The following is a 68695-nucleotide window of genomic DNA, read 5'->3' on the forward strand; positions in this document are numbered from 1 at the left end:
TATCACGTCTCTACCGTTTTTGGTTCGTAAGATATTTAGTGTTAACCAAAACGTTCACCACCCACGCAATTTTCTTGATCTGTATAAAAAAATGAATGTGACGTCGATATCTCTTCTGGTTCTTAAGCTATGGACGACGAAAAAATGTGGCGGACGTACGAACGTACTTACACACGCACAGGCCCTTCTTTACCACTGGGCCCATTGGGCCCAGGCCCAGGTCCAGTGTCCAGATTTCATTCGTAAAAAGAAATTAAAAATGTTCAAACACACATTTTTATTTCATAAGTCAGTTTCTTCAGAAATATGTATACATTTATTCTTATTTAAAAAGGCGAGCTGCATGACAATGAGTCGTCATCTTCCCAAGTTGAAAAAATTTCGTCCTCCACATTTTCTAAAAATTCCGGAGATGAATCAAAAAGCCAGGGGCAGGGCCCTAATCATGAAACTGCAACAACTCGGATTGTAGCTGTTGTAAAGTTTTTAGCTTCGAGAGGGCTTCCATTTCGCGGTGACAATGAGATCCTCGGATCTCCCAATAACGGAAATTGTATGGGATGCATTGAGTTGCTTAGCGAGTTTGACCGGTTTCTCACAGATCATTTAAGCAAATTTGGAAATCCAATAAGTGGTCATGCGTTTTTTCAACAAATATCTATAATGAATTTATTCATCTCATGGGAAGACAGGTTTTGAAAATTATTGTTAAAGAAGTCAAAATGGCAAAATATTTTTCAATTAGCGTTAATAGTCTCATATTAATCAACTAACATTTATTATTCGCTACATAAAACGAGCCTGTTAAAAGGTTTTTGGACTTTATTCCAATTAACGAACATAGATCTGATTATTTAGCGTAAACCATACTGAAGTTTTTGGAGGATCATGACATTTTGATAACAGATTGATAACAGATTTTAGAGGCCAAAGCTACGACAACGCGGCAAATATGTCAGGAAGGTTTTCTGGTCTGCAGGTAAGAATAAAAGAAAAGTGTAAATTTGCCACTTTTGTACCATATGCAGGGCACCGCTGGGTGCCGATGGGTGTGTCTTAGAAGCAACCAAATTCTTTCACATTGTTCAAAAATTGTATAACTTCTTTTCGGTATCTTCTCATCGATGGAGTGTGTTGACTGCTCATTTAGGTCCAAAAAAAGTTTTAAAAAGTCTTTCTCAAACAAGATGGTTGGCGCGAGCAGATGCACTAAGCGCCTTATAAACGTTGATTTTTTAAGAGCTTGAAAACTTAAAAAAAAAAAAAACGCATAAAATTTGCAAAATCTCATCGATTCTTTATTTGAAACGTTAGATTGGTTCATGACATTTACTTTTTGAAGATAATTTCATTTAAATGTTGACCGCGGCTGCGTCTTAGGTGGTCCATTCGGAAAGTCCAATTTTGGGTAACTTTTTCGAGCATTTCGGCCGGAATAGCCCGAATTTCTTCGGAAATGTTGTCTTCCAAAGCTGGAATAGTTGCTGGCTTATTTGTGTAGACTTTAGACTTGACGTAGCCCCACAAAAAATAGTCTAAAGGCGTCAAATCGCATGATCTTGGTGGCCAACTTACCGGTCCATTCCTTCAGATGAATTGTTCTCCGAAGTTTTCCCTCAAAATGGCCATAGAATCGCGAGCTGTGTGGCATGTAGCGCCATCTTGTTGAAACCACATGTCAACCAAGTTCAGTTCTTCCATTTTTGGCAACAAAAAGTTTGTTAGCATTGAACGATAGCGATCGCCATTCACCGTAACGTTGCGTCCAACAGCATCTTTGAAAAAATATGGTCCAATGATTCCACCAGCGTACAAACCACACCAAACAGTGCATTTTTCGGGATGCATGGGCAGTTCTTGAACGGCTTCTGGTTGCTCTTCACTCCAAATGCGGCAATTTTGCTTATTTGCGTAGCCATTCAAACAGAAATGAGCCTCATCGCTGAACAAAATTTGTCGAAAAAAAGCGGATTTTCTGCCAACTTTTCTAGGGCCCATTCACTGAAAATTCGACGTTGTGGCAGATCGTTCGACTTCAGTTCTTGCACGAGCTGTATTTTATACGGTTTTACACCAAGATCTTTGCGTAAAATCTTCCATGTGGTCGAATAACACAAAACCCAATTGCTGCGAACGGCGACGAATCGACATTTCACAGTCTTCAGCAACACTCTCAGAAACAGACGCAATATTCTCTTCTGTACGCACTGTACGCATTCGTGCGGTTGGTTTAATGTCCAATAAAGTAAACTGAGTGCGAAACTTGGTCACAATCGCTTTAATTGTTTGCGCACTTGGTCGATTATGTAGGCCATAAATCGGACGTAAAGCGCGAAACACATTTCGAACCGAACACTGATTTTGGTAATAAAATTCAATGATTTGCAAGCGTTGCTCGTTAGTAAGTCTATTCATGATGAAATGTCAAAGCATACTGAGCATCTTTCTCTTTGACACCATGTCTGAAATCCCGCGTGATCTGTCAATACTAATGCATGAAAATCCTTACCTCAAAAAAATCACCCTTTATGTATAAAAAAATTTATGTGACGTCGATATCTCTTCTATTTCTTAAGCTATGGACGACGAAAAAAACGTGGCGGACGTACGAACGTACTTACACACGCACGCAAAGACATCTTTCTAAATTATTTTATTTCGACTCCAGGGACCTTGAAACATCGAGAAATGTCAAAATTTTCTTTTTGGCAAATCGGACCCATTACAATAACTTCCAATGGGAAATTCATAAGCCCTCTATATGTTGAATGAGCCCAACGAATTATCATTCAATTCTCAAAAATAAATTCCGAATCAGAAAAGAAGAAATCTCGGGGAATTGTACACGATAAGGGATACTTTCTAAGATATTCGTGATGTATGTAGGCCTAACTTTTAAGGTTGTCAAAGAGCTATATGCATTACACCAAAAAAAGTCCAAGTCCTTCTACCCCCATATCTCGCCTTATAAATTGTCCGTCAAGTCTTGTTTTTGACATACATTTTGTTTTTGGAATGTCCTTTTTAACTGAATTCAGAAGTTAAGTACTTAAATTACAACAGAATGTATTGAAACAAAAATTATCAATAATTTCTCCAATTTCATTCATGAAAAGGAAAGACTTCTTATAACCACATTTTTAAGAGTCGAAAATTTAATAATCAAGTTTTCAAAGTCGATTTTTTTTTTCAAATCTAAAAACTTTGCTAATCGTATGCAACTTCTCTTCATCAAATGTAATAATCAAGGAAAATAAACACAAAGAATTTTCATAATCAAAATTTAGTGTAATGAACAAATGGAAGCTTTTAGTCAGTTTAATTTGTTAATCTTACTCAAACCATGTTGAAAGCTTAAACTTTACGACAGTACTCGAAAACATTCCATGAAAGGGCTAAACATAATATTTTACTCGATCAAAGATTAAATTGAATACTTGGCATAATTAATTTGAAAATGTTAATATAAAATAGTTCAGTGACTCCTAAGATGTTTCAAAATGAATATGTATCATATTACTGTTAAAGGTATTTGTTTTGTCTTCTAAGTGTAAGCTATCTCAATACACTTGACAAAACATACAAATAATTCAATTAACTAGATATTTCAGCTAGGTCAAGTACCTATAGATACATCCACATAAAATATCTGTTATTTCACAAACATAATTTCCTTCCATGACATTTCTATGTCATAAAGGACATTTTTTTTTTTCATTTCAGTTTATTGATTTTATATTATATACAATGCAGAATAAAACATAATATCAACACATGGAATTCTATTCTTATCGCAGGATTTCTGTCTCTCCAAAAAAGGTGTCTTATACCTCGAAGGATTTAGGTACTCTGATGTAAGTTTGCTTAGAAGGCACGAAATATGCCAATACAATCCTTACTCGCGTTATGTCATTTCTAGCAAAAACTTGACTTATATTGAAACCATCTTTGTCAAAACTCAATTTAATTTTATTTTTCCTTGTTCAAAAATACACCAACAAAAAAATACCTGACATGCGCACGTAGTACAAAGGATATGGTGACATGGAGCAAAATATTATGCTTCATTCTCAAGGATATACCCACCTTTACACGTATCTATCTCATACCTATCTTTGCCCACTTTAAATCTCTAATCCTATGAATATGAAAACGTTTTTGAAATTACCATTTGCCCCAAGGTTTTTGAAAAAAGAGAGGTGTTATGTGATGGTAACTAAATATATGTACCTCTCATCTCAAAAAGATTTTCTAGAATTCCTTCCGACCGAGTTTCGACACACATCACACACAATGCAATAGTTGTACGTTTTTTAAATTAAAAAAGGATTACTTACTTAAAGTACGTGTTGTGGGTTACCATAAACATTTATGTACATAAATAAGAAGTTTCGGTGCGGATACATTTTTTGGAATTTCTAACCATAAGGAAATGGAAACGATTCTACCAAAAAACTTATATGTTGGTGTTCTTCGTTCATTGAAAAGTCATAGTTTCCTGTGGTGATGGGTGAAGAGAAGAGAAAATTTCTAAAATGAGGAACTTTTTTTCACCCGAAAAAAGCTTTTTTCGTGGATTTTTCACAAAGGAAAATTATGTCCACCGAAGCGTTATCGAGGAAATAGGTCGTCGTCGTCATCATCGTCATCGTACATATAATTTTATACACAGTGACTATATGGATTTTCCATTTTCATCAGGGATGTGTACCACAGAAACAGCAGGATATAGAATAAGGTGATTAGGAAGAGTTGCATGAACATGATCTTACGGCTGAAATACATAAAAGACTTTAAGTCATAAAAATACATTGAGTGAGTTTATTTTAAGCAAGAAACGTTTTGAAACTAGAATAACCAAAAAATTCAATATTGAAACCTTAAAAATGGGTATTTCCTTATGATAGACCTGGGGTTTCCTGATACGACAACACATGCCCTTAATTCTCTTGTAGAAGAAAAAAGTTCCTAAAATCACAAGTAAAAGCGGAAGTCTTGTTGCTATGGCTCTAGAACAAAACAGGAAATTCTGCATCTTGTTTTTTTTTTCCGTTTGGCCCCGCATAAAACACAAAACACCACCATACACGACACACAAGCTCAAGTCGAAGCAGAAGCACAAAACTTTTGGAGAGTATGTTAATAAACTTTTGGGCCAAAAGTTGGTGCTTGATGGTGGATCTTTGTCGTCTTCGTCGTCGGTGCCGTTGCCGTCGTTCTGGATGGCATGGTGTAACGGCCTCATCGTCGTTTCGTTCTGGTTCTGGGGTAATTCCTTTAAGCACATAGAGCACAGGGTATAACATAGCATAGAGACCTAGAGAGTATAAAAGCATGACACTTATTCACAGAAGTGAAGTACCAGGAAATTCGAAAAATGTTGTTAAGGGGCAAGGCGCAAAAGTTGCAAGGAGTGTTAATTCCAGCATCCCCAGGGTAGTTGTTATCTTTCGTGTGACATAACAAAAATGTCTTTAACGGTGTGATATCTCCAAGCAAAGGGTATACATAGGTAAAGCGTATAGAGAGAGGTATGATGTCATTTTTGTTTCGTATATTCACAAAATTTTTAGATACTATTTTGGTAATTTTTGTGTCTCTCTCTTTCTTCCTCTTCTCAATTTCTAATCCATTTCTACGGTTTTAAAAGATTAACTTGTATATTTTCGTGTTTAAAGATAATACACATTTCTGGGCATTTTTAATTTGTTTTTCTAGTTGGAGTATGAAGATATAGGGTGCTGTATGTTACGCATTTTAGCGTAAACGCACTTTCGAAAAAAAATTGATAATAATCATCAATAAAAAGTTCTTAAGATGAAGATTTCGCAAATGTCCTTATGGCAGCAGAAGTCAGAACAATCTTGTTAAAATGACAGTTCTAATTTGACATATGTCAAATAAAAATAAAAACAAAAGTACAAGTATAAAAACATCAAATTTGGTCGACAAAATGAAAATTCCTAACTTTATGAAATTATATAAAAAAGTTTTGTTTATATAAACCTTAAACTAGAGAGGATGTAAATCCTGATTTCAAGCTATGAATGGGTAAAAAAATTTGGGAACTTATGTCCGAACTTAATTATTAGATGTACAGGGTTGTCAAAAATGTATCCTTGTCCAATTCTGAGCTAAAGTAAACACAACGGATAGAACAAATAAGAATAATACAATAAATGTCAAATGAACACTGAACTAAAATTGTTTTCAGATGTCAAATTGAAATGACATTTGCATTGGTTGCTTTGAATTTGTCTTAAGGGTCTGTTCATGTTTTGTTAAGTTTCATGATATTTTAAAAGTTTCTTAAATACAAACAGTTTTATATTGAAAAAAGAAATATAATAGTTTGATAAATGTTTCTTTTATCAGTGTTTTTCTAATAAACATATTTCTTAAATACACAAAATTTAATATACAGTATAAATAATAGGAAAAATACATGGTGCTTTTGTTCAAGTTTCTTGTAAGCGAATTTTTGTTATGAGCGATAAATTCTGTATTTTATATATTTGGAGTTCATATTTCTGGGAATTTTTTTGTGTAGTTTTATGGAAAATTAAGGGACAAGCTACAATGTACTCTCAACAGCCCTCAAACCTTTTAAATCTACAAGACCAGATGGAATAATACCATCAACAATCCGTAAGGCAATTTTTACCTGGTCCATGTTCCCTTGGCATGGAGAGAAGTTAAAGTTGTTTTTTTATACAAGGCAGGTAAATGCTCGCAAGTGCATCCTAAAGATCTACGACCTATAAGTCTGCGACCTATATAAGTCTTGGAAAGATTGATTGATACCCATTTAATGTCAAGTATTGATACAAGACTTCTGCCTTCGTCTCAACATGCCTATTGTAAAGGTAAATCAGTGGAAATAGCGTTGCACACTTTAGTACGCACCGTCGAATATTCCCTCCATCATAAAGAGTCCACTATGGTTGCTTTTCTTGACATCGAAGGAGGGACACCGCAAGGCGGTGTTCTATCCCCTCTCCTCTGGAACCTAGTGGTGAATGGAATCCTAACTAGCCTGGAGGCGGAGGGCTTCAGAGTAATAGCCTATACGAACGACGTTGCTATAGCAGTTTCAGGAAAGCCTCTTAACAGCTTTAAATAACTCTTACAAAATGCCTTAGACAGACTAATACTTTGGGTTGATCGGTGTGAACTGATTTAGTCTTATTTTCGAAGAGATACAAAACTCCAGATTACACTATCCCCCAACTGCAATTCAACAGAAATGTCCAGATTTCTATAAATATCAGATCTTTTTGGGAGGACAGGACATTCTTGGAGGATGAGTCAATCCATTTTTACACAGATGGGTCAAAAACAAAAGAAGGGGTTGGTGGAGGTGTGTACTCTGAACGACTGAAATTAAGTCTCTCATTCCTCCTTCCCAATCATTGTAGCGTGTGTCACATCTGCTATCCGTATTTTCTTAGATAGCCAGACCGCTATCAAATCTCTGGACTCTGTCTCTACAAACTCTTTACTGAACTGTCGATCATTTCTAATGGAGATGGCACAACAGTTTAATATTCACCTTTGCTGGGTTCCGGACCATAGATATTCCAGGAAACTGTAAAGCAGATGAACTCGCCAGGAATGGTACAGTACAACCTTTTTAACCACTTTTGGCAAAAGCGGGTATACTAACCGCTACTTGTAAACTATTGCTAATGCAGGACGCTATAAAGAAGGTAAACACCATGGTGGAACAACATCACCACGTATCAGGTCACGAAAAAACATCTGGCCTACACTAGATTTAAAGCGATCGAGGTGCTTGCTATCTCTAAGCAGATCGCATATAAGCTCGATAATAGATTTCATAACCGGACAATGTCTAATAGGAAAGCACGCTACGTGGCTAGTCATATTCTCAAATGACTTTTGCAGAAACTGTATGGACGAGGAAGAGGAGGAAACAGTTCTTCATCATCTCTGTACATTCCCTGCTCTGGCTCGAAAACGCAAAAATTACCTAGGAGAATTCTTCTTTAACGATCTAAACGATCTAAATCATATCGGTATAATCAGCCTCTCACGTTTCGTAAGGGACTCAAGCTGGTTCCATTGAGCTTAGGAGGAAGCCTCAAGATTCATGTGGTATCACAATGGGCCATTAAACTGGTCTAAGTTTGTCCGTTTCCATCTTGGAGAGCCACTTCAACCAAACTTAACCTAACCATGGAATTTTATTTCATCAATTTTGATTTTGAAGAATTTTTAACAAATTTTAAATTTCTTTTTCCTTTTTTTTCGATTGAGGTGTTAAATTATTCCATGAAGTCACATGTGGCAAGCAATTCTGCCATTTTCATGTCCGTTGTGGATAACAACCTCCACAAAAATGGAAAGGTCAGTAAAAGCGTGAATTTTTTTAAAACAAAAAAAGCTACAATTAACTGCATACTCAGGTTTTTAGATCTCTAAAAGTTAAGTGCTTGACAGTTGTACAAATAATCGTGAGTATCACAAACTGTCAAAAAAACGAAGATTGTGCAGCTCCAACATAATAACACACAATTTTAATTAAGGGTGGTTGTGATTATTTAAAAGCGCTGGTTACTGTAATCTGTTAACATTTTACAAAAGTTAAAATCTCTAAGTCACTGGGTTTCAGATATTTTAAATAAAAATACGTCAATTCTTCGGATTTTTTGCTTTTGTTTTTGAGTTAACTGACATTATTTGACATGATCAGATGTACCATTTTTAATAGAAGGGATGCTTACACTTTACCGTTAAAATCTTGAAAAAACTAGTTAAGCTAAATATGTAGAAAATTTGTAACTAGTAAAGTGATAAGTCCTTAGAATTTTTAAGTAATGTTTTTAAACAAAGTTGTTATTTATAATTTATATTCCATGAATTTTTACTCTTGTAGTCAGATCGGGGACATGAGTCTAATAATAAGAGTTCGTAAAAATCGGTCCAACTGTTCTTCAGATGTTATTAATAGTTACACTTTGTTTTATTAATTTAAATTAGGAACTTCTAAGGAAATAACAAAAGCGTATATTCATTTTTAAAACTAAATATTCAAAGACAAAGATAGGGTATAACTTCATCTAGAATCATCAAATTTGAGTGTTTCATATAATGTTTTTTTTTAATCTCCTCTGTGACAGAATTCGGTTGACAACTCGTAGCATACAAATAAAATAATATACAAAAGGAAATAACATGGATTTAGGTCAGGATACTTATACTTATGCCTTTATAGTTTTTGGTTTTTTGGTCTGAAATCATTTTGTCGCTCCATTCACTTTTGGAACAATCCACAAAGTCCCAAGTCAACTGGCATCGTTAAAAATTCATTAAATTTAAATATTTTATATAACTATACAATAAAGTATAGTAAAATATACATATACATATTTATGAATGCAGACTAAATGTAGTACCTACAGTATTTTTTTAGAAAGAGAGAACGTTAAGGACACGAAGGATATTATTATGGAAGGTATATAGCTCTAGAGTAGTTTATACTCGTAACTATCAAATTTGGTCATGATGGGAGTCATGCCAAATTGTTATTCTTTATAATTAATCATAATCAAAGCTGTTTCTCTTTTATTCTCCATCAAAATATTTTAACTATAAAGCATGATATTATTTTGGAACGATTTTTGATTTACCTATAGTCAAAGTGCACTGAGTGAGCTTGACATGTGATATATGGATGTGGCCCAATGGAATATATTATGTATGCATAAGTTGGTGTGAAAACAATAATTACATAAAAGGATACAAATTATGAATAAATATGTAAAGAGGAGGTTACAATAAAATAGCTTATCTTAATTGGATGTCAGTTTGAATTATTAAAATCAATACAAAGTCAATTTAATGGGGTTTGAAAATATAAATTTTGAGAGAAAAGTGCCACATAAGGTATGAAAAAGGAATTTAAATTAACACTTGGGGCTCTTGGAAAAGGAAATGGAATTCAAGGGATTTTTTTGCTTACTACTTATATAGGGTGTTTTTTAATGGCATGAGAAGTTTCAATTGTTATTGCCAATGACAGTTGAGAACGTCAAACTGCACTGACATTTCTGTCAAATACGTTTGGCAATTAATAATGAATCGTTTAACTACACAATAACGCTTCCAAATTGTGAAAACTTACTTACAACAAAATAAACTTATTTGCGAAGTTCAAAGAACAATTTGCTATTTTATGGTGCTTTGTGATGAAGCTATTTTCTGATTAAAGGGCTTCGTCAACAAGCAAAATATCCGTGTATGGAGTGAAGACAACCTAAAGCCATTAACGAGACACGATTTCATATATCATTGGCAGCATCATGGTTCCTTATTTGTTTAGAAATCGAGCCATGCTGTCTGAATTTTTGTTTTCAAAAATTAAATCAACTAAACATAGATGACATTTAGATCCAACAAGCGCTACACCATAACTTCAATTCATTGAATAAGGAGACAACTCTGTTGCTGTTTCATAACTGGTCCCTCAATTTTGACGTCATGTTTTTTATACGTCATCGTTATAGTGTTTTTATAAATGTCTGTCTAAAAGGGCAACGTGTATAACTGACAGCTCGATTTGTTGAAGACATTATTATCAGAAACGGCCCATAAGCAACGCGTTAACCGGACGCAACGCAAAAAGTAACTGAACTTTTAACTTTTCTCTCCGACAGGACCGTAAAAATAAGTTGTCATTAAAGGGCATGTTCACTAACATGGTAAATCGATGTGCTCCAAACGCGTTCTGATGAGGTTGTTTCACTCCAGTATTAAGTCTTTTATATGGTTTTCAAATATTTTATGAATAACGTGTATTGAGGTTTCATCTGTGGAATTAAAATCAAACATAATTAAACAAAAAAGAAAACAAACAAATAAAGACGAAAACTAAAATTTTTGTACAAATAAATACGAAAATGAGCTCTTTCATTATTTTATTATTTTAACATTTTTATGACCCCAATTTTGACAATTTTTTAGTTCTATTTTATGTCTAGTAAAAGATTCTATCAGTTCTATTAAATGCTCTGAAATTTCTCAGTATCTACGCATTGCGTTTCAGAAACTAAACAGACCTAGTATTTTTGAATTGATCTGTCACAACAACGCAACGTATCTCTTACGCCACCCCAATCTGTTTCGCACTTCAATACAACGAACTCTATGAGTCGGACTTTTAACTTAGACCTGCGTTAGGCTTTTCACACCAAACCCAATACCGGGCTTTCGGCAAAAAGTTTTTTAAAACCCGAAAATCGTTTACACCGAATATTTTTACGTTTTTCATTTGACATTTAAATTTGTTTAACACCGGCTGTCAAATTTTGTTGATGAAAAAATGTTTGAGTAAAAAGTTTTGTTCTTCACAAACTATTTGTGAAAATAATATTAATTCTAACCAATTCAAATTGATTTTAACATAACACTAGCACGTCTAAAAAAAAAAAAGAGTTTCCACTGAACTTCTGGGGACGGGTGGAATGGGCTCACGACATTAACCAACAAGAACTACAATCTCGCTTGGCTGCAGCTATCCTCTTTGTTCACTTCAACCAGTCAGAACAATTCACCAAGGAGAAGCTCATTGTGTAGAAAATATACGATCAAATCAATAAAAAACAAAACTTTTACAACATATTAAATAATAATTTTATTTAAAACATTTTTTTCTTCTTCACAACAAATTCAATCCAAAATACTGAGCTTATGACTATTGCTTCTGTTGACCAAATGTGCCTTCAGAATCGCCGTATATTATGGCCGTCCAAGCAGCTTATAAGCGGGGTTGAGAAAATTCTGAATGATTTCGTGTAGGTCCTTATAGCCGGAGCAGAAAAGGTCAATTCCTAGTTCCAGATTCGTACCAAAATCAAACTCATCCAAAGCTCACTCACTGAAGCTGTTATGATGGATTGAAATTTCTCCATGACTATCTCTGTGGCTTCTTTCTTTGAGGACTCGCCTGGCTTGTCCAATGCACTGATGATCTTCTTGATGTTGGCAGGATGTTCATCAAGTTGCGATAGCCCACTGTTGTGGTTTTATTCACTGGAACAACGATTCTCATGTTGTGGAATGTTTTGGGGCAAATTTTTTATAACCTCCACCAGAAAATGTCTTTCTTGCTTATTCTCCTCCACAAATAAACGTATCGCCTTTCTCATATCTCCCGAATTCTTGTGATTGAAGAAGGTTACCGGAAAGTCTTTCTCCAGGTCTCAATGCTCCAGGTAGTAAGCGAAAGTTTCGAACATATTTGTGGCGACGAGTTCGAAGACGCATCCCTTGGAAACGTCATTATGAACTATGAGCAAGTCTTCCTTTTCCTCGGGTCGTCACACCAGAAGCCATAGTGAATTTCGGTTCCTCGCTTAACAAAGAGCGTTTGAAACACTGGAGGATCATAAAGGAACCGCTAGTGCAGCTAATAGTCACCGGGGCTTTTATTCTCGACGTTGTCAAATTTCCCCGCAATTTTTTCTGTTGCCACGCAGCTCTCCCAAAGTTTCCTTTTTTTGTTTTTTTTTTTTTCTCTTCCATATTCTGTAAATAAAAAGCAAAAAGCAATAATTCTTATTTTGTAAGGATTTAAAAAAATTTATTTCAAAATGAAATATTTGCTTTGACAGCAGCCATCAGCTGTTTTGTTTACATTAATTTGAGCGCTGAATGTTTCGAAAGGTTTGTTTGTTTAGTTCAACTTTGAATTGTTACTAGTTTTCTAGAGGTTTTATATAAAACTTGTGGTTTACGAAAACTTTTGGTTTACCAAAAATATTTGGAAAAACTTGAGTTTTCGATGAAGGTTTTCGGCGAAAACCGATATTTTCGCGAAAACCGGGTTTTGGACTTGGTGTGAAAGGCCTATTAGACATATTCATAAGATCTACTTTTCGATCGATAAAAACGCAGATGAAATCAGCGTTCGGAAGATCGTGCATTGATATTTTCTTCACTGCAATTAGCGCGGGAGATAAAAGTAAAATATAAAGTGAATTTTTCTAACTTTTGTCTGCAGTTTATGAACTACTTAAAACTGTTCTTGAGCTGGGCCACGTCCTCTAAAATGTTCGTGTGACACTAAGCGGGAAAAAGATTTTTGAAGCTTATGAAAACACCCACCTGATATTTTTAAAATAGCAACAAAATTAATTAATTTTTGACAAATTTTAACTGATATTCCCCCTTTAAGTAATTACATCCCATAAGTTTCTGGTTTTGGACAACTATTAGCTCTTGTTTTCAATGAATGTTCTATCAGACTTTTTTATGTTATGGATGCATTTAATGGGTTATGAATACCCTTATAATGGTTAGACCCGTGGCATTGGACTGTCATGCGAGAGGTCTTGGGTTCGATCCCTGCCTATGGCACCTTGCGAGTAATTGACAAATTCTCCAAAAGTAATTCTTGTCATGAAAAGTGCTTTCTCAAATTTGCCGTTCGGATTCGGCTTAAAACTGTAGGTCCCTTCCATTCCTGACAGCAGTACTCGCACACAGTAATGGCTGAGAGTTAGACACAGTGCAAGCAATTGGGAAAGCAGGATTAGATAAAAAAGGATTTTGAAACATTGAGCCTGTTAAAGCATATCACATTCGTTTAGTACGGCTAAAGAAAAAATCCCTGTACTTAACAATAAGTCCGAAATTGGGCTCAAGGGTAAACTGATGAATTGTGAATTGTGTGAAGGGAACGATGCTAAACAATTTACTAAAGAATTTTAAAATGTCGATAAACCAATAATAGGCATGAGATCTTGCGGGTGTTTTCAATCTTTGTTTGGTTTTATTTTTAAACCCGCCTACAAAGCGCAAAATAGCTTTAATTCTGGCTTTTCTATTCAAGTCCTATGCTTTTGTTTGATATTTTCCTTATCAAGTAAGGAAATACTATTTCTATGAGAAGGCAAATATATAATACCATATTTTATTATGTATTTTGCTGTTATATCTCACTTCCTTAATAAAAATAAATAGAATCCACACCGTTTACGAAAAAACACATCTTTCCGTTGAAAGAAATCGACCTAATAGTAGGTATAGTCCATAAATAGAGATTCTATAGTTGTGATATATCTTTGACCGAAAAACCGCTCTATTAAGCTTCAAAAATGTACAAAAATACAAAAACCATAGTTATGGTCGAGGTTATAAGTATTAAGTACATATAAGTAAGTTAGGTATATACAAACAAATTTTGTTTACTGAATTTTTGAAATGCTATTTCTGTACCTCGTAACTACTCATTTTAGCTCATTTTAGTGTTTGTTTTTTTTTTTTGGTGTGTTCTATTCATTGCTCGAAAAAAAAGAATGCAGAGATAAAACACCCATTTGTGGAGATCAGCAGAAGCTTCAAGCTTGTGGTTTCTCTGCAAATAATTTAATCGAACCAAAAAATATCTACCTACCTCTTAAAGAAGCCCAAAAAAGATATAAAGAACCAAAGAAAACCAACCTACATATCTGTATATCTGGGTAACAAAATGAAAAAAAAATCGAAAGAAAAAAAAAGAAAAACATCCAAAAATTCACATTATGGGGCATGCTTTAGCTTTAGCTGTAGCTTTAACTACATACCTACATTCCGGTTGCCCAAGCCCATAGAAGACAGAAGAGCCCTGATGTAGCTTTGCCTGTACCTGTGCTTGTGCCTGTGCTGCTGGTAGCTGTAGCTGGTGATAGAAAATCGCCTAGTAAACTGGGTCAGATAGATTTATTATGATGGAACAACTACGTGCACGTTTTATGGGTAAATTTTCAAAAGCATTTGTATATTTTTTCATTTTGGTTTTGATTGTGTGAGTGGATATTGGTGTGATGGTATGTGTAATCTTTTAAATGGCATTATGCCAACAAAGCGTTTTGTATTTTGTTAGCTTCTCGTTCTCGTACTCGTTCTTGCTTCGTCGTATGTTTCCTTCTGCTTCTCGCGAGTTTTAGTTTCGTGTCGTTTATTGTCGCAGGGTTGCCATATGTACTTAACTATAGCTCGATAGCCCAATTTAAAAATATTATAATATCTGTAGACCAAAACAAAAACCAAAAAAGAGGCTGGGATGCGACCCACACTGATAACTTCCCATCTTAAAAGTTTGTCTATATGTAATCGTATCAATTTTTACTAAATTTGGTTACTATTTTTTGTAGATTTTATTTTTTATGAAAAAACGAACTGTAGGATTTTTATATAAAAATTACTAAATATCGAAAACAATATTGTGAAATAAAATAAGTTTGAAGCCAATGTTTTAAATTTTTGAAAAGCTATTTGAGTCGCAAATCATTTTTTACCAACTTTTGTGAATTTTTTTTCGGTTTTTAATTTTTTGTAAAAAAACTGTCTATTCGATTTTTCTCAACATTTTTCAGAATATTAGAACCAATATTTCTTATAAGATAAAATAAGTTAAAAGCCTTAATTTCAACTTTTTGAAAAGATATTTTAATCGATATTCAATTTTTACCAACTTTGAGTAATGTTTTTTTTAGATTTTTATTTTTTTATAAAAAATTTAAATCCTCTAAGAAAACCATATCTTCTTCAATTGCCTTATCAATCGACATTTTTGTATGATACAATTTACTTTTTCAGCTTTTCAATTCAAAAACAAAAATCAAACATGACATTTGGCTGTGATAATAACAACTAAAACACAGCAATTGCTATGTTTATAGTTAAACTACAGGTTAAGCTCTAAGCTTAGGTTTTAATTTATTTATAAATAGCCTAAACTCTGGACTTGCTTAGTAACAACTTAGCAAAAGTTTAGCAAATTTCTATGAATATGCCCCAAAGTATTTAAGAAAATTTGAGTTCTACAATTTGTATTAATTGTTTTTTTTTTCGAATTTATACGACAGGAAAAATGATAAGTAACAAACGGGGGAGTATCGGAATCCCACTTTTTAAAATCGCGTTTTTAAAAAATTCCTGAAAAAAGTTTTATAATCCAGTCTTCTAAAATACCGATTATTTGAAATCCCGTTTATTCAAGATCACGATCAATTGCAACCCCGCTTTTTAAAATCCCGTCAAATTCCGACAGTCCCATTTTTTTTACAAAATATGTGCATTAAACTAAATAACAATAGGAGTGAAAGGTTTTTATGTTAAATTAGTTAACTAAAATATTATAATATCGTAATTTCTTATCGTTGACTTTGTTAATTGATTTGAGTATGTTTTTAAAGAATATGTTTTTAAAGAATACGGTCTGGAAGGAGAGTCCAAAAGGTATTCAACATACCAATATACAAAAAGAAGATTTCCCACCACTACTAAAAACGATGATGGAACTAATTATTCCAAACGCTTCAGCCAACTAAATATCTGCATTCCGGATGTGCGGAATATATCCGGTAAACGTGGAAGAAGTACTTAGCCGCATTCCAAGAAAGTCCTGTGATGAAAATTCGGTGCAGTCTGAGTTCCTTAAAGCATTACATGAAAAAAGTCAAGAAGCTACTAATTTTGTTGTAAAAAGACGCAAAAAAATGAATATTCCAGCTGGGAAAAGTGTCTGTGACCAGGAGATAATGGCTGATGAAGAAAATTCAGCAAACGATACGACTTCCATTGGATACAGACAGGATCAGCCAAGTACTTCTCGCCAAACAACAGAATATGATGATGATGTGCCCGATTCTTCTCACCTTAGACAGGAGGCGGATATGGTTTTTGATGACAACTCTTCGGATGATTTCAATTTCAATGAACTGGAAAACGAAGAAATCAGGGAAAAGCAATTCTTAAATTTTTTGGAAGGTAAAACATCGCAACACGATATGTGTTTCAATGAAGTCGTTCGAGAAGTGGGGCAGTTTGTCGTGTTTTCCTATGAAGGACAATTGTATCCAGGAGAAATTGTATCATTTGATGACAATAGCGTGAAAATTAACTCAATGCAGAAGTCATTAAAGTTATGGAAATGGCCAACAGTAAGAGATGAGCTAAACTATTCATGGTCAGATGTTTTAGGTTCTATTATGCCACCAAAACAAATTTCTAAGAGAGGTACATTCCAAGTTCCTGAACTTAAATCTATATTTGACTAAATGTTAGTCGTTGCCTTCTTGTTATTACCTGAGTTTTTTATGAATTGAAATACATTTTATGTTCTGTTATTTATTCTTGTTATTAAGTTTTTTGTTTTGTTTTTATGAATTGAAATACTTTTTATGTTCTTTTTAATTTATCGCTACACGTTTACCTATTGAATTACATAATAAAAATTCTTATTTTCTTTATTAATAACTCTAAAATACTCGTTTTTTTAAGAGAAATATTTGCAGTTTTGTTTTTTTCTTGTAAAACGAAAAGTATGTTTTGGTTTCAGTTATTTTTTTCACAGAAATTATCTTTGGAGAATTGTTAAAAAACAGTCTGAATATCATTGCGCCAGCACTTGAAATAAAGGCACAATGATAGAAAATGTAGATCGGAGCAAAGTAACCCCCTCCCTTGGACAACTTTGCTCCACTTTTCAATGAAAAAAAAATAAATATTTTTACTATTATTTTAATAATTTTTATAGCATAAATGCATTACTTTATATCTTATTAATGAAGTAAAAAAAAAAAAAAAAAACAAAAAAAAAAATTGTATCTACCGTTTTTAAGAGATTTTCTAAAAATAGTGAAAAAAACGGTGCAAAGTAACCCCGGTTTACGGTACTACGGGATTTTAAAAAACGGGAATATAAAAACCGCGATATCGAACCCAATACGTTACAAACATTTTCGAAATAAAGAATTAAACAACTCTTTCTAACCAGAATGTACTGAAACTTTTAAATGATGAGTGTAAAATTTTAGAGATATTATTTTAAGATAATGTAGTTTGCTACAATTTCGTAGTACATTTTGAAATAATGAAAAATTCACCAGGAAGGTCAAAACATCAGTTAAGCTAGCATTTTCGTAGTAGTTAATTTTTTTTTTTTAAAGTTTTGCTAACACTATTCCGCGTAATTTTTTATTTTCATAGAGGTTTTCTGTTTCTGATATGTGAAAAGTATTTTTCGACAAATGTTTCGAACAAAACTCTAACAATTCATTGATCGTTTTGCTTTTGCCTCAAATTTGTCCAATATTTTTTCTTTTAACCCAGTATTGAGATGACTATAATAAAAAGAGTCATCCAAATCAGTTGTGGCAATCTCCAGTAAAAGAATGTATTGAAAAATTCCCCCCTGGCTACAAAAGTGAATCTTTTTAAGAAAAGTTAATCTTTTCAAATGATTATTAATAAAGATTTTTGAAAAACTCAATTACTCGGTAATGCCGATGGTATTGAATTAATTGAGATCAAAACGTGATGTCAGTGGCCCGTCCTTGACTTCAAAGGCAATTGATTAGTAAAATCCTCTCTTAAGCAACTAAAGTCAACCTTTATATAAGAGACCAAGCATTTCGGTTCTCAAATATTGCGCTAAGGTTTGGACCTTGTCAAAGTTAGATCAGAACGTCTCATGAAGTTTCAAAAGAAAAATTCTCCAAATAGATAGCAACACTCCAGTCCGAAAGGTGTTCGAATCCAATCCTGAGAGACGGTGCAATAGAGGAAGACTGCGACTCAGATGGTGTACGCAGGTGAAAAAGACCTCGGGACCAAACTGGCTGGAGATGAATGTTGGTTAAGGCCCATTTCCGTCCTGGACTGTAGCGACACCTAAAGTAATAAAATAACAGTATTAATAAACCTATCAAAACTATAAGGTCACATCTCGGAAATCAGACACAAATTGAAGATTGCCTCAATTTTGTATATACCTGAATCGAGTTGAAATAAGATCGATTTGACTCGATTCCCGTCGGAGATAGGAGTCGAGTAAAAATTTGAGAAGAAAAACCTGTGTGGAGGAGTCGGTTTAACAGATAATGCATTATGGTCTGTTTATTTGCATGTTTGTGTACAAAATATATAGTTTTGTTTTAATCAAATTACAAATAAAAATGCACATGGACTAGGTAGCATATTCTTATGTGGCGCTGAACTATTCAGTTCTTCATTGTTTAACTCGAATCAAACATCGAAACACCATTTGCATTTTAGAAAGTGCTGTCTTACTTAATCATTTTTAAATCTTGTGCGGTGGAAACACCAAAAAGATTTATTAAATCTAAACTGAGATATACCTTTGGTGGAAACATAGCAAAATTTAATTATCTTTTCTATTGTTTTCTCTTGCAAAATAAGACAAGTTAGTCCATTTTCATTAACAAAACTAAATAATATCAACAGTAAAAAATTGATTTTTGTTTGCCAATATAAAACACATGATTCCAAATGCGCAACTACTCAACGGACACAGCCATAAAGATACGAATGTAATATCAATCGTACCAACATTTGAAAAAGAAATCACATAAGATCCATTCGAGACTCGTAAAAATCAAAAAAACTGAAAAAAAGATGTGTCACCTCCAAAATTTTACGACTTAAATATGATTTTATCTCCAAAACAATTTTGTGCAACGAAGAATAATGTTTTTGACATTTGATAAAATTTTGAGAAAAATCGAATTGACAGTTTTTTATAAAAAATAAAAACTAAAAAAAACATAACTCAAAGTTGGTAAACATTGAATACCGATTCAAATATCTTTTCAAAAACTTGAAATTTAGGCTTCAAACTTATTTTATCTTATACATTCTGAGAAATGTTGAGAAAAATCGAATTGACAGTTTTTTTACAAAAAAATAAAAACCTAAAAAAAACAATACTAAAACTTGGTAAAAATTACTTTCGACTCAAATAGCTTTTCAAAAATTAAAAATATTGGCTTCAAACTTATTTTGTTTCACAGAAAATATTGTTTTCGATATTCAGTAATTTTTATATAAAAATCCAACAGTCCGTTTTCTCATAAAAAATAAAATCTACCAGAAATAGTACGCAAATTTGGTAAACATTTATACGAGAACACATAGACAAACTTTTGAGCAAGACAAATCGACAGACGGGATTTTTTTTTTAAAGAATCCGTCATCTTAACAAAACCAATATCATTAGATCAGGTTCTGAAAAATTATAAAAATAATTTTCAAGACGTGTTTTTAAATTTGAGCAGATAGTTAAAATCAAAGTCTTGATTGAAAATAAGCTCAAAAAATTAACTCCAAAATGTGTTTTTTTCAGAATTTTGAAAGTAATGTATGCAAAGTATCTCAAAGCTGTATGTAGAGTAAAATGATTACCTTCTAATACGATTTAATCTGTATCTAGAAGGCAATGATTTCTTACTTTGCCAAGACAGAATTTAATTTATTGTTAAAAACTTTATATTGTGTTTTACCTTGGCCTTAAAAAACACCATTTTCAGTTGTCTTAAGAATTTTTAAGGAAGATATCTTAAATATCTGAAAATTATAAGGTGAGATCGAAATCAGGACGATTTAATCCTTCGAAGTATTTTGTGGTTTGTGTGAAAGAAAAATAAACTTAATTTTAGTGACCAATGTGTTGTTGGGCTGTCAACCTAAAAATAGCCCAATTTCCGAAACATACCTCAATCTGGCAAGCCTGATGATGATGGTTCTTCGTCGTTGCCGTTGTCGTCGTCGTCGACAAACTATATTATGTGAGTCAGCGAGAGTATCTACATATCTATCTATCTTTACATACATTAGCTGAATATCGACCCGTTTTGGGTGTGAGATAGAGGGTGGGGTAAAGGGGGAGGGAGTGTGTTGGGGTTAGCTCAGGGGCCCAGTGGCTCAGTGGCTGTGCTATGGCAGAGTGGCGCACAGGCACAGTCACAGGCACAGCACAGGCAGCGACAGCAAGCAGCAAGCAAGCACAGGCAGCAGCATAAAATGTATCTAACAGATACGAATTGTGTATAATGAATGTATCACACATTGTGCGCCACTTCTTCTAGGCATGCTCCACACAATGCCATGTTATGTATTTCCCTTTTTTTCCACTTTAACTTTTTCTTCTTTTTTGGATTTTTTTACTCTTAAAATTGTTGTTGGTTTTTGTATCTATTAAGTGGCAAGGTGGGGGACTTCAGTGCCCGTATGTATCTAGATTTCCAAAGTTCGTTTGTTTGTGTTTTATTTTTGTGTATTCTTTCGCCGTTTGATGTTAAGTTTCAACGAACGAAGGAACGAACGTTTGGATACGTAGTTATTTACCCACAAGGTCCACATTGAGCAGTATAAAAATTCGGTGCGGTGGAGGTGGCGGCGAGTCGGCGGCTGACGGTGGGGCAAAGCTTGATGGTTGGAGCTTTTTTCTTCGTATGTATCGGAATCGACCGACAACGACAATGACGATGTTGATGAGGACGGAGGGGAGATAGACGATAGGCGGTGGCAGTGGCGATGGCGATGGCGGTGGGCCTGGGTATGTACAATGTATATAGCAACTAACTGAGGGGAGCTTAATGTGATGAACGATGGATGAAAAGGGGTGGCCATTAGTTTGGTTTGGTTTTGGTAAGGTACATAGAAAAGATCCAGATACTGCTGGCTTAGCTGGTACTCGTACTGGTACTGGTACGGGTAACTAAAGCTATTCGAATATAGTGTGTGTAGTGTGTGCGCGGGTGGAGGGTGGTGTGGTGGTGTGGCAGAAGAGGCAACTGGCACTTAGATACAAAAACGTGTCTTTCAGTAATTCTCTTCTTTTTTGTGTGTGGTTGTTGTTGTTGTTGTCAGTGCTGTGGCCTCCATATTATGTACCTACATACGAACGGTACATAGAGGGAAAAGTGTGTTAGATACATTATGTAAAAGGTTTATGGGTTTGTGATGTGATATTACTTATGAGTATATAGAGAGCCGAGAGATGGAGCTGTAGGTGGTTTCTTTTCGTTTGACGTTTTGTCGTTCTGTCACTTTGACAGACGCGACGGTTAGTTGTTGGGTCGGACGGTAGGTTGGTTGGTTAGATGGTTTGTTAGTTTATATGATGGGTTGAAGAAGGGTTTGGTCGGGACGGGATGGAACTGGGATACCTTCCTATTTTAACGTTTTTTGTGGGTACTCTTTTTGTTGTTGGTTGGTGCTATGAGCTGTTCTGAGTGTGTTTCATATTGAAACGGGTGGGTCTTTTGGGGAAGGGGTGGCCAGATAAACGAGTTTTCTTGCTGCATGCATTATGGTTGGGGATTTTATTTGCAGATCACATAATAACTCGGAATAGAGTTAACAGTCAAAACTGTAATTTAGTGAACAAGGGAATTATTTGTATTATTGTCACTTTGAAAAATTGATATATACCTAGATAGGTAGGTTAGGTACTATAGATAGAGGTATACCATTCCTAAGTGGGTAAGGTCCCTATGTAATCTTTAACGAACTAGGTAGGTTAGGTACCTATATCGTGTTAAAGAAACTTTAAGTTATCCAAAGGAATGTAGATACCTACATAGGTACTTACATATACCTAAACTTAGGTATCGTGGGATAGAAACTTTGGGTGTTAGATGTGTGCATAGGTACCTATAGACTGGTGCTAACTTAATCCAATAGGATGTGAAAACTTATTCAATTTTGTTCATTTGAAGGTAGGTGTCTATGGATACATATGAACACATTTATTGATTTCAAATTGTTAATGAATTGAAGAGTCAAATATTAGGTACCTAGATTCCTATGGGGCTCTTCTTGAAGACTATAAGCTTATAAACTACCTTTCCCTATAAGTTTTCATTGTTACTACTTATCTTTAAATTGTCTTCAATTTTCAAGAATTGTCTGGAGGTACAACCTGTTAAGCTTTTTTTGGTCTCGTTTGTAAAAAAACATTGCCTTTTATGAATAAATATCGTAAATGACATTACATAACCTTGTTCAAATTGGAAATCTAAAAATAGGTTATGCAGGCTTATTAGGTACTACCTACATAGATGTATAAATACATACATAATCATGTATGTAAATATATGTAAATACATCGAATTCATTATTCAAATTTAAACCTTTGAAAAGTTAAAAAAAGATTTGATTAAATTGTTAACGGTACCTATACACACGCATTTAAAATATAGTATGAATTACTAGCTGGCCCATTAGACGTTGTGCTATTTATTTTATATTGTAAATTCGTTATAAAATTTAACTTTACGTCCGCCAACAAGAAGAAATAAATAAAAATAATTAAAATTGAAAAAAATAAAAAATACGTATACGCCCAGTGTACCAGTCATCAACATTAAAGTCACAATAATGTAACATAAGCTAAGCTCACATGATCGGAAGATCTTCTAATATTGTCAGATTATTAAACAATTTTCAATCAATCATCTAGACACATGATTTTATCTGTCAAAAGTGACAGAAAAGAAATTGTCAGCCGATTGTCGGCCAATTTTCATTCAAAAAATTTGACTGAATTCATGCAATCGTTTAAACTCCACCAATTCTTCTTGCTGACAACATTATCCAATTTTAAATTGGCAACAATTTTTGAGCAGTAAACAAAAACAAAATTTTACAGGGTTTTGAAAGAATTTAAAAACCAATAAATCGGAAAGAAATAAGAAGTCACTGTCTGACAAAATGAAGAAAAAGAGGTCATACAAAATAGTTAAAAAGGATTGGGAGCATGAACTAACTTTATCTGTATGTTTTTAGTCACAAACTGAAATGGCGACGCCATTTTGGTGGCCATTAACGAATTTAAGGCTAAATGGTTACAACGTGTAAATTAAGCCTTGACAAAATGCAAAAAAAAATCCGGACGGGTAACAGTGATAATGTCTCGAGCTATTGGAAATGATCGATGCCATTTTTAGATTTCACGTTTTTTTTAATGTTTTTACTGGACCTGTTGTTTTCACCTTTAAAATAAATGTGTTCAAATTCTCTATCGCCTCTAAAGAAAATTTTTTCTTCAAATTCCTTACCAATTTTTTGTTTTATGAAGTCTTTTTACCACAGTTTTTAATTGGAAGAAAACTGTCGACAGTTATCAGCCAATGCATTTGACAATTTTTGGATACTATTAAAAGACTTTTGACAGCTCAATCAAAAATGAAATATCTTACAATCGTGTATTAATTAGCTTTACGGCTTAAACAGCATATTTTTATATGTTATAGCAGCGGCTCTGAAATATTTTAAAAATGTATTAGTCGTTTTGTGTATTCAATTGTATGGAATCGATGAGGAATGATTAAGACCACAATAAAATTGACAGTTGTTGTCATTTTTGTTCTAAATTGCAATTTTAGAACAAATATGTTTTGACGAGGAATGTCAATTTGCAGAAAACGACCGAACGTTCCAAAGCTAAAACTTAATTTTTTTAATAAACAATGGGGCTCCACCCAACTTTGGGCTCTGTGGAGGACTAGAATTGTAATTTCTTTCAATTCAAATATTTCAATATAAATATTTCCCTCGAATTTTTTTCTAATATCGTGGATTTCCCTCCGTATAAATTTCTTTTGAAAATACAATGATAATAATTTCCAAGTTATAGTTTGAGAGGGAAACTGTCAAAAAAATCAGTGTATTAGGGTTCCATAATTTGTTTACAAAAATAGTCATTAGTTGTTAGTCTTTACCAATAGTACATAATTCTGTAAAGGAAACTGAAATATTAATTTTAAAAAACTATTACCAAATACGATCGTACTTGACAATTTCAAAAAATTTTAATCCTGTTCTTCAACCTTCTTTTAATTCATAAAAATGAAACCACTGAACTTCATCAATTAAGTTGAAAATGTGTAAAAAAATAAATTTAGAATTCTTTCGGAAAGTATTGCAATATGAGGGAATTCTATGTTTTTATAAATGTCTGCCTTACTTAGACCTGTGTCCAAAATGTCCCTTAAGTCTTGTTTGGGATTACATTTTTTGTTAACTGAGCAAGAAGCTTCTTTTGATTACAAGAGAAATTCTGAAAGAAGAATAAAATAGAATTAAAATTAAGAAAGTTCATCACTCTCCAGGGGCCATTTCTGATTTTTCTCTGAGGGCGATTAACATTTACGGTCTGTTCCCAACCTTGACCAAAACTAATAATCGTCAACTATTTCTGCCTTAATGGTGTTCCACTATTTTTTTTTGAGTACAAATTAAAACCTTTTATTACGAATTCTATTGTAATTTAAAACTTACAAAACATCATAATTAAGTTACATTATTTGACGTTAAGAGCGGTTGCCCTTGGATCATTTTGTTCAACGATGATTTGATTGTTATTTAGTTTAGGGAAAAATGTAATATTTTTTGTTTTGTTGAACATAACACATAAAATAAATAGTTATTAAGTTTTTCTCTCTTTATAATTCAAAAATATTTTATTTGCAGATAAACGAAAATGGAAACACTGTTTTTATTGAAATAATTGGAAGTGATGCCAGACTTTACAAGACAAAATTTCACCTGGTGTGAAATAGAAAAATGATCCAAGCCTAAAGCGGGATTGTTTTGACAGAAAATTGACCATCTGATCTGGATCACGTGGAAAACAAAACACGGTTAATGTACTAAGCTAGTGAATGGGTTGTTTCTCTGTCTCGAACATTGGAAGTTGAGCGGCTGGTCAATTTGCTGGGCGATTATCCTGACAGAAACTACGACCGTGTTTTGGAAGGATCTGGCCAATCAACTGAAATCTTTGGGACTTGAGACCAAGACAAACGGATATTGGAGGATAAACAAAATTATTTCGTGGTGTTTTGTGTTTTCAATTTACATTTTTATTAAAATATACTTCATTTAAAATTAAACACATTTTTTTGTTGACACTTCAAATGAAATCAAAAAAACATGTTTTGAAACAGTGAAGGGACTTTCTTCGATAGTTTTTATTGAAAGATCAGTACATCTGATTGACGTTTCCTAAAAATTTTTACGAATTCCGAAAAACTGTGGGTGTTTTCATAAACGTCTGCCTAACTTTGACTTGTGTTAGACACTTTTAAAAAGTCAGATTTGCCATGGAACAAACGAAGATCAATTGCAGAAGAAATGTTCATAGACATCATAAATGACATCAATATTGCGCAGATTGTGCATCCATATATTTTTTGACTGCAGAAGCACAGGAGTCAAAAGTAAAATATAATGTTGGAAAAAATGTAAGTATTATTTTAAAAAGAAGCAGCGGCTTTGAATTTAGTTTCTAATCGAAAGATGAATTATCATGGAAAAAGAATTATGAAGGACGGTGTTCTTTCAAATTGAGAATGTCGAAACATCTTGGTTTCCTAACAAAAAAATCTCTCGGTGGAAATTTCCGATTTTTATGTGACATTTATGAACATTAAAGCAGACCTGCACACGTTCTGAATGAATGTTTTAATTAATGCAACAAATCAAAAAGTCTATTGTATTAACGCAGATTTTCGACGTCGATGAAAACACCCTGTATCATAAATTCCGTCCTTTTGACAGTAGAACTGTTCGATATTCGTAAAATCGTAATCGTTTCCAATTACGATGTTATTTGGGATAGGACTGAATGCTCAAAGGTTTCCCTCGGAGTAAATTGGTATTGGAAAACAATTTTTTAGTGAAATCTAAGTCCTAGTCCATTGGATGTATTTTTGAATGCAATTTTTGTCTAAGGAGATTTAAGATACCAACAAATATTTCGATTAAAAGAAATCCTCCTTCACATTTGCGATAGATTCCAAGACTTAAATTCATGTGGTTATAGGACTTGCAAGTAAATGGAACTATCTAACTGTCAGTATAAAGCAAAATTAATGAATGGTCAGGGTCCCTGGAAATCAGGAGCCTGATTATGAGGCGGATCGTTTTCAATTCGACTCACGTCGTATTTCCTTACTAACCAATTCGCGGCGAAGTTCTTCCTATATTCCAGTGATTTGACACTTTTAGTTTAACTTTTTTTTTCCTATATTCCAGTGATTTGACAGCTTTCCATAAATTTTGTTTTGTTTTGATTGAATTTGTGAAATTTGCGGTGATTTATTCAAAATTTTATTGTTGATTGTGAATAAATAAGAAATTTAAAATAAAGCTAACTCACATTCTTATATAACTACAATCAAGAAAGAATCTTCGTAATGGAAGAGTGAATAATAATAAATACTCTTTCGCCTGTGTATCCGCCAAAAAAAAGCTGCCAGATTTCAACTCGCCAACAAACATTTCAAATTCGCCTTCGAATTCGTTTTTTGGTCTAATCCAAAACGAAGAAGGCGAAAGCGAAAGCAATTAATGAAAAATGACAAACTCGTACCAGGCCCCAGGGACTTAAAAGTAAGGCAAGTTTCTAGCTCTGACTGGCCAGCTGCCAAGAAATTGCCTTTCAAACAGTGTTGCCGATTCAAACAAAAATTTATCATGATTTCTTATCATGAGGTCCTCAAAAAAATCATGAGATTGCTTATTCTTCATTGAACCTTAATAATGAATATTAGGCTATAATTCACCACACAAATATTATATAAGAAAATACATATGAGATTTCAATTAATTTTTTAAGTTTTAAAATAACATTAAGTGATATTTTAGAGGAAAAAAAATAAATAAATTACATTATATTATTTACATAACATATGAACATTACAATTGGTTATAAACTTTACTAAAATATTTGTCGATTAATCGTTTTGTGACTTTGAAATCAAAACAACTTTGATTTTTAGTAAGGTCATTGGAATGAATAAGTTCAATTATAATATCCTCTTCAAGTTTGTTCCTAATTTTTGTTGTTGAAGTTGAATCTGGAATATATTTGCTTAGTACCTTCACCTAACAAGAAAAAACAATGGCATTAAAAGCCTTGAACAATTTGTTTGTCGATGAATGAACAGGGTCATTGAGCATTTTTAAAATAGCTTTGCTTGACAGTAAGTTGTCACTTTTTGATACGTCGCTAAAATATGCTTTTAAGGCATCATATTGCACAAGAATACAATTAACTACTTCTAACCTCGAAAGCTACCGTGTCTGTGCATAATGTAAAATTTTATTTGACTTTATATCCAAAATAGCTTGAAAAGTTTTAAATGCTTCAATTATCTTAGGATTTTGCTGAATATAATTATAAACATCTCGACATAAGTCTTCAATACTAGAGGGTTAATTGGAACATGCAAACGAAGCCCTGAGATGAAAGGAGTGAAAAATACACTTCATTATAAATAAGTTTGGGACATCAGCTTGTAAATAAGTGCGAGCTGATGAGTTCACTCCCATCATCACTGCAACTCCATCGGCACCAAAATCTGAAGGAAGATTTGTAAAATCAAGAGATTTTCAATAAATTCATGAGATCATGAGATGGGGGTGAAAAATCGTGAGAATCATGAGATTCAGCAACACTGCTTCCAAATAAGGAAACTTTATCCGAAAGCTGACTGGAATATTAGCCAAGAAAAATCTCCCTAACTATCAAGTAAAGTCAACTTATGTCAATATGACAATTGATCATATTTTTTTGTTCAACTGAAAGCTGAACTTATTACTCTACGATTTAATTATTTTCTCCATAATTCCATTTAATATTTTGTGTTAAAGGTTTCCTTGTCAAAGTGAAAAAGAAATAAATCATTTTTCTTCACAATACAAAATGCCAATCGTAATGGACTTGAAGCTTGGCTTGCCTGGTGCCTGGTTATGAGGTTCGCTGCGGATTGTTTTCAATTCGACCTTTTAAATTCGGCTCGCTTCGTATTTCCTTATTAACGAACTCGCGGCGAAGCGAAAGTAGTTCTTCCTTTATTCCAGTGATTTGAAAATTTGGTTTGACTTTTTCTCTCTATATTCCAGTGATTTGACACTTTTGGGTTGACAGCTTTCCACAAATTTTGTTTTGTTTTGATTGAATTTGTGAAATTAGCGGTGATTTATTTAATAAACAATATTAAAATTAAAAAATGGAATCAACTATGGTGTATCTTTATTCTGAAAGTGAGGAATTTGAGGAATCCTCAAGATTACGGGTGTCCAGGAGACTACGAATCTTCTCCTCCGGATCTCCCTTCAACTGAATAAGTATTGTCTCCTTTTAGTTGAAATCAAATTAATGAATGAAAAACACTTTGTCTTAATAGATTTATCAAACTATTTCGACTTTCGAAAGAAGTTTTTGTTACCATTTTGCAAGAGATCAATGAGGAATTTTAGGATCAGAACAGCAACGGCATTCCTTCAATTTTAAAGCTTGCCGCTACTATGAGATTTCTTGCTGAGGGATCGTACCAAAAAGGAGTTGGACAAAACGTACTGCTTGGAATGGCACAAACAACAGTCTCAAACGTTTTGTTTGAAACTCTTAAAATTCTTGAGAGAAAGTTGTGCCCAAAAATGATAAATTTTAAAATGAATGAACAGGAAAAGCTAGAAGCAAAAACAGCATTCTATGAAAATAGTGGTTTTCCTGGGGTTATAATGTGCGTTGATGGAACGCATGTTAGCATTATACGTCCTACAACAAATGAACACCATTTTTACAACAGAAAAGGAATTGATGTCGATTTGTTTGCTTGTTTTTATCGTTCCTTAAATGAATTTTAAAATTTTATATTTTATTGTGGATAAATTATAAGAAAATTAAAATAAAGCTAACTCACATTTTTAAATTAATATAAAGAAATAATCCACGAAATCGAACACTGAATAATAATAAACACTCTTTCGCCTGTGAATCCGCCAAAAAAAAGCTATCGGATTAAACTCGCCAACAAACATTATGACATTTCAAACTCGCCTTCGAATTCGTTAATTGGTCGAATTCAAAACGAAGAAGGCGAAAGCGAAAATAATTGAAAAATGGCAAACTCGCTAGCAAAACGATTCGCCGCGAACCTCATAATCAGGCCCCTGAAGGTAGAGGTTAGTGAAGTAAAGTTCCAAGTTTGAAATTTATGACACTTGAAAAACTAATCACCTGTCTTGGTCAAAATGAAACGTTCAAAGAATGCAGTTGACTGCAAATGAAGCCCCTTAAGCATCTTGCACATGAGCTACGAACTATGGATGTTCGCATATTTTGACTTTTCTTTCACATGAGCTTCATTTCCATTCGCACACAGCGAGGAATTGTCAATTTATAATTACCCTTCTCAACAAACAAAACAAGAGTGGTATAATTTTGAGGTTAAGTTAAACGCAAACGATTTTATTCGTTGCAGTGTGGATGGTATGTGGAACGCGAATAGAGTTTGACAGTTCGTAGCAACCACACTGCAATTCGTCACTACCAAATTGTGTTTACAAAATTGCCTTGTTTTAGAGAACGAAATGCAAATTTTATTATCCTAACATAAGTATCTATTGGTTCCTTATAATTTAAATGTGCTTTTGTTTGAAACTGATTTTTTGAAATGTGTAAAATTACGTTTGTTCGTCCATTTGTTGTTCGCTCTTTGTGCAAGGCACTTTATGTTGTCTGAACCTTCCCAATGTTCGTCCTTTCATTTTTATTTTCTCTGAAAATAGTGCTACACACTTTCTTCAATCAAATTTACATTTTTTGAAACTTTCAACCCACCGCTGCCTCTGATCCTAAATTCAATACAAAACAAAAAAAATCCGATCAAATGAAAGTCATGAATTAAATATTTTTTGCTATTATCATTTTTATGTTAGTAGATTAACTTATAATATTTTAATTTCATCTTTTTCCCATTTTTTTCTTTTTTGCTTCGTTTGTTTTTCATTTGATTTGTTTTTGTTTTTATGTTTTTCTTTTTTACAATTACATTTTACATTCAAAAATTATCCTACATCAAAGAATTCCTCAAAGTATTACGTTTTTGTTTTTTTTTTGTTTATCTTTTTTAAATCACTTACTAAACAAAGTAAAAATTTACTGCAACAAAATTATATGTATACATATATTTAATATATTAAACTTGGTCGTATGATATTATATAGATAATTAATGAAAAAAATAGATAATAATAAACTGTGTGGGTGTACATTTGAAAAAAAAGAAATTAATTAATTTAAAAAAAAAAAGAAAAAAATATATGAAAAACTATCTTAAGATGCATAATGCTGTTGTTATTATTTTTGTTTGTATTATTTAAGATCTATGTGTTCTTTAATATGAATATATATAAAATCTAACTCTCCAGGTAAATTTAATAATCGAGGGACATTGTATGTTGCTTTTTTTTTGTTACATAAAATTCCTCTTTTTTTAATTTTCTTCTTTTTATGTTTATTAATGAATTATTTGTTGTTTTTGCTTTTGTTTGAATTCACTAAATTTGTGTATGTACCTATGAAATAATTTTATAATAATAATTAATGACAATTTAGTATATTTAAAAAAAAGAGAGTGTACAAATGTTAAAATTAAAAAGAACAATGTATGCATAAAATATAAAATAAAAATAACATGAGGAAGTGAGAAAAAATATATGTATTTGTATTTCATAATAAATGAAAGAGAGAGAGAGAGACACAAAGAGAAAGAAATATATAGAAGCAAAAATAAAATTTAATTTTTTTAATTACAATTAACATAATGTAATTGTAATGACTTTTCTTCTTTTTTCTTTAATTTAAATTATGTACCATTTAAAATATTTACATAGCGTTTAGTTTTTGTTTCTCTTTTTTTGTTTTGTTTAAATCTTTGTTTGTTTTTAGATGATCAACGACAAATTTGTTACAGTTACAGTATATGCATTTTTTTTGGGTTTTATTTTTATTTATTTTCTTTTTTAATAAAAATTGTTCATTACACTAATTTTGTAACTATGTTTTATATTATCCACTTTGTTTTGTTTTATATTTTTACACATTTAATTTGGGGGTTTCTCAGTTGTTGTTGTTCTTTTTTTTTTTTTGTTTAATTTTCTAATTTTATTTATCATACACCAATTTATATATTCTTATTTCTTCTTTCTCCATTTCTACTTTTCTTTTCTTTCTTTTTTTTTATAAAACTGTTACTTACAAAATTAAATAAAGTAAAAAAAAAATAATAATATTCTTTCGTCCTTTTTTTCTTATCTTCTTTTGATAGCAGAGTTTTTATCATCAAATTCGATTTGCAAAAGGAAATTCCTGGTTTATTTATGTTTAGTTTATTTCTTGAATTTCACCATCTAAATTCGAGATCTGCTGTGGGTGATTCGATTTGACCATGCAAGACCGAGCCACAGACTTAAAGAGGCTGAAAAAAAGAGGAATTAAATTAATAAATGTTTAATTAAAATATTTGTATATTATTTATATTTTAAAACTAATTTAATAAATTAACACCTTTCTATAAAAATTGTTTTTAATTTTTTTTACTGTTTCTAGGTAAGGTATAAACAGGGATAAGCTAAATAAAGTCCAACGTAAAGCGGATCGCTTTGCACGACCCCGTCTGCGGCACTGGACACCTTGCTCTACCTTACACCTCTTGACAAATTTAGCAAGCAAATAGCTGCAAGCTCTGCTATTCGGCTCAAAGCTTCGTCGCAGTGGACTAACAACAGCATTGGCCGCTCCGTAATTCTAAGGTACTTAGAATCAATTCCAAAGCATACAGACTACACCATCTACCAACTACAATTCGACAGAAACTTCCAGATTTCTATACCTACCACATATTTTTGGGAGGATAGGACATTGTTGGAGGATGAGTCAATCCATATTTACACAGATGGGTCAAAAACAAAAGAAGGAGTTGGTGCAGGTGTGTACTCTGAAGGACTGAAATTAAGTCTCTCATTACGCCTTCCCAATCATTGTAGCGTGTTCCAGGCGGAACTTTTGGCGATAAAAGAAGTCTTGTCTTGGCTCAAAGAAAACGTGATATCAACATCTGATATCCGTATTTTTTTCTGATAGCCAGGCCGCTTTCAAATCTCTAGACTCTGTCTCTACAAAGTCTTTAACAGTCCATAACTGTCGATCATCTCTAATGGAGATGGCGCAACAGTTTAATATTCACCTTTGCTGGGTGCCGGACCATAGAGACATTACAGGGATCTGTACGGCAGATGAACTCGCCAGGAACGGTACAGTACAGCCCATGCTACCACGTTTGGCACGTACTGGCATACTAATCGCTACTTGTAAACTGCTGCTAATGCAAGACGCTGTGAGGAGGGCAGGCATCAGGTGGAACAACATTACCACGTGTCAAGTCACAAAAAACATCTGGCCAACACTGGATTTAAAACGTTCAAGGTGCTTGCTCTCTCTAAGCAGATCGCACATAAGCTCGATAATAGGTGTCATAACCGGACACTGTCTAATAGGAAAGCACGCCACGAGACTAGGCGTATTCTCAAATGACTTTTGCAGAAGCTGTATGGACGAGGAAGAGGAAGAAACGGTTTTTCATCTTCTCTGCACATGACCTGCTCTAGCTCGAAAACGCAAGAATTACCTAGGAGAATTCTTCTTTAACGATCTAAACGATCTAAATCATATCGGTAAAATCAGCCTCTCACGTTTCGTAAGGGACTCAAGCTGGTTCCATTGAGCTTAGGAGGAAGCCTCAAGATTCATGTGGTATCACAATGGGCCATTAAACTGGCGTAAGTGTGTCCGTTTCCATCTTGGACAGCCACTATAACCTAACCTAACCTTCACTGTTTCTGTGGGACACCGTTGCCCATTGAATGATTCATTGGTTCATTCGTTGCTCAATTTTTTTGTTGGCATATTGTTACAAGTGATGAATCATTGCGCTATGCCAAAGATCCAGGAGACAAGCAGCAGTCGACACAAATGGTTCCTATCCAAAGGACTTTAGAACAAATAGAACTTGGCTACCGAACTATTAGAGTGACATAGAATAGATAATTCGGAATGGTAATCAGGTATTCATTTGCGAAAGTTTCACGTTAGAATGACCGAACATAATTATAACGTCGATTTATTCTTAATAATGAAAATTTAAACCCTAACAAATAAGCTAAACAAAATTGAATTTTTGAAAAGAACTCAAATTTAACTTTAAATTAGCAGTGGCCCAATTAGTGTTTAGGGAGCACGAATCGTTTTAGTTGTTTTCACGTCTTTCGATGTACATTCGTCGTATTTTCTAAATCGAAAGCGAGTCGACATTTGGCTTTTTTCCTCGATCTGACGAATGGTTGCAATGTTTTTATCTGTTTGATTTCCCGACGAGCCACAGGGTAGCGTAAGACAAGCACCAGAATTGAAATCGTATAAGTCGTAGAATATTAGCGGGGGCTGAACATTTGTTCTTAGTTTTTTTTGTGAATTTAATTGCAATCGCCCAGATTGAGGGGTCCTTTCAATAGTTTTGTATGCAAGTCTAATTTTCAAAAGAGTACCAAGTTAGGATACGGATTTTTCAGAGGAAAATGTGCTGAATCTTATATCGAAAGCACTACAAACTCCCAGATAGCTTACCCGTATTTAGCTTCTAATTTGCGTTGGTAAGACTTAATGAGGTAGGCGTGTACAACAAGCATCGGGAAACGTTCGAGTCAGTACATTGAAATGTGGTATCAGATACCTAATGAACAATCCTCTCTTAAAATACCTTAAATTCTTAAGTTCGCAAAAGAAACCTAAAAAAAAAACAAATTTAAAAGGGCATACTGTAAATAGAACTAGACTTCTCTTCCTGTCACTTGGGGGCAAAATAGATCTCTAGGTCGCGGTGCATCAGTAGCACGCCTTTCAAAATAATACTATAAAACATAGAAAGGAAACTGTGACTTCATGACTTTATCCATTACCGTTATCATTTTAGTATTGTAAACAACAAGGCCAAGGCGATAGTTGATGTTTTAGTAAACAAAATATTTCACTCTTAAGAGGAGAAGGGTGAAGAGCTAAGAGAACACCGTGAGTTCTATTTCATTTGACACCAATTTTCACATGATTCCAGAATTTTTAATTGACATTTGACAGATTTCAGGGATGACATTCTGTAAGGCGCGTGATTTCTGATCGTTCGGTATATAATTTTCATTTCTAATCAAAGGGAAACACTGTCAAATGTCGATTCAAAAAATTTTCCGGATCGATTTCAATGATAGCTATAACTGGCGCCTAAAGAAAAAAAAAGAAAAACTTCCTTTTTGTAACTTCAAAAACGAACATATCCAATTGTACGAGTTTCAAAATCTATCGTTATCGCAAAATTTGTTGAAAGACAAATGATCGTTTTTATTTAGATTTTTCAGTGAATTTGGAGACAGGTTTCAATAAGACGGAACCATAACATTCCGCTAAGCGTGAGGTGTCTTTAATAGCTTGAAAAAGAAATGGCAATTTTAAGCAATAAGCCTCAAAGCACAGGGGGAGTTAAAGTACTGGAAATAATAATAGAAACAAGTGTCTTCATCATTATTGATACATAATGTTTTTTTTAGAAATTAAGTCTTTTGACGTTAGTCTTTTTATATTCTTAAATAGCAAAATTGTTTTGTGGAAACAACTCTTTGTTTTCACTTAATAGTAAAAAGTTTGAGGCCAATGATGATTTCGACTGGAAAAAATAAAGAAACAAGCTACTTTAACTGTTATTCTAACATGAGGATCAATTTTTTTAGAAGCAAATAGGCGTTTTGAGTTTGTTTATGTTTTATGTTTTATATTCGGTACTAAACACAATTTTAAGTCATCTATAATTTTAATAAATATTAGCTTTGGATTACATTATAATCTCTTTGAACGCGAAATGATGAAAAAACTTAGACAAGCTGGAAAAACGATGGTTGAAATTGTAAAAACCTTAAACTGTTCGAAGAAAAAAGTATTCAAAACTCTACATTCACGCCTAAAGAAGAAACAAGATGAGGAAAAAGATAAACTTCTTCGCTTTTTGATACACTATTGGTAAGAATATGTAAGGAGAAACTATTTCTTGGTTTATGAGAACTCAAAAACTGATCAGTGAAAGCTAGAACAATAGGAATCCAACTTATAGAAGCAAGTCTTCCTGTTAGAAGTCCACCACAAAAAGTGACATTTTTGAACCAAGCAAAACGTTATACAAAAACTTCCCTTTGCAACAGTCACACCGTTCTTATTAATATAACGTTTTTTTGGCCGGATGAAACGAAGATCAATTTGTATACTTCCGATGGAAAAATGTATGTTTGAAAGCTAAGAAACAAGAAGTTTAACTCAAAATACACAAAGAAGACAGTGAACCACGGGTACTTTTCACCATCTGGTGTAGGTGCAATATTTTGGATGAAAAATAATATGTGCGATGTGGATTATATCCATATCTTAAATTTAGTTATGGTAACATTAACTGAAGAGGAGGTGCCAAACAAATGTGAGTTCATGCAAAATAACTTACAACAAAACAAAATCAATGGTAATGGAATCGCCATCACAATCCCTCGGCCTAAACCCAATTGAACACTTATGTATGGGGCGAAGCGAAGGATCGGATATTGTAAAACCAAAAAGAAAGACGAGTTGTGGTCGAAGATTCAAAGGGAATGGTACTCCATACCCGTAGAGACATGTGCCAAATTGGTGAATTCGATGGGGCGAACAGTGGAGGCAGTTATTAATAATAAGGGTGCCACTACAAAATACTCAAAGAATTTGAAATACTTTAACCGTTAAATTACTTTCTCGCTACAAAAAGAATCCCATTCTAATTTTGTTTCTATTATTTTTTGCAGAAGGAAGCAACATAATAATCACAAGTCTACTTTTTATCATTATTTCCCAATATTATATTTAAAAAAAAAATTGTTTTCTTTAGGCAATACATTATTAAAAATCTATCTTTGTACACTGTATATCATTGACAGCGTTCGATCGGCAGCGAATAGCCCAACAAGGACATAAGCTTTCTTTATTAAGAGGACTTAAAAATGTGGTGTCATTGACAACTAGTGTAGAAAATCGATGTTTAGTTTTGTTCAACATTTAGGACAATGTAGTGTTTTTATACATAAATTCTGTTGTGTGTGTAATATGAACATTACAAGCCTTCGTGGCTTGCTTAACATTTTTCGGTTTTCCTCAGTTATATTTGGTTGTATAACAAAATAAACTTACTTTTTAAACTCTGCGTTCTTCTTTTTTTGTGTGTGGTTTAATAAAAGAACTCATTCCCAAAAGAATAAAACTTGTTATCATACATATAGGAAACATAGGGTTCGTATTGCCAAAAGGGTTCTGGTTTTTTTAGGAATAGCAGATATAGTAGATATAGATTGCAAAGGTCGCATAGGATTGGCAGTGACAAAATTTCAATTTCAAAACTTTAGCGGAAATTAATTATTTTTTCTGACCGTTTAATATCAAAGCTCGATAAATACTATGGAGTAAATGTAAATGTGCATTCAACACCAAAAAATATAAAAACTTGTGAGTATGGTGGGTTTTGCGCACTTTCAGAAAATAGATAAATTTTGTATTTTCTCAACAGTTTCTCATCTGTACTTATTGTTTTTTCGATGTTTTTTTTTTAGATTAAACCAAATGCATATTTTGAGGGGAAAGGACTTCTTTTTATTTTGGTGAAAAGTGAAAAAGGAATTGTATTACTGCTGTCTGCAGTTTGTTTTGGTGGACATTTTAAATTTTACGAATTCAAATCGAAGTAGGAAGACTGTCAGCTGATTTTTGAAATGTGTACGAAAAATTTAAGTAGATATGATATTTTCAGAAATTGTATTTAGGGCAATATTGTGATTGAATACAATAGTAAGATCATGCAGAGGACGAAAAATCTGGAGTTTACCTATATTTATTTTTGTGTTTGATTTAACCATTTGACAGAATTTTTATCATTTTTTAAACTGTTAAATGGATTTTTTTTTGAATTTTTGAGATCAACAAATTTTTTCAGTTACGAAAAAATCTGATGATAAAAATACAGGTTCGTGAAAACATCAAAACAAGCGCGTACAGATAATATGTGTCCAGTTTATATGTCAAGACTTCTGAGAATAATTTTATAACGATTGACTAAAATATAAAACCGAAGGCAAATGTATTTTTGTATTTCCTTTCTTATAATTGAATTCTTAAAATGAATTGTGTGATATAGAATAATTAAGAAAGTCCTATTAAGTTCTTCAATTAATATTAATGAACCAAAGACGAAGATACAACTGAACAACCTAATACTCGAATCCGCACCTCCAAGTAAAGATTAGATCGTTGCGGCAATCAAAGCACTTAAGAACAACAAATCGGTATGACTTGAAGAATTCCCGCAGAGTTGCTATATCCACTCATAAAAGAAGCCTGGACCACCGAAAGCTTCCCGATGACTGGAAGAAAAAAATGATCGTCGAGCTCCCAAAAAAAGGAGATCTTACAAAAAGCGGAAGCTGAAGAAAAATTTGCGTTCTACCTGCCGATTCCGCTCTGGATCCTCCTTTATTGATCATATCAACACCCTGCGGATCATTATTGAACAGTGCGTTGCATCGGCTTCAAGAAGGCCTTTGATAGCGTTAACAGGGTAACCTTTGTGGAGGAGAGGCATTCCAGAAAAACTAATTGCTATTATGAAAGCGACATATGATGTCACGTTCTGCACGATGGTAGGTTGTCAGAGGATTTTGAAATCCGTAGAGGAGGCTGTATTCTGTCGCCAATATTGTTTTTGTTGGTGATAAACGATGTACTGCGCGCAGCTTTTTCAGGTAGCGGATTGATCTAATGACAATCTATTTATTACGCGGACGATATTGCTTACTCTTTCATAGGATCACGGATATCCATCAAATGACAGTAAGTGTGAAAAGAGAAGCAGAAGTCGTGGGACTGAAAATTAATTCCAGCAAAACAAAAATGATCAGCCTCGGAACCCAACCAACCTCTCAAATAAATATTTCCCCGGTGTAAAAAGTGGAGAACTTTCAAAACCCTGGAAGTATCGTCTCGAAGACTGCATTGCAGGCCAAGTAATACAGTGGAATCCGTTTGCACAAGAAGAAAGAAGAGCTGGACGACGAAGAAGCACATGGCGCGGGATAGTCGAGGCGGAATCGGCGTTACTAGACAAAACTTGGAGGAAGCTGAAATGCATCTCCGGAAACCGTACACAATGGCGCGTAGGCGTAGTAGAGGCCATATGCTCCTTAAGGGTTTCCCAACGGACTTAACAGGTCTGAGGACCTAAGTAAGTAGTAGTAAGTAAGAGCAGCAGAGTTTTCTTTAAGGATTTCGGGGTCCCAAAAGTAATAAATGTCATACTACAAAATATAGTACATTTCGGCCATGTTTGAACTAAAAGGCATGTTTTGGAATTGATTTTGTTCTTCAATACATTCGTCAACCGTTTATCACTCTGTAACACATTTTAATTTTCTTCTCGTGGAATCCATAACTACATTTTGTCGGAACTCTTCAAACACCCGCTTTCTAGGTTACTCCAAAGTTTCTGAATGCGATTTACCTCTCATGATTGAAAGTCACTCATCAAAAAATTAATCCGTTATCTTGCTAGAAACGCAATCTAGGTACATAAGTGACTTATTTTCATACACATTCTTGTTTCTGTTTTCCTACACTCGAATCTTTCGTATTTTAAGCTTTTTCTTCCCATGGGCACCAAGTAGTACCCGTAGCATGATGGTTAGTGCGTTGGACTGTCATGCAAGAGGTCTTGGGTTCAATCCCTGCCTGTGCCACCATAATTTAAAAAAATAATTTTCGCGGGTACTGCCTCTTGCGAGGAATTGACAATTCCTTCAAGAGTAATTCTTGTCATGAAAAAGTGCTTTCTCAAACTAGCCGTTCGGATTCGGCCTTAAATTGTAGGTCCCTTCCATTCCTGACAACAGTACTCGCACACAGGAATGGTTGAGAGTTGTAAGTCACTAGGCCCTGGTTCACAATGGACTGTTGCGCCACCCCATTTGATTTGATTTTTTTGGGCACCAAGATCAAAGTGGTTCATTTCCTGATGACTTTCTAAATGTCTTTGCATAGAACTTTTACACAACTCAGAAAGTTAGATGAAGATTTAAAAAAAAGCAATATTAATTTTAATCGAAAATTTTACTTATACAAAAATGAGTATAATTCCAACACTTTTTTCTTTCTTGAATTTTCATTTTCCTTATTGATTGATTGGAAATTGAAATTGAATTTTGATTATTTTGAAATTCACATCTAATAAAAGACAAATTGTTAAATTATTAGATTTAACTTCAAGGTAGAGATACCTCAAAAAAAGACCCGACTTCTCGTATTCAAGGGCAAGCTTAAAGTTTTAACTGTTTCGAAGCCTTTTTCTTGACATATTTTTGCTGATGAGCCGTAAACTTTTTTGAAGCATTTAAAATTTGATTTTTTCTTTTGAGATTTTTGTTTCCTTAGAGCTTATTTTTTTTTGTTCAAAAAAACATCATTAACTTAGAAAATAGAGACACAAACAAATTATAACTTACTTTTCAATTTCTGGAGCGCAGTGTACGAAATCATGATCCCAGAACTTGTAGATGGGATTCTTAATCAATTCAATGAACGTAATCAACAGACCCCATGGATGTGGACGATTCACAATCAATCTTTCGAGCAGAACCCGCGTGATTTGCTCTTGAATGGCTTCGGAATTTGCCTCGGCAAACAAATGCAAAACGGCACAACTGAAGTAATGCGTGTGGCTGTTCGGGTAGCGCAATTGATTGGCAATTGCATTCAAGAAAAGATAACGTCCCTCCGTGTCCAAGTCAACAGCCAGATTCTGGAATATATCCATATGGGCACTGTGTGCTATATTCGATGTGTTGGGAACGAAGTTTTTGCTCCTAAAATAATCCATTATTAAAGAGTCATCAAGAGTAACAAAAAGTCTAAAAATACAAACCTAATATGCGCAATAGCTTGTGTTCCAACATACAACACAAGTGCATTCATCAGAGGTATATTGTAACGCGAACCAGGCTCATTTGAAATCTGCAAGTGACTTCGGAACTCCGATAGGAAAGTTACCGGAGCTCGCGCCTTCAGATACGAATCGAGATCCTTCTTAAAGTTGGCCGGTTGAATGTTGACGACGTAGTTGGAGAAAATCTTTGGAGCAGTTGCCGTATCGGGCAACATGTCGACCTTCAAATTTGGAGTGAATGGATCAGGCAGACGCATATTCCTTGGGAATGCTGCTAAGATGATGTTGCGCATTTGAATACAATTTGGAGGAATGGCATCACAGAAGCCAAAGTGATAGTCACACAGAAACTCTGGGAAATCGTGCAGCAGAACCAGCAACACACGTAGGGTTCCCTTGTAGAGAACTTGAACTGGTTTGGCGAGCTCTGCATTGCGCAGGAATGGAGCCAGATACTTGAACAGATCCATTAGGAGTTGGGCATAGAGCGGCCAACCTTTCTGTTGGGGAATCTGGGCCAGAATCCTTCCCAAAAAGATGCGATGTGAAATCAACTCCAACCAAGCGTAGCAGAAGCCGGCGGCACGAGATGGATTCAGCAGATGGTAGGTGTGCGAGAATGCAGTCACAATGCTCTGCATCAAGGACTCGAGGACTGCGTCGGGCGAGCTCAGCTCGAGGAAGAGCATAATGAAGAATCGGTGATAGCCCAACTGTTGGAAGGAGCTGCCATGGATCTCTTGGTCCTGCAACAGAATTCCCAACACGATACCTAAAACTTTGTTGAGGAGATTGATTTTCGTTGTGGGATTTCCCTGATCGCCAGAGTGTCTGACCAACAGAGCAATGAGATGGACGAAGGCGTCGATCCAGTGGAAGATCTTGGTCTTGGCCACGGCTGGATTGTGAGACTGGTCGTTGAGAATTCTGTAGACCAGGTCAATGCAGAACTGCGTGGCTTGACGGAAGAAACGGGTTATCAAATCGTCCGTCTTGAGGATGCCATACAAATTCATCTTCTGGACGAAAGCTCCGAAGTTCTTAGTCTCGCGAGATAGGTTATTCGATTGCGAATAGATTGAGACCCAGTCTTTGAGCAGGAATTCGGTCTTCTCCTGCAAGCCTGGTGGATCATCAACTTCATTTGACTGAAAAAAGAAACATGTAGTTATTTACTATCCCTAAGTTAAGTTGGAAGAAGTCTTAAAATCTTACATGAGACAATCCTGTATGAATGTGCTGTGCTGCTCCAGTGGAGTATCGTTCTGCCATGAAACTGCTCGAGTCATGGTTACCCCAGAGCATCTCGATCATGTGAGTTAGGGCTTCTGGGTAGCGATGACGGTGTTGGTGTAGACGAGCCAACATCTCGATGGTTCCAATGAACTCGCTCTCTGGAACAATGTGACTTGGACGATCGTCGACCAGTAGACGCTCCATCAGCTGCATTGCGAACGTAACAGCCATGTAGTTGTTACCGTTGTCCATGGCATCACGAAGCAAGATGTCCAGCTGCTGCACGTTGACCATGTGCGATGAGATAAGAAGCTTGATAGCTTCCACATTCCAACGGACTTCCTCGCGGATCTCAAAAATGCACTTAGTCACAGCGCGCTCAGTCGCCACGGTGCCGAAGGCTGTCTGGAGCAGGCTCAAGATACGCAAATGTACATCGCGGTAGAGCTTCATGTGTACTTCATGTTCTGGGATGTTCACCAAGCCCTCGACCAAACCCTCTACGACTCGTGTGAGGAGGTTCAGAGCGCTCTCGTTGTCCCGAATACGACGCGTTACCATCAGGGCTGTGAGCAGGGCATGCATCTTACTGGCCTGAACTTGCAGAGTAGACACATTGACGGTATTGTTGAGGAATCCTTCCATGCGGGTCGCTAACTCAGCGTACATCAAACCCAATTCATCATTTCCAAATGGAACTTCCTGCTAAAGTAAAAATGATTTTTTTTTACAGCCCCTCAGGGGGAAAAAAACTAACAACTTACATTGATACTAACGGGAATTGTTGCTTTGGGAAGGAAGAGAGCAGCATCGCGTTCCGACATCTGCTGGAATCCGGGAATGTTTCTTGCGAATTCGGTGTAGACAGCAAACTGATTCGCTGGTATTCCACCGACTTTAAGACGCACTTGTTCGGGCATTCGTTCCGATTGATAGGCCAGAGTTTCCGCATCCACGTAGCGTCTAAACAAATAAAAATCCATTCATTCAACTCATTTGTTTATAAATAAGAATAAGACTGCTAAAACTTTACCTTCCTTCTTCACGTGATATCTTCCTTGTTTCGAAGTCTGGGGCCAAGCGGCGGTCAACCTCTGGGGCTGCTTTCTCGGCGGCGGTCTTTTGGACAAAAGCACACGCCAACTCCACGTTATCGTTTGTCAATTGATTGGCGGCAGCATCAATGTCCTGATACTGTGGTCCTTGCGGTGTTGTCGTTATATTCGCGAGGAAAGCCTTCCTTATGTTTCCATTCAGAGTTTGAGTAAGTTGGTCCTTGCAGGTGATCATGGCCATTCCGGCGGACAAGTTACGCACCATTTGATGGGCTGCCGTGCGCATCCGCGACTCGTCAGGATCTAGAGCGAAATCTTTGCGCACAATTTGTTCGGTTGTGCTCGAGGCAATGCGAACGCTTCGATCGACAACGGGCTGGAGCCAGTCGGTAATGGTCCGCTCGATGGCGGTCAACACAATGTGCTTCAGATTGGGATTCGTGTGCAGGATCGCGATGTTGGGAGAGATCACCACATGCTGGGCGATCAGGGAGAAGTTGGTGACGTTGATGTCGACGTAGTTGAACCGCGGCTCTGGAGGACTGATGGTGATGTGTCCGGCGCTCTCGTTGCTGATGCTTGGCGATGGATTCGTTGTCGAAGTGTTGTTCATCACCATAGACTGATCCACATCGATAGCACTGGCTATCGCTTGTTGCTGCTGCTGCTGTTGTTGTTGCTGCTGTTGTTGTTGTTGCTGCTGCTGTTGTTGTTGTTGCTGCTGTTGCTGTTGTTGCTGCTGCTGCTGTTGTTGTTGTTGCTGCTGCTGCTGTTGGACCTGTTGTTGAACTTGTTGTTGGACCTGCTGCTGTACTTGCTGCTGGACCTGTTGTTGGACCTGCTGTTGGACCTGCTGTTGAACTTGCTGCTGAACTTGTTGCTGGACCTGTTGCTGCTGTTGGACCTGTTGCTGCTGTTGTTGTTGTTGCTGATGAGCGACACTCACAACTTCGATAGCTTTCACTTTGGGCTGTGACATTTGATGCTCGATGCCCATAGAACGAGTTGGATCCTTCAAGTAAATTATCGGCTTCAACTTGGACAACTCAATGTTAAGAGTCTTGCAGAGAACCTCGATTTCGAATTTCAAGTTTAACTTGAGCTCCGGCTCCTGATGCAATTCACCGAGAACATTCATGATCGCCATGGTCCATGGGTTGGGAGTTTTGAAGACTTTCGACTTGCCACTTGATTCAAGAATCTTCGCCACAAAAGGAACCACAAACAGCAGTTCTTGCTGGCCCTTGTGGTAGGCCTCGGCAAGCAAAGCCTTAAGATCAAGATCCACTTGTAGAATGGGACGATTACGTCCGAGCGTCATCATTCCCAACCAATGGCCGAGGTTCTTCAACAGACTCCGGTCGGAGAAATTAATCATGCCCTTGTCGGAGCGTAGCAGGACCTTGATGTTGCGCAGAGTTTCTTTGGTCACGTACTTATTGATCTCGGGATTCTTGAGGGCGTCCAAGAAATTAAAGTACAACGTGTGGAAGTTGAATTCCATGGAGGCGCGCTTCAGGACCAGATACTGCGATAGCCATTGCCAGTACTCCTTGATCATGAGGTCTTTGATCTCCTCGCACTTTTGCGGAATGTTCAACTGACTGAGGTTGTTGAATATGAATGCGGTCTTGTCCTGCACGGTCTCTGGCGGAACGGTGATCTTCTCCTCGTTCGCCTCGAGCAGTGTATCGATGTTGGTTGCGTTTGCGATAGACTTGACTCGAGTCACCACCATGGGCTTCTGTTGAGCTGGGGTGGTCACAATATTTCCCGTCACAGAGTTGCTGCGGTAGAGGGAATCAGGAGCAGCTTGCTGTCCCGGTTGGCTTGGCATGATTTGAGACATTGATCCGGGCGGAATGCTTCCTGGGCCCTTGGTTGGGGGCTCCTGTTCCATGTAGCCACACTCCACGTACTGAATGAGCAATGGTGGAAACTCCTGGAAGTGCGGGATGGACCTGATGAACTCGCAGTATTTGTTGTAAGTACGGAGACGCGTCTTGAACCGATCCAGGGCGGTTATACCAAAGTAGTACATCTTTGAATTGACCGGCTTCCTGAGAGCGTCAAGAACACACCGCAGTGCTAGGCCAAGAGTGAAGCAAGTTGGTGCCAAATTACGTTCGATTATCCCACCAAACAGCTGAGCTGTCGTTTGGAGCTCCCTATCCGGGTACTGAGGGAAGAAGCGGTATTCCTCGAAGAGGTTCCGCAGCATACATTGATAGACCTCCTGCTCACGTCTGATGTTGGACTCCTTGAAGCGCTGCAGCATATCGAGAACCTCGTCTATGGAAAGCGTCGGGTGTGGTGGATGGTTGTAAATGCGTTGGAAGTAGCTGTTCGCCTCGTCCTCCACTTCCTTTGAGACCGGTTGCCCGAGGTCAGCAATAACGCCCTGGTTGGCATTTGGAGTTGGCGGAATGCGTCCGATGTTGTTGGCATTCGGCGGTGCCTGCAGTGCCATCGCCATCGGGTAGGGACTGTTTGAGGGTGCAGCATTCATCAGCCTCGAGGGTGATGCCGGTGTGGAGACCAAGTTGCCAAGCACGTTTCCAAAATTGAACGATCCATTCGGACCGCCCAGATTCAAACCAGCCAGGTTTGTGCTTAGATTAGATAAAGTGTCAACTGAGGGCCCGAACATCTGCTGGGCATTCAGATTTGCATTGAATGGAGGCTGCTCGAGGCCTCGGTGTGTACGGATGACACCTGGTGGAGGCGGTTGCTGTTGACGCGCCTTGTTGGCAATCAAGTTGCAATTGGACGTCATTTGGATTATCAAATCACAGAGGTCTTGCGAGACATTGGCTGCGCAGGACTGCAGACAGGTCAACATTGTTGTCAACGTTTCGTGAGGAAGTTGAGCGGCCTTCGGTATCTGGTCATCGGGTACCTTTGCTCCTGTGATCTGGGGACAACGACGTTGCAGGAATTTGATGATGGCCTGAACAAAGGGCTCTCCATGCTCGCGAATCTTGTCGCTCAGCCATTTCTCCAACTTGAGGTATTCCCGCCTTGAGGCCAGACAGGCCAAATCAATGACAAACAAGAAGCTCCTAGCGTTCAGAAGGCTAGAGAGCGCCTTGAGGTCTTGAGCGACGTCCAGAATGCGCGACAGCCGCGACTGATCGTTCTCACCACGGAGATAATAGTCGGACATTGCGTGCATGATAGTAGGACGCAGGTGCATGGCAAAGTTAGCCGAGTTCCAGGCGTGATGCAGAATCACTCCCGAGTTCGGGTGGTTCGCTATGAACGTCGGAATCAGGTTGTTGTACAGCTCCTGCCGAAAGCCAGTGATGGGTGTCGTGAGCTGCAGTAGCGATAGGACCAAAACATCGGGACAATGCTGAGCTGGAAACTTGAATATCTCCGTAACCTGAGTGTAGGGTCCATTCTCGCCCAGATACAGCAACACTTCTACCAAATGCAGCGATTTCCATGTCGCAATCTCTTTGTTGTCCGTTTCTGGTGGTGTCTTCAGCAGTTCAACCGGAACCGGCGTGAAAATGTAGTCGGCAAAGGAGAACAGATCGGAGTTCTTCAGCATCATCGAGATGAGCGAGAACTGCCCCTCGACGTTCTGCCAGTGGCGGTAGACACATTCTGTCGGGAACACACTCGACTGTGTGCCGAGGCGGAAAATTGTCAACAGCAAATTTAGGCCGATGCGGTCCTTGATTATGAACTCATGGTGGTCGAGGGCAAAGCACACCTCCTTCCACGGCAAATTGGGGACGATTTCCTTCAGAGCCTGGACGAAGATGTCTGGTTTCCATGTTTGTGTGGTGTCACTTGAGGCTTGTGACACTTTAGTGTCTTTCTTTTGCGGGTCATTGGCATTGTTGCCCCCGGTTACTGTGGTGCTTGTGGTATCATTGTTGTTGCTGGCATTATTGTTACCAGTGTTCTGGCCTGGCCAGAAATTAGCTGGAGTTGGAAGATTTACATTGCAGTCTAACAGAGAGGTGTGCGTGCGGCACATCAATCCAATAATCTTAGCCACATCCTGTGTCTGGAGGTCTGCACGTCCACAGCGTAAATGATTCTTGCATTCGTCGACGGTTGATGTAAATTCATAGCCGATTTCCAGGATTAAATTAATCCAGGATGTGTCCATAATATTGTTCGCCTGGGTGAGGGTCTCGGCTAGATTGTCATAAACTTCTTCGATTGAGACTTCCTCTTGTTGGTGAGTTTGATAGAGAAATGGGGACAAAATCAAGGGGACTCCTTCACGTGGGAAGTCTTCTCGCAGTTTTTGTATGAACTTCGAGTAGGATTCCTCGTTGAGACCGTAGCTGGCGTAGGTATCGCTTCGGAAGAGCGACAATATCAGCTGCAGTATATTTGGAAGGATGTCGTTGAGGCTGCGTTCAGTTGGTGTTGCCGATTCGTTATTGGTGTATGATTCGATGAGTTGAGGAATCGTTCGTTTCAAATGCTCGCTGGCGTGAGTTTGAATCTCAACATTTGTGGAATGAGTAAGGGCTATGGAAACAATTACCTCACTTAGCTTTGAGATGCCAGTTGCTTGAGTTATTTGGGTGATTAGATTTGGTGATGGTTTTAAAGTCTACAAAAACAAAAAAAAAGAAGAGAAGTTATTTATTTTTGTTTGTATGTTTGTTTTTCGAGAGAACTTTTACCTTTTGCGAAGGGAAACAATGATCGACTGAAAAACAGATATTTGATATTGCTGGAGTCTTGTCCAGCTGTTTATTCAATTCGATACCGAGTAGTTTGCAGTGGAATGGTGTACACGTTGGATCTGTAAAATGTACACTTGAAAACAGGCAACGCAGACAATGGCGATCTGCTTCAAGCCCAAATTCGTCTATTAACTGAAAAAGAAATGAGAATTTTTGGTTTTGATATTCATTTTGTTGGTTTTGTTAAGAGGATGATGATCATATATTGAAAAATGTTGTTAATGGTGTGTTTGATTTTTATACTGACGATCATTTTATACCTTTTAGTTTTTGTCAGGGGTTTAAGAAGGGTTTAAAGTCAAAAGTTTCAACACTACTTTAGCATTTATTTGAACTTTCTTTTTAAGTAAATTTATGTTAGTGATTACAAAACGATCGGGAATTTTGAAAAAAGCACAATGGTTATAATAATTTGTTTCTATTAGCGTTAAGGATCTTAAAACCTGTCCGTAACTAAGATTGATAAATAATAAGCGGTGCATTGACCACGATGAACAGGCTTTAGACGAGAACCATGGAATAATCGGTTTAGATTCCGCTTCCTGTCCCTGCCCCAGCAAAATAAAAATTAAACGTTCCGCCTAGGCATTGTTCGCCGTACACTTAGAAGAACTGGATGACGAAATAGACAGGGGAAAAGAAATCATAAACATTGAATCGAGACGGCAGTGGCACTGTCTAAAGTCAGAAGAACAATTGATATTGAAGTCCCTGTGATGAGTGCACAATAGTGGAGCTTCAGCAAATTTAATTCGCCGATTTCCAGGGTTTAACTCAGGTTTAAAAAAGGTTTATTTACTCTGAATGCAAGCTATTAGACTTAAATTTCTTTTGTTTACGTTTTAACGTTTACGTGCATAATTGTATGTTTATTAATTTTTGTTTAAAAGAAAAAAAATAAATTTATTAATTAAGGGTTAATTTTTTAGCTGCGTAAGAAAGTTTGATGCTTATTATCTTTGGTTCTTTTAGTAAGGCTTTAAAATTCATCAAACTGGTCTTGGTTTAAAGTATTAAACGTTTCTTGCATTTTAATTTTGTTTGAACTCGACGTAAGTACCTTTAGGACAACCTGGATAAGATCCATTACACAGATTTGACCATTTTAAAATAAACTAAGGGAAGCTCTACTAAGGTTTCTAAAGAAAAAAAATGCATAAAAGGAGGTATACAAATTGTTTTCTTAGCGGCAACTCTGGGTTCACCTAGGACTTAGATATCAATAGGCTACAGATAGCTAAGGACCCGTGCAATCAGAAAACATTTTACCTACAATCAGAATATTGAATAACGTTGTTGTGCAATTAGCAAGAATCATTTTTGAAGGATATAAATACAAATTCTGTTTTTTTGGTAACTGGTACACCTCATCGCCACTTCTATTTTACTTCACAAAAAAAGAAATTTTACAGTTCTTTTTTCTTGACACATGTCCCTGAAGAAAAATGATAATGGAAAGGGGACGACAGTTGGAAAACTTACAACAGTGGAAATTTCATTGGTAGTCTAGTAAGACATTAGAATTCTTAACTTGGATTCAACTTACGTAGGATGCAAACCTTTATCTGAAGTGCAACGTTACAACAAAAAAGAAAATGCTTATCAAAATGTGCCATTTTATTTTTACCAACCCAGGATATGAGGTTAGATAAACTAGAGCACTTCTAATGCAAGATCTTTTGTCTCAATGATGAATTGGGGACTGATTATGGGATTCGTGGTTATCGTTTTACTAGCGAGTTTGCCATTTTTCAATAAACAAATTGGAAGTCGAGTTTGAAAAGTCGTAATTTTTGTTGGCGAGTTGCAATTCGACAGCTTTTTTTGTGTTTATCATTATTTACTGTTCGGTGGGTTCTTTCTTCATTGTAATTATATACAAATGTGAGTAAGCTTTATTTTAATTTCTTATAATTAATCCACTATCGACATTAAAATTGAATTTAATATATTGTTTATTGAATAAATCACCGCAAATTTCACAAATTCAATCAAGACAAAACAAAATTTGTGGAAAGCTGTCAAATTACTGGAATATAGGAATAAAAAGTCAAACCAAAAATGTCATATCACTGGAATATAGGAAGGATTATTTTCGCTTCGCCGCAAATTCGTCAATAAGGAAATACGATGCAAGTTGAATTTGAAAAGTCGAGTTCATAATCAGGCCCCTGTTTTACGTTATTTTATTATTATTATTTTTATCTGATTATTTGATATGAATTCATATCATATGGAGGAAACGAGGTCTTGTCTTTAAGAATACAATATGTAAAATACGGAAATGCCATATCACTACTTTGAAGCCAATCTTATACCTCAAAACGTTTAAATTGTTGAAATTAACCTCTCAGATTGCTTTACAAGTTGAACTTTACCTCTGAATTTGCCAGAGAATAAAGTTGTACGGTATTTTTTATTTTTGTTTTAATATCAAAATCAGAAAGTAATATCCGACTTTTTAAGACTATTTAAGACACATTTTACAAACTACACAATAGCAGATGGTCAACCTTACAACAAAGCAGTAACCCAATTTTTTAAATGAGAATCCCAGACATGTCAAAAGGGACAAAAAAGATTAGTTTTTTTTTATGAATGTGCCCTACTGCTGGTGAAGTAAAAAGTGTTTTCTAAATTTTCAAAAACGAAAATTCTAAGGGCGAGATAATCAGTTGCTCCCGTGTTTGTAGGAGAAAAATAATAAAAAATCTCTTCTCCATAAATGTTGATACCTGCTGTTTTTATTCATTTCTCCTCTTTTTTAATTAAATCATATCCGCTTGAAAATAAGTACCTAGATGAAGGCGACAAACATATCTAGGAACTTAGAGAAGACAAACAAAGAATTTTAATGGCGCAACAGTCCGCGGAGAACTAGGGCCTAGTGACTTACAGCTCTTAACCATTCCTGTACGCGAGTAATGTTTTCAGGGATAGATTTTTGAATTGGTTGTGTATTTCTTTTAGTGCAAACTTATAAATACAAATATTTAAACTGCTCTATCAGTGTTAAAAAAGCATCAATATTTTAACGAGATATAAGCGTTTCTGGTAAGTGCACTGTAATTTGAGGATCTAGTGTGCCCCCTTCTAGAATAGGAAATGTCTGATATTTCTTTTGTATAAACACAAACAAGGAGTGTTAAATTAAGTGCTTTGGGTGGAGCTTGATTGCATAACATAATTGACAATATTTTGGTTGTGGTGGTTCACATGATTATATATTACCTCTGAATGGAGTTAAAAAAATAATTATGTTGTAAGAGAAATAATTTAGTGTATATTTCATTGTAAAGAAAAAGGTTTGCAATCAAAAGTTGAAAACGGTTGTACCACCATTTCTTTTTCATGATATTGTCTTTTACCAATTCGCATGATTCTTTGCATAGTCACGAAATCCATCATTAAGATCTTGAATGAGACTTCCAAAAGATTTTATCTTTCTCGTGAGTAACAAATTGAGGATGAAAATGTTATTTGGGATTTTCCAAGCCCCAAATAAATTCGAGGTAAAAATTGGCCTCATCACTTTTAAATGAAAAACAAGCAGAGAAGATATTCTATACATTTCGTAATTGAAAATCATACATAAGTGGCTTACCTAACCATGTATCAAGGAAAAATAGTTCTTAATACGCAACACCTTAAAACTGCTGTTGTATACCTGGCTGGACCCCAAAAACTCAAAGTCAAAAACATTGCCTCGTTCAATGTAAAGCTTCTAAGATAACCCTACATTAAAATAATATGTGAGCCGGCAAAATATCTACTGGAATTCATTAGAAAAAGACATTCAAATAAGATATTGAAAGGAAGCAGTGTGACCATTGGAAAAAAGGGGTTAAAAGATGTTGAAGATTCATGTAGTACTGTTAAGGAACAAGTAAAGTTGAGTTGGAATGGGCATTATTAAATAGCAAATATTTAGGTGAAATAGTATAAGTTAGGTCAGCAAAACAACATGCATACAAAACGGCGCTGTACAGAAGAACCAGAGCTGCTAGGGACACCGGCTTCTTAGATGAAGAAAAGAAAGTATGAGAAGCGCGCAATCGAAGAGATAGAGGGATGTCACAACAGGAATGAGGTTCGTAAATTTTACCAAAAGGTAAAAAAAAGCCTCCCAAGGGTACCAGCCACGAACCGAAGCATGTAAAGACGATCAGGAGAACATCGTAGTAGAACCGCAGTCTATATGGAAAGATCACTTCTCTAAATTATATAACGGCGATGAAGAACCGAATTCCGCTGTAAGGGAGACCTCGGCGACGCAGATCAACAATTCCGCCTTCCCGACCTTGACGAAGTGAAGATAGCTATATCTAAACTTAAGCCAAACAAAGCTGCTGGAGCTGACGGCATTGCTGCCGAACTATTCAAAGCAGCAGGCGATGACTTGGTAGAGAACATGCAGAAACTCATCTGCAAAATATGGTCGGAAGAAAGCATGCCCGATGAGTGTGCCCGATACATAAGAAAGAAGACCCTCTAAACTGCGCCAACTACAGAGGCATAAGTCTCCTTAACATTGCATATGAGATCCTTTCTGCCGTATTACGTGAACGTCTGAAGCCGTTCGTCAACAACCCGATAGGTCCTTATCAGTGTGGCTTCAGACCAGGAAAATCCACTATCGACCAAATATCACACTACGGCAGCTCTTGGAAAAACCCAGCATCTTCAAATCGATACCCACCATCTCTTTATTGATTTTAAAGCCGCGTATGACAGCATCTATAGGGAAGAGCTCTACAGAGCAATGTCTAGTTTTGGCATCCCTGTCTAACTTATCCGTTATGTATGGAGAATGCATGCTGCGCTATCAAGGTCGGAAAAGATCTCACCAATGCATTTGAGAATTGTGCAAAACTCAACCGTCAACACTAGAAGCACAATCTTCCAAAGGTCCATTTAATTACTCGGATACGCAGATGAATTTGACATAATTGGAAGATAAAAGCGTGATATCAGTGGAGCGTTTTTGAGCTTTGCGATGGAAGCGAAGAAGATGGGTTTAGTGGTCAACGAGGGCAACACCAAGTATATGCTGTCATCAAAAAAGGACACTGAACAACGACGTCTTGGACAAAACGTTACCATGGACAGGTAAAATGTTTAGGTAGTTAAGGACTTTGTCTACCTAGGCACCGTTATTAACACAGACAACGACACCAGCGCTGAAATCAAACGAAGAATAACTCTTACAAATCGCTGCTTCTTTGGACTCAGAAGGCAATTGAGAAGTAAAGTCCTCTCTCGAGCATCTAAAATGGCGCTGAGGCCTGGACCTTGTCAAAGAAAGATGAGAGCGTCTTAGGATGCTTCGAGAGAAAAATTCTTCGGGTGATTTTTAGTCCCGTACGCATAGATGGAGAATGGAGGAGAAGATATAACGACGAACTGTACGGGCTGTACAGCGACACTGACCTATTTAGCAGAATTAAAGTCCAACGGCTTAAATAGATGGGTTATGTAGATCGAATGGACATCAACGCTAAAGCCCGAAAGGTCTTCGAATCCAATCCCTAGGGACGGCGGTGGTGAAGACCTCAACCAAATTGGCGTGCGAAACTGGAGACAGCTAGCTAGGGACCGAGCTGGCTAAACACGCATGTTGGTTGAGGCCCTGATCCGCCCGGACTGTAGCGCCACCTTAAGTAAGTAAATAGAGATTCTAAAACTGGCCGCTTAAAGCAATATGTTATAGTAAAATGTTTCGAAATTTGGAGATATCTGTCTTTAGTCATAATAAAAAAGGGGAAGGTGAAATCCATTTTTTAAACGCTCGTGTTTCAACCAGTTTTTGTTTTTAATTTTGGCCTCTTAAAACCATTTACAATTAGAGACAAAAGCGTGTGACGTTAGAGACAGAATGATAGTATTCCAATTGAATTTTTTTCTCCAGAGGACGTTAATTTCCTATGAACAGGAATCGACGTCAAATAAGGGTAAAATGTCTGGTGGTGCCGGTATGCTGGCGTGACGTTGCTTAGCTCGTCCGAAATAGGAGGGATCTTGCTTCTCTACTAAACAGCATCTCCCTATAACAACTTACATCAAGATGACTTAACCTGTTTCATCTCGGGTACCTATCAACCCTTACTCCTCTACCGGTAAGTCGCATCCTCCCTTATTCTACCGGTAAGCCGCACCCCTCCCCACATGATGGAATTTGTAGGTCAATCTGTCGCCTGGCTCCTTGCTGAGGATCACAACTTACCGCCTTGAAAATTTCTAATCCTAAGCTTCTTATCTATCTTAAAACACTTTTAAGACAAGTTGAATGGTAAAGTGCTTAAAGAACATAATTTAACGGTACAAATGAAAAGTTTACAATTACTCTGTAAATTTTTGACACAAATTGTAAATTGATTTTTTTTATATACTGATGTTTTTTTTTAAATATAAAATTTATGAAATAAAGAAAATGAATTGATCCAGCCTTACATTATTTTAGCTACCACTGAATGTATATAGGGATGTAGGTAGGTAGAATTCAATCTATTGGGCAAAAGAAAGCACACCTGCTACATTTATGAGGTTTTTTTCCTTCTCAATAATATACATTTCCTTTCTCTCTTTATTTTTAATATTCACTATTTCCATTCCAAAACGAACTGGATCAAACATGTTTCTTTCTCGGACTTTGAAATACATATAGGTATTCCAATTACACAGCAGTTACATGCGAAACGAACCTAGTTATGCAAACTACATATGTGTTCACAAGAGTTTAGATTCAATTTTAGTGGAATGGGAATCAAATCAAAATCATGACCTGACCTGACCAAACCACATAAGACCAGACCAGATTACCTGCAATTATATAGAGATTTCGATATCGAGACCGACCTCTGGAAGAAGAACTCCTTTCGATTCGATTACAGTAAGATGACGATGGCGACGACGACGACGAAGATGATGGTTAAAAAAAAACAAGTGAAGGCTACAGCAGAAGGCACCATAGACACTCAAAATTGGCGACAACGAGAAAGACGAAGACAAGGAAGAAGAAGAAGACATCAAGGCGAATGCGAATGGTAAAATGGTAAGAGGAAGTAGTAGCAGGAGAAGAAATATCACAAAACAAAAAAAGTATACATACCCCACGCACATAAATCGACAAACTCACAAGAAGAAAATCTTCCCAAATTTTTCTTACCTTCGATTTTAATTGTTTTTAGGTTTCTTTTTTTTTATTTCAATTTAATCACATTTAATTTAATGCAATTTTCAAAGTTTTTTTAGTTGATTTTTTTTGTTGGAGAAGAAAATTTCAATTTTAATTTAATCTTTTTTTATTTTACACTTGATACACTTTTTGCAGTAACAGCAGTCGTTCGTTGGTTCGTGGGATTCTTATTCCTCTTTAACTTCAACGACGACGACTCCAACTCCGAATCCGATACACAAAGAAGAGAAGTAAAGAAAATTCATCAAATTAAAATAAAACGAAATTGTTGCTAATTTTGAACATTTTTTGAAACATTTTTCACTTAATTCAAATGCTCCGAATGCTAAGTGATCGTTTGGTGTTGATTAAAATCCATTTTTAATTAATTTTTCGTATTAAATTTTATGGAAATGAAAATAACTCGCGACGACGGGACCAGTGGAAAAAATCTTCAAATGAACATGGCGTCGGCGAAAAAAATAAAACCATCAACCATCAGGAAAAGGATGGCAAATTTATTTGATGGGGGTCAATTGTGTGTTTGGTTCTTTCTTAATGTTTGAAAGAAAAGGATAGATAGATGGTGTTTGTTAGAAAAAGTGATGCCAATAGCTATATTAATATTTTCGAACTTCAAACGAATTTATAATTTAAATTTGTTCATAGCATAAGATTTCTTTTTAAGAGAAAGTTTTATATAGATGATGGTATAGCTTGAATATTAAAAAAATGTATTAATGTTTCAATAAAATGAATTAAAAAGATGTAAATCTTAAAATTGAGATCAAATATATCGGCGTGTTTATTTTTACAAAGTCTCAGAAACGTCTTTTTTTTCTCAGGAATATAAACAAAATTGGGGAGTTTATATTTCTGAGAAATTTCTCATACAAAATTCACTATTTATTCTCACCTCTTATAATAAAATTAGCTTTACATTTCTTTGAATCCTTTTAAGTTGTGCAAAAGAATACTCTTGAGAAGCTTAGTAATGAAAACTCTGTTCTCAGATTTTTGACAGCGAAAAGGACAAATTTTATTAACACATATTTCCGAGAATATGAACATTTCTGACATCTTAGAAATATAAAGTAACCAAATTATTTATACAAATATCTCGTTTTAACTGTCAAACTTTGACAGCAAATGATAATTCGATCATAAGTATTCTCTATCGACCAGTTCAAAAATAAAAGACAAGAAATGCAAAACTAATTTGATTATTAGAGGTGAGAATAAATAGTAAATTGTATCTGAGAAATTTTTCAAAAATATAAACTCCCCAATTTTGATTATATTTCCGAGAATGAAGACATTTCTGAGACCTTGTAATAATAAATACGCTGTTATTTTTGATCTCAATTTTAAGATTCGAATTTGATTCCACTGCTGTCAATTTTGTGAAATTTCATTTTAAAAAATTGTTAAAAGTAGATTTACATGCACCTCAATCTGCATAATGCAGACAAGTAGAGCGAGACAAATGTATAATGTATTTGTCTAAGCTTGAAAGTGGGAGACAATACACTAGCGGTAACTATTTTAAATTCGGAAAAATATCTCACTAATAAAAAAAAATATTGCAAATAGTCACATGAACCTCACAACTTAAAGGAAATTCAAATGAAATTCTTGAAAAAAGTTTAATAAACCTTAAAAAAGTATCATAGTAAACAAATTTAAGCCAATAAACGTAAAGCTTGTGTTACACTTGTAACATTGTTGCAAAACTTATGCAGACGAAGATGCTATTATAAATACCCTGGTTACAAGAAGAGATCGAGGAATCGAATCGAGATTGAGATTTCGATCCAGGTATATGGTGTCACTGAATCGATTAATCGAATTGAAATAGAATCGAAATAACATTTGGGTATTATTTGTGTGCTACGCAAATAACTTTCAAATAAAATTCAAATTTTAACAATGCTCTCAACACAAAGACATACGCCAAATTGAATAAATTATCTTTGGAACAAACGGTTTATACTCAGGTTTACAAAAAATTTTCGATTCGATTCACCTCGTTCTTTGGGATTGGATCGAGTAATCCTATTTCGATCCGATCCAGCTCTATACGGCACTAAATCTAGATTCAATTCTCCTTGTAAACGCGGCAAAAGATGAAAATGTTTGTCTTTACCATAATCTTCATCTGGTTTTTTATCTTCTCTCTCTATCCAACCAGTGCGATTTCATTGTATTGCATTCTCTTTGTCTGCTTCGAAGTGTAGATATCTGTAGATAAGGTACTGTTTGTAAAACTTTACACTTTTTCACAAAATATATAAGAAATCAAATGTTTTCTTTCATAAAAATTGAAAATAAGTGATTTTTTTAAGAATTTGTATTTAAGGTTTTGAATGAAGTTAAGCGATTTTGAACTTTGATGGTTTTTGAAAGATGTTCAATAGGGTGTTTTTTATTTGCACGAGAAGTTTGGAATGTTGTTGACTTTGGTAGTTGATAATGTCAAACTTTATTAACATTTCTGCTCAGTAAGGTTTGGCGTCAGAGCAAATCAATTAAATTTTAGAAATTTGAAATGAAGAAGAAGCTGCCTTAACGGTGAATAGCGAGCGCTATTGAACCATCCAAAAGATGATCCTTACTCTTCCTAAAGCACGTTTTAAAATTAATTTTTTACATAAAAATTTATTTGGCAACTTGAGCATGGAATCTTAAGCCTCTATTTTTGATAGGGCTATGTTAAGTCACTGGTTTTCAAGACAACATTGACACCGTACATTGACACCGTACTTTTATAAAATAAATAAATAAGGTGGCGCAACAGTCCTTGAAAACCCAGGGTCTAGTGACTTACAACCCTCAACCATTCCTGTGTGCGAGTAATGTTATCAGAGATGGAAAGGACATACAGTTTATATGCCGAATCCGAACGGCTAATTTTAGAAAGAACTTTTTCATGACAAGAATTACTCTTATTTTGTCTTGTTAATTCCTCGCAAGAGGCAGTATGCGTGAAAAAAGTTAGGTGGCACAGGCAGGGCAGGAACCCAAGACCCCTTGCATGGCAGTCCATAGCACTAACCATCACGCTACGGGTACTTAGTAAAAGTAAAAAGTTTTACTTTGGATAAAACGTCCTTTCAAAAGCAAAATAATATTATTCAAATTTTATTTATTTTTTAATCAAATTAAAAATGCTTAATTTATTGTTTTTACAACCAATATCGTAAAAAATTGTTTTAAAACAATTATTTCTATAATATTACTTAAGAAGTGAGCTATGTCACTTTTTCTGAGAAGATGAAATTTGAGCATTTTGTTAAAATTATTTTTCGTGGAAAAGAGATAAAAGACCATTTTTCATGACAATAGGTCTGTTTCCAACCTTTCCCAAAACTGGCAATTGTCAAAAATTGTTGCCCAAATGCTGTTCCTCACCTCAGAAATTATAAGTTTTGGGCAGAAGGAAGCGCTCATGAAGAATAAAATAATTTTCCCTCCTGAAAAATTTGTACTAAGAAGTTCCTTCGCAAAGAAATTGTTGGTCTGTCAAATTACATATTTCGGTACGTGCATTTACTGATATTAGTTGATTTAGAAGTGGCAGACGATTTTTGCCAGCGAAACCCTTCATACCCTTTGGACAGAGTTTTATGTTTAAATATTGTTGCTTGAAAAGCATAAATCAAAAATTTGAGTTCTTTTATAATACAACGAAAATACATATTTTGAAATAAACATTTTGACTAATGTCAACGATGTATCTTTTTGATCATAATTTCGTTACACACGTGTCAAATCTTTATTTATACTTAATGTGTTTTCTGTAAAAATATTTTGTATGTCATTTATTTTTATCTTTCTACTACTTCATTAACTACTCATTTTGCTTTCTTTCGAGGCAATTATTTTGACCATTGATATACTATGCATGGACTGCTAGTAGACAACTTCACGATGGTTCCACTTTCAAAACTCTAGCGCAAAGAAGCCTATACGGAAAAATTGTGTAACATTTTAATTTAATACTAACAGCGCACATTCTGTTTCTGCTTCATTTTGCACAAATTTTAAAATTTGTTCAATAACATACAAAAACAAACATGGCATCGTTTGTCTATTATACCAGATGTCAATACTTTCTATGTCAAAAAAAGCTTATCTCAACTAAATACAAACAGATGTCGCTAAATATTTCATAACTGTTTTTGCCACTGTGCCTGGAAGGGCTAGTGTAGCTAATTTGAAGTGGAACCATTTTTAATAAAATTTTGTGTGGAAAATTCACACCATGTATGTCAATGATTTTGACATTTCTAAATTTTTTCCCTACTTCCAATTAATTTAAAGGAAATAGTTAGAAAAGCAAAACAGACATTTTTAATTTTCATCATAAAATGAGAAAAAAACGATAAAATGATGAAACGTCCAAATAATACGCCTCAAACAATTCCAATGTGAACACCGCAATTTGTGCCGCACTCAGTTGTCAAATTATATTTCCACCCGCCGCCGTGTGTATGCCCCTTAAGAGAATATGACTTTGTTTTCATTTTGGCAGCACTGATTAATATCGTTGATCGCACATCGTAAATACGTAAATTGATTTCTAATTAGATTTCCAAAAATATGCCACCAAATAAAATTTTAATTGCACTTTTTAAAAAAAAAAAGAGAAACCAATTCCAATCGAACTTGAGTTAAAAATAGGATAGAAACAATGAATGCAACTGAATTCTTTTTCAACAAACACAAAAAAAAAGAAAAACAAATTGTACCCATTCCAAAATAACCTGCGAGGGAATATTTCGAAACAAAAGAAATCTTTTTGGTCTCGTAGTCGTCTCGAGTCGAGACAATGACGACACAACACCAACATGACGAATATATTAATTACCTTTGATTTTTATTTTGTTATGAAATTGCGCGATCTTTTATTTTCTAGAATAAATAAAAAAAACACCAAAACGAAAACTCACCTTGGTCAAACTTTCACAAGTCTGTGTGTAGTTCTTCTTGTTCAGATTCTTCACCAAAATACTAATCTGCGTTAGCGATAAATTTAGAGGCTCCAGGTACATAATTCTTCCATCAAATTCGTCGATTGCACTGGTGGGTTAAGGCTTCAATCAATGTTGAAGCTCCCACTGGCGCTCGAACAACAATTTTTTCAAAATAAAAAAATAAACGAAAACAAAATCGACTGCCAAAACAAATCGAAGGCAATTTCCAATTGAATTGCGTCCTTTCCTTTGCTCCTTGTTCTTTTTGATTCTTTTTGACTTTTTGACAATCTCCTTCTTAGCCAGCAACAATCTTCCTTTATTTTACGTCTTATCGTTTCAGATAGAAAATAAACTGATCATAAATTTACTTAAAAGTCGAAAAAACGAAACGAAAAGAAACAGCCAAATCTATTATCGTGGTTTTGTTCTGATTCTGACGACAACGCTGCTGCTGCTGCTGTTGCCGCTGCTTTCAGCTGTCGCTGGTGGTGCTTCTTTGGGTTGGTTAGGTGCTAACTGAGTGACTACTCTCAAGTTGCTGCCTTCCGCCGCCTTTTGGCCCCAGAATGTGGGGCCAAAAACTTTTCACTTTTTTAAAAAACTCCTCTCAGAAGAACTCTCGGTGCGATGGTTTTAGTTCGTTTTCTTTCACTTAATCACTAGATAATTTTATTTTAATCGAATTTCGAGAGAAGTCGTTTTGGATGAATTGGAATTTTTATATTTTATTATTATCATCGGTCAATCTCGGACAATCAAAATCGAAACCAAATGAAACGAAAAAAAAAGAAGACTTCTTCGCGAAAAATTCAATGGGAATGAGGCAAAAATGTCTTCCTCTCGTCTCCGTCACACACATTTTGGTAGTTTCGAAAAATGATGTCGTCGTCGTCAATTTCGAAAAAAATTAAAATTGAAAAGTGAAAAGGTCATCGAGTGACGAGTAGAATATGGATGTGGTAATTTTTTTTCACAACCCAGTGAAGGTAGATGTGTTTTGGTTAATTTGGAAGGTTATACGATGGAACTATAAAAAGCTTAAATACAAAATTAATTTTACTGGTCAAAGGTAAGGTTTTTTTCCTGTCAATCAAATTTAACTTTTCCAATCGGTTTTGGTTTCCCTAATTTAAATCAAACTTAACAAACTACCACACAATGTTTTTGAGACATTACTTTTTTAAATTCGTCAAAAAACGCATTTAGGCTTCAATTTTATATTTGACGGTATTGCTAGTTTATAATTAGTGTCAATTTTCACTTTAAATATTTATTGCTTTGCCAAAAATGTTTGAAAAACCTCCACGGAAACGCTGTATCATTTTTACTAAAAGAGCTTTAGCAGAAAAAGCTAACATGGTTTTATATAATTGCGGCTTTTTTACGAATGTGCAACAAATTATATTGAAAAATAATGTTAAAAATCGAAGTTTTTAAAACAGATATTTAAAACTGGAGTTCCAATTCCAAGCAGTTCTAAAATTTAAAAAAAATATATAATAGCATTCAATTCAAACTTCATATTAATTTACGTACAGGCTTCATAAGGGACTTAAAGTTAAGTCAAGTTTTTAGTATTTGACTGTTTAGCTGCTAAAAAGTTGGCTTCTAATCAAGATAACATTGGCTAATTTCAATCTGGAGTGGATAGGGTATCTTGGATAGGTGGATTTTTAGATAACTTGTTTAACGAGTTGGGTAGCTGTATTGAGATAGCTGTCAAAAAATAAAAACAACTTTCAGCTGTTCACAAAAAGCGGAGAAACATTTAGGCTTCGAAGTCAAAATTATTGTAAGATAAAACCATCATGCCACTGGTACTATTTCTATTCCCAACCTTAAAAAAAGGCAATAGAGTGATCCTTCTTTGGGGTTTTGAATCATCTGAAAGAATAACTTACCTTTCATTTCAGCGAGTTTATTGCTAGTAGCTCCACAGGTGTCCGCCTCCGTTGACTTTTATACATAAAAACAAAAAAGTAAGATTTATTTATTTCCACAAGATTAATATGTATTTACCTGTATTTTGTTCTACCTCTGGAACAGAATGAGGTTATTTAACCCTAGAAAGATCATCATATTTTTTAGTGCGTGAAAGATAATCACACGTCTTAGAGACGTATAACATAGTCATTACTGGCCCTAATGCATCTTCAGCGTGAATTTTAAGATGCACCATGCAAGCTCTGACCTAGTCCTGAGCAAATATAAAAAACTAATGTAATACGGCTTATAATTAAAAAGATATAACAATTTTTCCCCGCGCCATACGTCTCGCAGACGTAGATTATCTTTCTAGGGTTAACTTCGTAATGCTGGACACTACACTGGAGGTAAGACCTATAGCAAATTGGTCACCTACAAAACGAGAACATAATAAATCAATTTTGAAGTAAAAAAAATAGATCATAACTACATTCTAAAATTTGGAGACAAATAGCTTCTTCATCGGCTATTATATACAGAACATCCTCAAATGCAACTTCAACTAACATTTTGTATCTTTATGTTTACCAACAAATACAAAAAGCTGAAATCAATGTTCAAGTTTCTTGAAATTCAACCATGTGTTGCATCAGCTGTCAATTACCTACATACCCCAGAAATTCTTGGATACCTTTGGATTCTTTTTTTGACATATCAGCTGTCATTTTACACGTAAAACACTAACAATTGGGATCAGAAAAGAAGATTTCCATTCGTCCAAAAATATTCCGGACGATAAAGATAAGTTGAATATAAATTTCAATGAAAAGCATGAAGAACTATAGCATTTTTTTAAGACAAGAACAGGAATGCCATCGACACCAGGAATGCGATTGGGTTTAAGACTCTGAAGACCATTTAATACTTCAGATGATTTTAAGTATATTTAGCCAATATGTACTTCAGGGGTAATATCTGAAGGAAAATCCAAGTTTAATTGTGAATTTGAATAAACTGATTCAAAAAATTGAGCAAAAAGATCAAGAGTTTTATTAATGTCAGTAGAATTACTTACTTACTTAAGGTGGCGCTACAGTCCTGTGTGAACTAGGGCCTCACCCAACAAACTTCTCCATCTAGCTCGGTCCCTAGCTAGATGTCTCCAGTTTCGCGCTCCAAGTTGGGTGAGGTCACCTTCCACTTGTGCGCCACCTGATCCGCGGTCTTCCTCTACTGCGCTGTCCTGTGGACAGCGGGCCGGAACATTGGTTTCCATGCGCTCTAAGTGACCCAGCCATCTTAGTCGTTGGACTTTTACCCTTCTGGATAAGTCTACGTCGCTGTACAGCCCGTACAGCTCGTCGTTCCATCTTCTCCTCTACTCCCCTTCGGTGCATACGGGACCGTAGTTCACACGAGGAACTTTTCTCTTGAAGCGACCCAAGGTGCTTTCATCCGTTTTTGTAATAGTCCATGCTTCTGCACCGTATAGCAACACTTTGGTCCCTCGAGAGAGGACTTTACCACTCAATTGCTTTCTTAGTCCAAAGAAACAGCGGTTAGCAAGAGTTATTCTGCGTTTGATCTCAGCGCTGGTGTTGTTTTCTGCATTTACAGCGGAGCCTAGGTAGACGAAGTCCTTGACTACTTCAAAGTTACGTCTGTCGATGGTGACGTTTTGACCAAGACGTCGTCGGTGTTGTATATCCTTTCTTAACGACAGCATGTACTTTGTTTTTCCCTCTAATCTAATAGGGTGGCGCAACAGTCCGTTGCGAACCAGGGCCTAGTGACTTACAACTCTCAACCATTCCTGTGTGCGAGTAATGTTGTCAGGAATGGAGGGGACCTACAATTTTATGCCGAATCCGAACGGCTAGTTTAAGAAAGCACTTTTTCATGACAAGAATTACTCTTGAAGGATTTGTCAATTCCTCGCAAGAGGCAGTACCCGCGAAATTATTTTTTTTAAATTAAGGTGGCACAGGCAGGGATTGAACCCAAGACCCCTTGCATGACAGTCCAACGCACAAACCATCATGCCACGGGTACTCATTAACCGTTAATCCCATTTTAGCCGCCTCTGTCTCAATACTCACAAAAGCCCCATTGACATCACGCTGAGTTCTTCCGATTATGTCAATGTCATCAGCATATGCTAATAATTGGACAGACTTTTGAAAAATAGTACCTCTAATGTTGACGTGTGAGCTCTGTAATATTCTTTTAAGCACGATGTTAAAAAAATCGCATGACAGCGCATCACCTTGTCTAAACCCTTTTTTCACCTCGAAAGGTTCTGTTAAGTTGTTTCCAACATTTCTGGAGGTGAAGATCATCCTGCACAAGCGGACGAGTTTGGCAGGGATGCCAAAACTAGACATGACTCTATACAGCTCGACCCTGTATATGCTGTCATATGCGGCCTTGAAATCGATGAAAAGATGGTGGGTGTCGATTTGGTGTTCTTGGGTTTTTTCCAGGATCTGCTGTAATCTGAATATTTGATCAACTGTTTACTTTCCTGGTCTAAACCCACACTGTTAAGGACCTATCAGGTTGTTGACGATGGGCTTTAGACGTTCACATATTACGTCAGTAGAATTATCTCCTCTAAAATTCATCGTAGTTGGAATGCCAATTGATTACTTTTTAGGATTAATAAACCTAAAGAATCGTTTCGGATCACTTTTCAAATTAAGCCTCATATTCGAAATATAATTCCTGTGAAAGAATTTGCTAAAAACCATGAATTCTTTACGAAGTTTACAAAATAAATGTTTGTCATCTAAAGCGTTTGACATTTTATACTTGACAAATGATTTAGTTTTAAACTTTTTTAATGAGCCAGCCTTTTGTTATATGTATTATATGTTGCATTAAATTTTTGACAGAGGGTTATTCCCACTTTTGTCAAATGTCAACAGTTGATAGCTGTCAAATTATCTGGTCATTTAAAATACAACCTCTTAGTGCAAGACCCTACAGTTTGAGCATGGAGAAAGTTTTAACGTGTGAACACTTCACCCTTCCAAACTGGAAACTGGAAAATGAAGCGAACATCCTTCAAATCCCACATTTGTTTTGATTCTGATTTGATGAAATGATTTCAGATTTGATTTGGTTTTGCTTAATTTGTAGAATTTTACAAACATAATTAAGATTAATTTGTTGATAATCAATTAATTTACCCAAAACTATGACCACGACACCAAGTCCAATTAATTTATTTATTGAAAAATTCAGTTCAAAAATAAATATAAATACCTCAACCCATGATGAATATAAAACAACTTTAAAAATTGTTAAAAATATCGAAATAAGGTAAACAATAAAAACATAACAATCCAATAACCTTTACCAAACTATAATAGTTTATAAAATTTTTAATTCAACAACAAATAGAAAAGATGTTAAAGAAATCTTTGAACAACTCAAAGCTAAAGCCAGCAGCTGTAAAATAAAATCAGTCTCTCACTCGGATAAATTCCGTGAGGAAGGCAATCGCTTGTTCAGGGCTGACAAAAAGACCAATGCCCTTGCTGCGGGTCGTTGCTATACAGATGCCATCCTCGCTGCGCCCCAGGACAGTGAAGCTTTGGCATTGGCACACGCCAACAGAGCGGCTGCTCTAGTTGAGTTTGGATATTATTCTGTAAGTTTTCCTTTTTGACAATGGACTCGCGATTCTTCTTGAAGAACCTTCAGCAGTCTTCTATGAAAAGTGATGTTCCTGACTTGTACATTACATGTTACTTGTGATGGTTCTTGTTTATTCATTCAGTTTTAGGCAATCTTAATCTACTTTCAATATCACTCTTAGGATGCCTACCGTGACTGTGCCCTTGCCCTGGAACTGGGTTATCCAAAAGAGAAGCAACTGAAAGTCCTGATGCGACAAGCTCATTGTTCTGTTAAATTGAAAAACTTCTTTAAACTAGAAGAAGTTCTAGAAAAGTTGCGAGACATGCGATTAGACGCAAAATGCCTTTTGGAAAGAGAAGACCTCGAAGTTGAATTGAAAAAAATAGCAGAACTACCAGGCAAATGGCACCAAGAAGATCCACACGATTATAAAGTTCAAAATATGTAAGAACAATTTTCTCCAACTCCAGGAACTTCCTTATTTATTTATATCTCCTTTTTTCTTCTCAATGGTTAAATGTTAGCTTAGTGCACCCAAAAAAGGGACGATACATGACTGCATGGAGAGATTACCAAAAAGACGATATGGTTTTGTATGAAAAGGCATTTGCGTTTGTTCCTGTCAATGAGGCGAGAAATTGCAAGATTTGTTCCAACTGTGCCAAGCAACAATTTATTCCCTATCCATGCTATGTATGTTCCAAAGTCGTCTACTGTTCGCCGCAATGCAAGTTAGAAGATGAAAAGATCCACAAGTACGAGTGCTTCGGTCACAGATGTGATCTATACGAATCCCTTGGCGTGACCTATTTTGCCATGCATACACTCCTCCGTGGACTACCTGAATATCTCCCTCAGCTTGCTAACTGCTCCAGTGGAGCAGAGATATGGCAACAAATTGAAACCATTGGTAAATCCCGCAAAAAAGGTTACCCAGAGATTCTTGCGCTCTACAACAATATCCACCTACTTAGTCCGAATTCCATTCAAGAAGTAGTTTTGGGTTCATTCATTAGCGCACACTATTTAGTTTCTTGTACAACATTTCCGGAACTGTACTCCAAAAGTACCTGCACCAAATCCGACTGGTTGGCGATTATATCGGCATTGATTTTGCGGCATGCCGTTCAAATGATCGGCAATGCGCAGGGAGCTTCTGCAGTGAACTTCATGGACGATTCCTACGCCTTCCAAGCATTGGCAGATATTTGGACGCAGCCGCATCATCTCAAAAGAGGAATGCTGCATGGATTTCGTGATTTTTGTATTAATATGTCAGGAATCTTTCCGTATCTTAGTTTGTGCAACCATTCGTGTGATTTATCGTTGCGAGTGAATTTTGATGGAAATCGTTTAATTGCCAAAACTCAGTGCGAACTTAAGGCAGGCGACGAGATTTGCAACTCGTACGTTTTGGAATGCAGAATTAATCCCAAAAGCAATCGTCAGCAAGACCTGAAGATGTTGTATCATTTTGAATGTGATTGCAAACATTGCACCCCTAAAGCCAACGACGAGGAATTTGTAAGGAATTTATTTTTTCCTCACTTCAATCATCTGATTTAAATTTCATTGCAGCTTAAGTTCCACAAATACCGTTGTGAAAATTCAAAATGTAACAAAATGTTTTCGCCCCCCATTGGCGACGATCTCCAATGGTGGTTGCATATTGTAGAAAACCCTAAGATCGCGCTGAAATGTTCCTTTTGTAAATCTGCCCTAAAACTTGATTGGTTTATCGAATTCGACGAACTCTTTAATGCTGAGGTTTTGAGTACAGCACAACTTATGGAGGCTGTGAGGCATTTTAAATACGCTGAGGAGAGACTATATTCCATTGATTTGCGGCAGTACATGGCCTACCAAATAGTTAATGCATTCTTTAATACGTGGAAAGGTTAGTTTATTAGAAACAGAAAACCACAAGGTATGGAGTAACGTATTTTTCGTTTTAATTTAGAGGTTGAAATTGAGGATGTTCTATTCAAAGAAATCACAGAGGTTATCAAGAGTTGGCTGGATTATATTGAAGAACAAAATGATGTTGAATCACTTATGTACGCAACAACTACGCCATATGCACTTGATTTGATGGCTGAGGGGAATTTCATTGATTTCGATAGGAAGAAAATTCGCAGATCTTTTGATATGTTATCAACTGAGATGCGAATAATCTTCGAAAATTACATTAAAGACTACATTGGGGAGAAATTCGACGACTATGATGCGGACAATGGGAATTAAAAACAAAAAACGTAACGACTTGTTTGTAGAATGAAATTCAAAAACAATAAAATACTTTTTTATGATACTCCACATTTTAATATTGGACCTTTAATTTAATTGGGGAATTTGTGTCTCAAAGCTTAGGGCAAATAATGGAAAAGGGATACATTTGTTAACTTGTTCATCAAAGTTGTTATTTTCCTTTACATCAAGTCGGCAACTTTTGTTTTGTTTATTCATAGTCGAAATTTTAGTACATTGACGGATAAGTTAGTGGCGCTGGTGAATTTAACCCACTTTCAACAAACAGAATAAGTTTTTTGACATCAGCTCAGAGCCGTTAACTTTTTTAAATTTTGTGTTCATCTTCAAATTATATGAATATTTTGTGAAATTTGCACTTTATTCTAACGGAATTCTCCATATGTTCTACTTTGTCGCGCTTTGACAGCTGACAGCTGTTTGTTTTATTTCAGAACGTGTAATACATATATAAAGAAAATAAATAAATCAACAAAATGTAAGTAAACTTAACTTAACTTTCTTGTCAATCTACATTACGTTTTGCAAATTCTTAGGTCAAGCTTTACGACACATGATAACGTAAGATCGGTAATAAGCCTGTCAAAAGACCGATCGACGTAATGCGTGGTTGTGTGTAGCCATGTAGCTTAAGTTAGTCTTAAAGTAATAAAATTAGCTTTTTCATTGCCAAAATCAAAGAAACTGAAGAAAATGAACTGTTCATGTGAATTGCAATCTGATCGTAACGAACTGTCAAATTTAATTCGAGTTCCACATACGATATATATGTACACCCTTCAACGAACAAAATGTTCACGTGCGTCTTAACCTACTAATTTCATTCTAGCCTTTGTTGTGCATCTGTTATGACAAATAAAGGCAAGTCATGTGACTTGGCCGTTAATTGTTCTTATAAGAATAGTTCTTTAATGTATTGGTGAGATAAAGAAGTCCTGATAAGTTCAGAAAAATGACTTTTATTTGAAATGTTACAATCAACAAATTGT

General features: G+C 35.6%; 2 protein-coding genes across 4 annotated transcripts; one reads left to right on the forward strand and one right to left on the reverse strand.

The window, feature by feature from the left end:
- Window positions 1-30508: 30508 nt before the first annotated feature.
- Window positions 30509-60708, reverse strand: LOC129952286 (CCR4-NOT transcription complex subunit 1). Of its 2 annotated transcripts, none has more exons than XM_056064801.1 (8): window positions 59841-60708; window positions 47652-47846; window positions 42975-47578; window positions 42706-42904; window positions 41921-42643; window positions 40685-41853; window positions 40266-40625; window positions 30509-32083 (listed from the first exon to the last, which is right to left on the reverse strand). In XM_056064801.1, the coding sequence occupies exons 1-8, from the start codon at window positions 59940-59942 to the stop codon at window positions 31990-31992; spliced, it is 7446 nt and encodes a 2481-aa protein (XP_055920776.1). In that variant the 5' UTR covers window positions 59943-60708; the 3' UTR covers window positions 30509-31989. The 2 variants fall into 2 exon arrangements, with proteins under 2 accessions (XP_055920776.1, XP_055920775.1); XM_056064800.1 differs by having other exon boundaries at window positions 41921-42646.
- Window positions 60709-64881: 4173 nt separating this feature from the next.
- On the forward strand, window positions 64882-67762 carry LOC129952102 (SET and MYND domain-containing protein 4). Of its 2 annotated transcripts, XM_056064533.1 has the most exons (6): window positions 64882-65117; window positions 65199-65448; window positions 65617-65882; window positions 65963-66962; window positions 67017-67335; window positions 67399-67762. In XM_056064533.1, the coding sequence occupies exons 1-6, from the start codon at window positions 64993-64995 to the stop codon at window positions 67680-67682; spliced, it is 2244 nt and encodes a 747-aa protein (XP_055920508.1). In that variant the 5' UTR covers window positions 64882-64992; the 3' UTR covers window positions 67683-67762. The 2 variants fall into 2 exon arrangements, with proteins under 2 accessions (XP_055920508.1, XP_055920509.1); XM_056064534.1 differs by lacking the exon at window positions 64882-65117 and having other exon boundaries at window positions 65332-65448; window positions 65578-65882.
- The last annotated feature ends 933 nt before the right edge of the window (window positions 67763-68695 follow it).

The sequence above is a fragment of the Eupeodes corollae genome, chromosome 3 (genome assembly GCF_945859685.1).
Source record: "Eupeodes corollae chromosome 3, idEupCoro1.1, whole genome shotgun sequence".
NCBI lineage: Eukaryota > Metazoa > Arthropoda > Insecta > Diptera > Syrphidae > Eupeodes > Eupeodes corollae.

Coding starts and splice junctions, on each gene's coding strand:
- LOC129952286 (XM_056064800.1), bottom strand. CDS start 59,942: ATGTACCTGGAGCCTCTAAATTTATCGCTAACGCAGATTAGTATTTTG. Junction 40,626..40,684: donor CAAGCTATTGCGCATATTAG/GTTTGTATTTTT, acceptor GGATTATTTTAG/GAGCAAAAACTTCGTTCCCA. Junction 32,084..40,265: donor TGCGCTCCAGAAATTGAAAA/GTAAGTTATAAT, acceptor TCTTTTTTTCAG/CCTCTTTAAGTCTGTGGCTC.
- LOC129952102 (XM_056064533.1), top strand. CDS start 64,993: ATGACCACGACACCAAGTCCAATTAATTTATTTATTGAAAAATTCAGT. Junction 65,118..65,198: donor GTTAAAAATATCGAAATAAG/GTAAACAATAAA, acceptor AACAACAAATAG/AAAAGATGTTAAAGAAATCT. Junction 65,883..65,962: donor GATTATAAAGTTCAAAATAT/GTAAGAACAATT, acceptor GTTAAATGTTAG/CTTAGTGCACCCAAAAAAGG.